Source organism: Erpetoichthys calabaricus, chromosome 5 (assembly GCF_900747795.2).
Source record: "Erpetoichthys calabaricus chromosome 5, fErpCal1.3, whole genome shotgun sequence".
Taxonomy (NCBI): Eukaryota; Metazoa; Chordata; class Cladistia; order Polypteriformes; family Polypteridae; genus Erpetoichthys; species Erpetoichthys calabaricus.
Genome location: NC_041398.2, coordinates 210,779,944 through 210,852,032, shown reverse-complemented (window position 1 = coordinate 210,852,032; position 72,089 = coordinate 210,779,944). Strand labels below are relative to the sequence as shown.

The 72,089-nt window shown below is 38.3% G+C and overlaps 2 protein-coding genes across 6 annotated transcripts in view; both read left to right on the top strand.

Annotated features, from left to right (window-relative positions):
- Positions 1–14,529, top strand: part of spef2 (sperm flagellar 2) — a 146,964-nt gene extending 132,435 nt beyond the window's left edge. The window contains exons 36-39 of one of the 5 annotated variants that reach the window (XM_051928343.1): positions 1,531–1,612; positions 1,667–1,803; positions 4,669–4,791; positions 14,345–14,529. In XM_051928343.1, coding sequence (XP_051784303.1) covers positions 1,531–1,612; positions 1,667–1,803; positions 4,669–4,791; positions 14,345–14,401 — 399 coding nt within the window. In that variant the 3' untranslated portion in view covers positions 14,402–14,529. Of the gene's footprint in view, positions 1–1,530; positions 1,619–1,648; positions 1,804–4,668; positions 4,792–14,344 lie in introns of all 5 variants that reach the window. The other 4 variants (XM_051928342.1, XM_051928341.1, XM_051928340.1 and 1 more) reach the window with 4 other exon arrangements.
- A 5,392-nt stretch (positions 14,530–19,921) lies between these two features.
- LOC127527951 (uncharacterized) lies at positions 19,922–63,632 on the top strand. The gene is made up of 3 exons (XM_051928344.1): positions 19,922–20,175; positions 26,179–26,735; positions 63,087–63,632. The coding sequence occupies exons 2-3, from the start codon at positions 26,219–26,221 to the stop codon at positions 63,353–63,355; spliced, it is 786 nt and encodes a 261-aa protein (XP_051784304.1). The 5' UTR covers positions 19,922–20,175; positions 26,179–26,218; the 3' UTR covers positions 63,356–63,632.
- Positions 63,633–72,089: the final 8,457 nt, after the last annotated feature.

The following is a 72,089-nucleotide window of genomic DNA, read 5'->3' as shown; positions in this document are numbered from 1 at the left end:
TCACTGATTATGGCACTGAAGAGTGGTGATGTGTTGCAGGTTATTAAAGCACATGCAAAGAAGATTTCTCTATACTCTGTAAATGTAACAAAAACAACCCTATAAACCTAAAATTTGCACTAGTTGTGTCAAAACAAGTGTTAATCATTATCAGACTAACTTTTACATAAAGGTAAGAAACATTTTCTAAATTTGGTCTACTCTTAACCATACAGATAAGTGATGCCACATCACACAAACATCGATGAAGCTTCAAATGGCTCTGAGAATACACAATGTTGAAGCACTTTTCGAAATAATATATAGTCAGTCACTCCAGAAATGGATTACCTACAAATAGAGAAAGGTCATTAGGACTGCCAAAAGTGGGCTATCTAACAAAATGAACACTCATATTATTTGAAATATTCCAAGAACCTTTTATAAGTTTCTGTGTATCTATAGTCATCATTTGCCATAGTCTGTGTCAGTGTGCATGAGTCAGCTGTCAGAAAGCTATACCTGTAGTCAAAAACAACATAATCGCTCAACTGATGTTTGCTAGCTATTATCTGGGTGTACATCTTGAACCGCAAACTCTAAGCAGCCAGCTCAGAGTTAGATTTATTTAATAGCAATGCCAAACACCTCTGGTTTAAAACAGTACTGATTAAATACAACAACCTCTTCCAGTATGTAAAGCTGAATGTGATTTTCCAGTATGCATTTCTACACCTTTTAATTTATCGCCACTAAATTTTGCACAGATTGCCCATTTCTACAGGGGAAGACTACAGGCTATATTTCGTTCCAAAATTTTTCCGTGGAGAACTTTATTTAGTAGTGGCACCTGCACTTTATTAGGGAATTGTCCCAAAAGGCATTTTTGTAACTTGACACAGGCATGCAATGTTACTCTCCATAGTCAGTTAAATTTTGTATATGTAATGACAGCACCTGCATTTTCGTCCATCTCAGATAGCACAGTCTGCCCCTGTTAGTACCAACTATAAAGAATTGTGATGGAGACATAATAGGAGCTTGCTGCCATTAAATTACTTTTCTCTTATATAACTTATGTGGGAACACTTGACTTGAATGTGATGTCAGTGAGCTCAGCAGAATTGAAAACTGATTTTTCATAGAAGGCAGTGATCCAAAACACTAAAATAAATGCACTACACAAAGTTGCAATGGGGCATTTTGGACATGGTTGTGTCAAAGCACAGGCCTAAAATCCTACTGAAATACTCAAGGTGCATTTGCCCATTAAATGCAAGAAAAACCTTAAACAGCACACAATTAAAAGCAGTTGAATCCAGACCATTTGGCAGTATACTAAGATTCCTCTCAACTACAGTACAGTAAATGACTGATAGGCAGTTCCCAGGAGCACCTGGGAAACTGCATTTAATTTCATTTATTTATTCAATAAATAATTGTACACTGTAAGTTTTGATATTTAATGTACTGATAGGTTTCCAGAGAAGGATACATTTCTATGCAGTCTATTATTTCTAAATTGTATGGTATCTTTGTTCTATTTCACAGTCCACTCAAAGTCTTGGTCAAACAGCAACAGATAAAGCAAAAGAAGGTGAAGGTGAAGGTGAAGGTGAAGGTGAAGGTGAAGGTGAAGGTGAAAGTGAAGGTAAAGGTGAAGGTAAAGGTGAAGGTGAAGGTGAAGGTGAAATTTCAGCCGAAGACACTGATGTTAAAGTACCTCTGAAGGCTTTGTTGAAGGTCGTCTCCCATGGCATCTGTAAAACTAGGGAACACACCAGATTTTATGTTCAAGGAAATACTGATTCAGATTATTATGGGGTAAGTGAATGTGCTAAGAAAGCAGGATTTTGAAAATAACATGTTAAACAGTTTACATTACTTGATTATTGTTACCAAAACAGCAAAATCCTCTTTAATTAATACTCTTACATATACCTTAGGGGTATTTATATATATTGCAAAATAAGGAGAAAAGCATAACACATTGAAAGGGATGGGGAGGCAAAGAAATCCAAGAACAGAAAGGGGTGAAGTTCGGTTAGGGCTGGTGGGCTGGATACTGTTCTTCATCTGGATGTTTGACTTCATACCTAGTAATGAAAAAGAAACACACATGAATAGCTATGCAGCAGCTAAAGCCTTCTTCTCAGTGGACAACAGTCTAACCCCACACATATAACTACATATATATATATATATATATATATATATATATATATATATATATATATATATATATATATATATATATATATATATATATATATATACATATATATATATATATATATATATACATAAACACAATACATTCAGAAAATATTTACCCCTGAATTACAAAGAAAAAAAATGGATTTTACAACTTTTTGCAAGTTTATTAAAAATAAAAAACTGAAATATCACATTGACACACATATTAAACTTTTTGCTATGACACTTAGAATTTGTCTCAGGCAGAGTGGTTAGTCAGAAGCCTCTCCTCAGTAAAAGACACATGGAGGACCACTTGCCATTTGAAAAAAAGGTACCTAAAAATTGGGAGAAACAAGATAATCTCATCTGGTGAAACCAAGATTAGTGTCATGTCTGGAGAAAACAAGGCACTGTTCATCATCTGTGTAATACTATTCCAACGATGAAGCATGGTGGTGGCAGCATCATGCTGTGGGGTCCTTTCATATCTAGGGACTGGGAGACTAGTCAGGGTTTTTGAAAAACTGACTGGAGCAAAGTACAGAGATGTCATTAATGAAAAACCTGCTCCAAAGCACTCCAGATATCAGACTGGGCTGAAGGTTTACTTTCCAACAGGACTATGATGTCCCTAGGCACAAAGCAAAGACAAAACAGGAGTGTCTTAGGGACAACTCTGAGAAAGTCATTGAGTGGCTCAGCCAGAGCCCGCACTTGAACCCAATCAAACATCTCTGTAGAGCCCTGGAAATAGCTGTTCACCAATGGTCTCCATTCAACCTGACACAGCCTGAGAGGGTCTGCAGAGGAGAATGGCAGAAAATCCCCAAATCCAGGTTTGCAAATCTTGTTGAATCTTACACAGGAAGACTTCAGGCTGTACTTTCTGCCAAGGATGCTTCAACTAAGTACTGAGTAAATGGTCTGAATTCTTGTGTCAATGTGATATTTCAGGGTTTTTTTTTATTTGAATAAATTTGCAAACTTTTCTAAAATCCTGCTTTCGTTTTGACTTTCTAGGTATTGATGTTGGAAAAAATTAATAGAAATGATGTCAGTACAAAGCCACAATATAACAAAATGTTAAAAAAGTCAAAGAGACTGAATAACTGATATATATATATATATATATATATATATATATATATATATATATATATATATATATATATATAAGATATATAGATATATAGGGTGGTCCAGATCTAACTATGCAACTTTTAATGCAATGCAGGAAAACAATGCAAGACAAAAGAATTGTTCAAAATATCTTGCAATAAACGAATGCAGGGCAGGTGCTGCCATCTTTCGGCAACAAAAATAATTTTTTGTAAATTCTCTATGTAATAAACTTAATAAGTTATAGCGTAATGAAAATTGCATAATTAGATCTGGACCACCCTGTATATAGGGAAAGGGAAGTACTATGATAAGGTCAAAATTTCAATTTCAGATTTTTAACAGATTTGCAAGTGTTACAGATTTGACTTTCCAAGTCAAGACATGATAACTCAAAAACACATCTCTCAGTCCAAAATAAGGTTTGAACATTTCTTAGCATTGTAAAATGCTAAACATGTACTGACTTTAAACAAAAACATTTCAGAAAGATAAGTACATATACTGTAATTATATTTAGGTTACAGGGCCAAATTTCTAAATCATAGCTTTATGCAGAGAAAATTATTTTTTCCATTTTTATAAGCTAAGCATGTTCTAATCAAACTCACCAAGCCAATGTTTTACCTGTGACAGTGCATCAGTATTTTTTTGAAGGTGTGAGGACTGTTTCTTAGAAAACTGCAGCCACATCCACTTTGATGGACTAAGTTGCCCTGCACTTGCTATAAATGCTTCTCTACCTAAAACAGAGAGAAGAAACAGTGACAAGTGACACTTGACATTTTGTTTGTGCGTTTATCTTATAACAAGAGATTGTAAGATTATTTAATTAATTATTTAGGAAATGTGCAGGTAAAAAATTTTATTTACTAGTTGTGCCTCCTTTTGTATTTAAAAGTAGTACACTGGCAGTACTTATATGAATGTGAAATTTCAGTGTTTGATTTTTGATAAATTTGCAAACGTTTCTGAAAACATATTTTCACTTTGTCATTATGGAAAACTGAGTGAAGATTAATGGCAAAAACGGTAAACATACCCATTTACAATTAAATGTACAACACAATAAAGTGAACAGAAAGTGACAGGGTCTGAGTACTATCTAAATCCACTGTAAATGCTGGTGACATCCACTATATCATATAACAAAACAGAATTTCCCTGTAAACTCAGGGAATGCATTTGCTATTTACAAGACACTTGTGTTATAAAATGGTTCACTTACTGTATTTGTGGATACTCTTAATTTTAAAATTTCTCAATTTCAGTGTAACATGTGAACAGTTAATAAAACTTTAAATGCCTTAGGAACAGTGAAAAGTATGAGTACAAAAAAACATCCATATAATAATGTGTAATGTTTTACAGCATTTTTGCCAAATCTACAGAGGACTGGGATACAGAGAAGAGGATGAAATTCCTTATTCCATTTTGTCACAACATCCTTTTATTCAGGAGATGATGGAGGAAAATGTGCAGTACAAATACATTGTAAGTATTCTTTGACAAATAAAATATCAATCCAAAACAGAAGCATCCATTCATCCTTTAGCCTACTTTATCAGTTGTGGGTCATCCTGAACTGATACTATCCAGGCAATATTGGGCACAAGGCCAGTGCCAACCATAGACAAAGCATCTTGTTTTGCAGGATACATGCACTCATATTAGCTGTGTGCATCTTTGAGATGTGAAAATAAAATTGGAATATTTGAATAAATCTCAGACAAACGCAGCAAAAATGTCTAAGCTGCACACAGCTAGGATTCTGGAGCTAAACACTATGCCATCATGCTACCCAAAACTGAAACATTCATTTGTCTACTTATTTTACACTCTCTGGGAGCCAGAAGCATATTCAAGGAGCAAAAGGCAAAAACTAGGTCAGGGTAGGGCACCAGTCCAGAGCAGGATTTCCTAACACACCCACTCATCTCTGGAGGTAAAGCCCACACAGCCACAGGAAGAATGTCTAAACATCCTCATCAAAACATGTCCAAACAGGCAATGATTGGACTCCTGGAGTTGTGAGGTTCTAGAGCTAAACACTGTGCCAACCACTTGCAAACATAGTATATTTGGAAGAGTACAGTAGTTTAAAAAACTGAATTAGCAATTGGACAAAGAGCATAAATATGAAATACGATATTGAAACACTGAGAAGTTGATCACATTATTATGCTATAGTATTTCACTGGAATTAATGTCTGAAAACATGGTTATTATTCACTCTTACTTGACCTGGTGGAGATATCTCTGTTAAAACACTGGATTCAAAATAATCTTGTGTTAAAGGATTTTTGAAATAGGCATGTGAAAGGCACATACACACAAACACATACCCTGGTAACATTTCAGCGACCAATGACGTTACAATTATGGGTGGAGTTTCACTTTTTGAAATGGGTGGGCAAAGGACATTACTAAGTTTTATTATCAAGACTAGCGGGACATTCTGAAATGCTTCATTGAGCTTCAGTGATTTTCTCATCACTTACTTCTGTCGCTGTCGTCTCTTTTTAGAAGAATGAAGTGTGATGTGTTAGTGTCAGTCAGTTAAGCATTCAATAGAGAAATACAGTCAGAAGGAGTATTCTTTTGTTAGGTCTGCATTTAGAAAAGTGTCAAATATCCATCCTTTGTGGTTTCCTTAATATTACTGAGTGACTCTGAATACCAGTGTTTGCAATAGTTCTAGCAAAAATGTAACAACGCAGTTACACTCGATGGATATGTTGGATTAGGCTGTTAAGTGTGTAGTGTAGTTTATTGAATGTTAGCTCCTGATACCGTTTACCAGAGTGATACTGAAGAAAGTTTGGAATTGGTTGCAAGTGTTTTTGGTCTGATATCTATCAATCAAGTCATTCTGATACAACCGTAAGCAGCCACATAGCATAATATGATGTGTAATGTGATATGGCTGCAGTGTTTTTGAAAACACATCGTTAGAAAACAAATTTATCATTATTACAATATTACATACTGTATGTTTGTCTTACTGTTGGATTTTGAGAGGGCCCCAACCTCCTCTTGCCCCCTCAAAGGCTGCCTATGGTTGAAATTTACATTTTAAATGGTACTTTGGCCTCTGAATGTATTCCATGCTTTTGCTCTATGATAGTGTATTCTCAAGAAAATGAATTTTCATTCAAAGTCAGTTCTTCCTAGGAACTTAATAAAGTAAGCAGAGTCTTTAACAGCTTCAGACATTTCCACAGTTACTGTAAACAATGCAAATTCTTCCCCTTTATCTTGTGTAGGGTTTCCAGCGATGTTCCAGGTAAACAGAGCTGATAGGTTTTCTCAGTCCAAACGTTTTTATTCCCACATCTTGCTTACTTAATGCTTCTGGGAAAGTGTTCAAATGAGGTGACGTTTGTGAAACATAAGTTCAGGAGGAGTGTGCACTTCAGTCAAGTGAGCAAGTGAAGGAGAAGTGACAATTTACAGTAGGATGCAGAACCTTCTGGTGTCTGTTTAAAACACAGGTGTGACACATCACAAAATCCTTAAGAACAATTCACCAGCACTAGTGATGAGCGAAACAAGCAAGGTTTACTTGACATGCAGTTTCATGACACTAAAATATGTTTCACAGGTGATTTTACAATTGCGAAATGTGAAACTCACTGAAGGATGTTTTTGGGTTGTAAAGGTTTTGTTTTAAGGGAAAACAAGGCATGCTGCTCCCAAAAGCCTTTTCATTCTCTCATGTTTAGATTAGATTAGATTCAGTTGGATAGAATTTCATTTGATTACATCTTGCCTTAAGAAGGAGCCTGAGTTGCTGTGAAAGCTTGCATATTGTAATCTGTTCAGTTAGCCAATAAAAGGTCATTTTTCTTGACTTCTCACTACATTCATAATGGCTAACATGGTACAACACCCTAGTACAGTGGAACCTCGGTTTGCGAGTAACTTGGTTTACGAGTGTTTTGCAAGATGAACAAAAATTTTTAATAAATTTTGACTTGATAAACGAGCAAGGCCTTGCAGTACGAGTAGTATGTATACGCTTTGTCTGCTGAGCGTCATGTGATCACAACTGAGCTGATGGTTCTTCTCTCTCTCGCTGCGGGATTTTGGGCAATCGTCTCCTATTCTCCGTCTCAGTCGGCGTGCCTCACTCATATAGTCAACATCCGTACGATCGTATACTGCTTACTACAACATTAGCATTGTGACTGTGTGTGCGCGTGTGTGTGTGTGTATGTGTGTGTTCTTGCTCGCTCGCGTGTGTGTATGTGTGTGTGCTCACGTGCGTGTGTGCTGTGACGTGCGAGTCCCCGTCTTGCACCCTAAAACACGAAGCTCAGTCTCAGTACACCAGCTTTATTCAGCTGGAAACAGCAACAGCGCGGTTATTTATTGTAGCGGGATCTGCCGCTCTCCTATACACAGACACAGCAGTCAGGCAGGCCCCTGCGCATTTATAATGTTCCCTGTTCCTTGTTCCTTGTATCACCCATTGATGGCAGGCGCTTATAGCATGTCCGCGATCTTTTCGGATTCACTTTTACAGCGAACTGCTACAACGCTGGGTGCCTGCGGTTGCTTCAGGACGCTCTTCCGCGTGTCGTCCCGTTGGGTGCAATCCCACAAGAGTTTAGAAACTCACTCACATCAGCCATGATTCTTTTTAAAGGTAAAGTGCAGGTTAATTTGTTTTATGTATTTTTACTTTACATTTTGTATTAATCATTTTTATATGAATAGTTGTGGGTTGTGGAACAAATCATCTGAGTTTCCATTATTTCTTATGGGGAAATTCACTTTGATATACGAGTGCTTTGGACTACGAGCACGTTTCCGGAATGAATTATGCTAGCAAACCGAGGTTCCACTGTACTACCATTTTTCTCAGGGTGATATTTAGATTTTTACAAATGCTCTTTCAATGCACAAATACATACATAAATAATTAAATGTACACACACACACTATGGTCTGAACACATACCAGCATAACTAAAAAGGAAGAAAATTTTAAAACGAAAAAAAAGAAAACAGCTGCCTTGGCAGTCCCAGCATTACACAAGCAGATTTCTTTTAGTATAAAGGAGCTGCAGTAGCTTTTCTTGACACACTTCTGATGAATCATTCGTTGACTGAAAGTTCTCAGTGTTAGTGTGTCAGGAAGAGGATGTGAAGTATTGTTCAAAATGGTACTCAGTTTTGTTTTAATTCTCTCCTTTGCTACTGCCTCCTGGGTCTAGAGTGTGTCTCATAACTGAGCTTGCCCTTTTAATTAGCTTGTTAATTCAGTGGGCCTCTCTTGAAGTGACGTTACCAGCTCAGCACACCACAGCACAGAAAATCGCACTGGTCATCATAAGAGTTATATGAGATGTGAAGGATGTCACTTCCCACGTTAAAAGCACGCAGTTTCCTAAGGAAGAAGAGCCTGCTCTGTTCTTTCTTATATAGTTCTTCTGTGTTCCGAGTTCTTCTGTCATTGATGTGGACCCCCAACTACTTGTAGAAGTGCACCACCTCTACCTCCACTCCCTGAATAGTGGACCAGACACAGAGACTGTTTGGTGTGGCAAAAGTCAAAAAACTTGGTTTTGCCGATGTTAAGGTGCAAAAATGTTCTTTGCACCAAGAAACAAAGTTCTCCACCTCATTCCTATACTCTGTCTCATTCCCCTTATCAATACACCCATAAGTGTAATCTAAGAATTACTGTACGTGACAAGACCTGGTGTTATATTTACAGTCAAGAGGGGAAAGAGTGAAGAGAAAAGGAGACAGGACTGTTCCTTGTGGTGCTCCAGTGTTGCTCACATCCGTATCAAAAACGCAGTCTCACAACCTGCGGTCTGCCCAACAGATAGTCCAGCATCTAAATTGCTGTCTTTGCCCTCACAGACATTTAACAGTAGATATTACAAACAGCTTAAAGAGGGTGTGTAGGATACTGTCAGCAAAGGTATCAAAATGTTGAAATGCCTGTATGAGACCATGGGAAGTGGTTAATAGGATCACCACTAACCCAAACAGAAAAACCTTTTCTAAAACAGAAATCAATGAGAATTAATACTGTACAAGAGAGAAACACAACTGACAACCTATGAACCAATCCGCACTTTTAAAGCAAAACTGTGCTTGCCAGTTTGTTTCAATATCTAATGTTATCATAAGTAATTTAAATGACATTGTTCGTTTACAAAGCCACAAGATCAAGTTATTATTTTTTAATACTTAGTGGCTGTATGGTTTGTGCAGTTTTAGCTTTCATTTTATGTAACAGTTGCTGTTTGAAGATAATGTGGTTTTCATAAAAATCCTTTGGCAAACAAGTCACTGTAAGTTATTTTATCCTAGGTCAAAATGTAAGTTTCAGCATATTGTTTAAAACCTTGCAAACTACAGAGACATTATGGGTGATCTATTTTAAAGGATTTTCTTTTTCCAAGCTGTTAAATTATACTATATTTTGTCTATGTAACCTGACATATTCTCAAGCCATATGTTGAAAACAGACATACACAATGATCTGGGATTACAATTCAAAATAAGGAAGTTTGTAAATAAATTTAAATAGCCTTATCATAAAATAAAAACAAATAAAAGGTAGGAAAAAATAGACTTGACCCAAACCAAAATGAAACAAAAAATCCCAAATGGTTTCATTTCACATATAAAAGAAAATAATCTAAAGCCACACTAGATGTTGTTCTGAGATCAGCTACAGAGATAGGGTAGCTAAGTACGATCCTGTGTGGTTTCGAGCTTCACAGCTTGCACGAATTTAAGTACTGGGGAAATGCACACAAGTTTAATACCTGGTAGTTGTGTTACAAACTTTACTTTTGTTTAGAAGAATTTGCTTTGGATTTGAAAGTGGTTATGTTTTAGTAAACACTTTCAAACAACACAACCATTTAGGATTTTTATTGTGCTTCAGTGTAAATCTTCACAAATTTCCACTCAGCATTCCGCATCCTGCACTGTAGTGTTTTAGTTTTAAAAGGAATGGATATGTTGATAATTAGTTGACAAAAGAAATCTTGGTAAATTATATTTGTTATCCTTGTCATTGTAAACACATCAATCAGAAGCACAGAAACAACTTTAAGGATGTTGCGTGAAGTTGAGTGTTGTTGCTCTGTGTTCAAATGGAGGACTCTGCTTTGCATTGGAATGCACTCTTTCTCTTTGTTACTTCACTCTTTGATTGTGATGTGATGTAGTGTGATGTCACCTTTTCAGCTCGCTTTTAGGCTCTTTGCTGTACCCTCTGCAACTTCATAGGGAAAAGTATTATTCTTTCTGGCACAAGAGCATAGGTGTTGAAGTTTCCTTCTTGAAGTAATGGCTGCTTCTCAGTCTTCTGAGACTGGTCTCAGTCACTGGCACAGAGCTTGGCTTGGCATAGTGGATCTTAGAGCTAGTTCAGGGCTTCAAGCTCCAAAGGCTACATGGCAGGGTGCCAAACTCTGACCCTGGATTGTCACAGTAGCTACAGGTTTTTGTTCCAGCCACTTTCTCCATTAGTACCCAGTTACTGTTTCTAGTTAAAGAGACTTGTTTTGCTTAATTTGTATTGACTTGCTTGTTAAGACTCAGACCTCTTAATTTTTTTCATTAACTAGCAACTAAAGAAAAATGAGATCTAACGCAAGCCAATGATATGACTACCTAAGACAGGGACCTCAAAATCCAACTAATTTCTTAACTAGAAGTCAGTTTTTGTCCTTAGTGAAACCAGTTATGTCATTCCATGCCTTGTTGGTGCTCCTATTCTACCACACCAGGCATTTTCAAAACTGTTGATTTTCTTCTTTCCGAGGGCACTAGCAAAATGTTTTGTGGACAAAAATAATTGATATTTTTCAGACTTTCACCTGATGGACACGCAAGTGCAAATCTCATTGAGTTAATTTGTCTTGTTGGCTTTCTTTGCAAATCGTTATTGTTTGATTGCTGATTAAGGAAAAAACAAAGTCCTGAGTCTTAAAAAACAAGTCAATAAAACTAAAGTAAAAGAAATGTACTTCATTATCAATAGTAATTGGTTAGTAATGAAAATGTTTAGCCACTGTGGTCCTCCAAGATCTGAGTTTGACACCCCTGTTCTATGAAGAGTAACTTCCAGTCCACAAGAATGATTGGTTTCTCACCAAAAGAGAGTGGCGTGTCATCTCCCAGTGCCTAAAAAGAACAGATCCTCAGCTTTTCAGCTTCCCCCAACAAGAGTGGCTCATCCGCTTTCAGGTCCCCAAAGACAACAGAAGAGAAGAATGCAGCAAGTTGTGATGGAAGGTGTAACCTGTAGTGATTGGATCAAGGTCACTTCCAGTTACAGAATCAGTGCCTGCTTATATGCGTGTTTTTTTGTTCATTACATCCAGGCAGGTTCAGTTTGTGGACACAAGCCTAAAGTGAATGTCCTTTTGGACACTTTCTTGTGTGATTTACATCTTTGTTATCAGATGATGTAGTGAGATGACCAAAGGGTTTTACAAGCTGCAGTATAGCTATATACTCAAGAATGTGTGACAGTGCGGGTTCGCTCCACTCTCCCAGTTGATCTCGGGAGCTCGTCAACACGACAACGTTGATAGACATGACCGAGATGAGCTTGGTAGATGAGGACAAATACACACAAAGCAAGGGGTAGGTGAACAAGATGCTCAGTTCTTTTATTAAAAAAAAACAGTCAATAAGATGTATACTTGATATCATTTTCATGATGAAATTAATTAAAGCATGTATTAAACATGGGGGTATGGTGGTGCAGTGGTGCAGTGGTACTGATGAGCTGGCGCCCCGTCCAAAAATTGTTCCTGCTTCCCGCAAGATGCTTGCTGGGATGTGCGTGACCCCGATGAAATAATTTATTGCAGCAGTACTGTCTCTTTCAAAAGTACTAACCACCAATTCCTGTCCTTCCTTTTCTTTCTCCACGTATCCAGTCGCCACACAAGCTGTGTAATAAATGTCAAGCCATCTGTAATCTTAGAACTTCAAGGAGCATTGAAATATCTTTTGTAGTGCACGTTTAATTATTCCATCCATCTATCCATCCAGGGTTGCACCAGTCCCAGCAAGCATACAGTGCAAGGCAGGAACAATCCCTGGACGGAGCACTAGCTCATCGCTGCCGCTGCTCCACCATGCCCACACATTTAATTATTAACAGTGTACATTATTTAAATTAAGTTAGAAATGTATCTGTATAATGTAATATACATACTTTAACGCATTTCATCTTAAAAGTGATATCAAAACCTCCAAGAAGATAGCGCTTGGAAATCTAAATTGACTGAGAAGCCAGTCGTCATCATCTGTAAATACGCACTCTTTTCTATTGAATTGAATTGAATTCCTTTATTGTTATTGCATGGCGTGATAGACGGCCAGGAACCCTGCCCCGCCGGGACCGGGAGAGCGTTACTTCTCTTCCCTGGGCACCTGGACGGTCCTTGATCCATGGGGGACAGCGCTTCCGGGACACCAGGAAGTGCTGATGGACCAGGGATGGTGTACGCACGGAGTGCTTCTGGGTGCAAGGGCAGCAATTCCGCCACACTGGGGAGTGCTGCTGGAAGTTCATCATCAGGCACCTGGAGCACAACCGGGGCATTATAAAAGGGGCCGCCTCACTTCATTCGGGAAGCCAGAGTCGGGTAGAAAGAGGACGGAGCTTGCGAGAAAGGAGTGGAGGTGGCCCGAAGGACCAAGGACTGAGTTGCAGTTAGGAGACCTGGGTTCGCTTCCCGGGTCCTCCCTGCATGGAGTTTGCATGTTCTCCCCATGTCTGCATGGGTTTCCTCCGGGTACTCCGGTTTCCTCCCACAGTCCAAAGACATGCAGGTTAGGTGCATTGACCATTCTAAATTGTCCCTAGTGTGTGCTTGGTGTGTGTGTGTGTGCCCTGTGGTGGGCTGGCGCCCTGCCCGGGGTTTGTTTCCTGCCTTGCGCCCTGTGTTGGCTGGGATTGGCTCCAGCAGACCCCCGTGACCCTGTAGTTAGGATATAGCAGGTTGGATAATGGATGGATGGATAATAACGTGTGTGTTGTGGACATTGTGGTGTCGTGTTTGTCTGTGGCTGGGCTAGCTGTTACAATGGTATGATGAGATTCAATATGCAAATCGTCCATAAATTATTTTCCTATAAAATGATAAAATAATAACAATAATGCAATAAAGAACAATGAAAAATATACAATATGAAAGCATAAGTACAATATGCATGTACTGTACATATAGTGCAGATAGTGCAAATGGTTTCCTAAAGTGGCTGAGGTTGTGCAATATTACAACTATAGTGCAAGTTTACATTGAGGTAATTGTACTTATAAGTACAAACAGTTCTACCAGGAGTACTTGATGGACTGATTGAGTACATTTATAGCTCTTGAGATGAAACTGTTTCCGAAGTTCGTACAGGAAAGGCTCTGAAGTGTTTGTCGAATGAAAGATGTTCAAATAGACAGCATGACTGAGGCAGCAAATGGTGCACTGAGAGTAGCAACACTAAAGCAGCTATGGTATTTGGAATAGTTTGGCCATTCCGTGGACCATTATATTGTTACAGGTTGATTGCAATCAGATGCCTTAAATTTATAAACGATATGCCGTTAATTTCAGTGCATTTGATAAAGCCTCGTCAGGGACGTGAATCTAAAAAAAATGGGAAAAGTAGCACTGCTTTAACGTTGGATGCCGCCAGTTTGCAAAACCGAGTGGAAACTTACGTATGCACAGTTTAAGGCTGGCGTGAGAACATATGCATCGTTTATAGATGAAGCCTCAGGACTGGATTGTTGGTCTGGCCCTGATCACTGCGCGATTTACACTTTATAAATTTAAATAACTGTTCTAAATTGGTCCTTTATGTGGTATTGTGTTCAGTATTCACCCATATCTTGAGTCTGATGCCACAGGACAGGCCCCTGTTCCACACAACCTTGCAATTGAAGAAACAATGTTCAAAAAACAATTAGATAAGGGAATAATAGATGTAATGAGTGAGTTTTTGCTATTGCACATATGAAATTGTCATTTTAAAACATTCTATTTGTTTTGTAGGGCATGAAGGATATACTACAGATTCTACAGTCTGAAAGAGATCCTGTCTCATCCTGAAACAACGTTATTTTCATACTTGGAACAATATGTACTTTATTACGAAAAATTTTTTTATAAGTTAATTTTAATGGGAAATGTACTATGTGACCAAATATATTTAAAGTAATAAAAATGTGCTTAGTAAAAGTGTTTGAATTTGTATTTATTTTTCATGAATTCTAGCTTATTTTGTAATGTGCATGATTATCTTAATGTTTTGGCATAGATGTGTGGGTTTTAGTTTATAATTTTACTGCAATGGTGTTGGTAGCACAGAGAAGAAATGGCAAAAAGTCCGCACATTAGGTCCATATAATTTGTATTTATTATTTATATTACCCATGCAGTGTCAGATGGGGTCGCATGATAATTTATTATTCTCTTTTTTATTATTGTTTAATAAGATTGCATAATATATTCCCTGCAGCAATATGTTTCAAGCTTTCACTTTATGCTTTACCTGCCTTGCGCCCTGTGTTGGCTGGGATTGGCTCAGGCAGACCCCCATGACCCTGTGTTAGGATATAGCGGGTTGGACAATGAGTGACTGACTTTCACACTGTTCAGGAAAAATTAGATAAAGAATGACAACAGAGACTCACAAGATGAGACATGTATGTGCTGAACTTTCCAAAGTAAAAATACACATGGAAAAAGCTTTCAAATGAACAAATCACAAAGCCATAAGATTGAACAATAGGCATGTTATTATAGTGGTTGTTGAGGCTCCCTAGTGGTTTTATGCCATATAACCTGTTAGTATAAATAAAATGAATAGATGTTCTTCAAAGAGAAAATGTGAAGGCCAGCCAACACCTAAATAAAAGTGTTCTTCTGCACCCAGAGATGGTTTGTGAGTTCTATTCCTTCATGAATTTACCTACCTATATACACGCGCACATCCACTGTCCACACTTTTGGGATGATTTTTTTCGGGTTAGCTGTACGGCTTTCTCTGAGCACATGTGGATACCTGGGGCCTCATGTACAACACTGTGTGTAGAATTCACACTATAACACGGCATACGGACAAAAGCGGAAATGTTTCGTATGCACAAAAAAATCTGGATGCATAAATCTGTGCGAATGGCAACTTCCATGTTCTTCCGCTACATAAATCCCAGTCAGCATGAAAAGTAACGCACATGTATGCACCTGCTGTCCCGCCCCAACTCCTCCCAGAAGTACGTCTCTTTGAATATGCAAATCAATATAAATAGCCCTTAAGCTCAGCCTTCTGTGAAAAGGCAAAGGCAAAAGCAAGAGGGGAAAATAGAAGAATTTCAGCGAATACCAAGTGGAGGCAAAGGAAAAACGTACTATTTGTTGGTTTAAACAGTGGTATAAACAACAAAAGGAAGTTGATCGAGTGTCGGAGAAACTTGAAAGCTCAAGTTCACAAAGTCGCACAGTGCCCAAAATAAAAAAGAAGTTGTCAGATATCAAAGTCGCCGTGAAAAGGCGACTCGTAGCCCACCGTCTGAGTGTCATATGAAAGCTTATTAGGGTACAGACAAAAAAAAGGCACACAGTGTGAAAAAAGCATGAAATGTCAACTTTAAACTCGAAATTTCCAGTTTAATCACGTAGTTTATTTTGTCATTAAAGTAGAACATCATAAACTTCATCTTAAAATTGTTTAATTTACTAGTTTCTCAAATCCCATCCTAACTAAAGTAGCACGTTAAATGCTTTGTTCTGTATTTGATCTTCAATGTGCTCTATGTGTGTGAATCACTACGTACTTCTTAAACAGGCTTTCTCTTCCTCCGACAGGAATCAGAATCCATTACATTCGTGATATTACAGCTCTGTGAATAATTAAAATACTGAGATGTATACATGATATTATTTTCATGATGATAGGAGTTAAAGCATGTTATTAAACATGGGAACACGGTGGCGCAGTGATTGTTCCTGCCTCATGCAGGATGCTTGCTGCGCGGTGCGCGACCTTCAATGAAATAATTTATTGCAGCAGTACTGTCTCTTTCAAACGTACTAACCCCCAATTCCTGTCCTTCCTTTTCTTTCTCCAAGTACCCAATTGCCACACAATCGGCTCTGTAATAGATGTTAAGCCATCTGTAAGCTTAGAACACCAATTCTCAAAACTTTTAACATTGAAATATCTTTGTAGTACCTGTTTAATTATTCTATCCATCTATCCTTCCAGTGTCGCTTCATCACCAGCAAGAATACAGTGCAAGGCAGGAGCAATCTCTGAACGGAGCGCCAGCTCCTCGCTAGCGCTGCAGCACTGTGTCACATGTTTAATTATTGTCAATATAGATTATTTAAATGATGTTAACATTTCATCTGTATAATATAATAAACATATTTCCTGCATTTCATCTTAAAAATGATATCGTCATCATATATAAATACGCGCTTTATAAAATGGCTCAGGTTGTGCAATATTATAACTGTAGTGCAGGTTTACAGTGAGGTAATTGTACTTATAAGCACAAACTGTTCTACAAGGAGCACTCGATGGACTGATTGAGTGTGTTTAGAGTTCTTGGGATGAAACGGTTTCTGAACCGTGAGGTCCGTAGAGGAAAGGCTCTGAAGCGTTTGCCGTTTGAGAGCAGTTCAATAGACAGCATTGCTGAGGCAGCGTGTGCTTGATGCTGTATACCAATAATTCTCTTTCCGATCAGCTGCTGTAGAGCTGTGATTCACACTCAGATACAGTAATATAAATACTCCGAGTGGTGCAGTGAGAGTAATATGGAGAAAGATGATCTACTGTGGCAACCCCTAATGGGAGCAGCTGAAAGAAGAAGGAGGAGGTGCAGTGAGAGTAACAACGCTAAAGCAGTTATGGTATTTAGAATAGTTTGACCATTCTGTGCACCATTATATTGTTACAGGTTAATTACAATCATATGGATTAAACTAATAAACAATATGCGGTTAATTTCAGTGTATTTATAAAGCAATATCAGAGATGTGGATCTAAAAAGGAAAATGAAACCACACTGGAACAGTAGCACTGCTTTGACTCTGGGTGCCGCCAGTCTGGAAAACCGAGCAAAGAACTTGCGTACGACAGGGTATGAGGTACCGTGGAAAAGTGCGTGGCTTTATGCCAAGTGTAGGTTTTATACATCGTGATTTGAGCGTGGAAACGGGCTTATGCAACATTTTTGTGTATACGCACCATTTATACATGAGGCCCCTGGTGTGTCTGTGTCTGTGATCAGTACAGGAAGTGAGAATTTCTACTCTGTTGCTATACAACACTGGGTTACATTCACAACCTGTACCCTAACCATCCAGTGCTGCGACTAGCAGGGAGGTGTTCCTAACCAATTCTGTACTTTACTAGCAAGAATATGATTGCCATCAGCATTATGTTTGCTTATTGTCCTAACTCACTCAACCAGTTGGTCACATGGTCTAAATACAGTTGAAAACATAGCTACGAATGGGGGCTCAAAATCCCTACCACTACAAAGAGGTTCAGCTTTGAAGACTCAGTTTTATTTTTCAATGGGTGTCCTTGATATTTGGGCCCTTGGGCCTAGGCTCAACAGGCCCATCTGGGGATCAATGTTTGCAGAAGAAGCATATCATAATGCTCAAGCCTTTTTCCCTTATAACAGATTGGATATGTCATTCAATTCAAGTTCTACTCCTGTCAACAAAATGCACGAAACTACACTTACAGTGGAATAAGGAAGACAAATAAGCACTAAGGGTCCTGGAAGAAATGACCATGGATTAAGCATAAGGTATCTCCAGTCAAAAACTGATCAACTCAGGGACAAGATAGAGCAACGTAAACCAGTATCTCTAAGATTACTGTATTTCAGCACTCTGTGTAAACCATGACCATACAAAAAAGGGTTTTCTGGAGGCATGTTCGGGCCCAACAGGCTAGGTAGTTGTACCTAATAAGCTGGCTATTACACTACTGGTCAAAAGTTTAAGAACACCTCATTTTTTCCAGTTTTCTTCAAATTTAAGCTGGTGAAATGCAATGAATGACCTAAAATGGTGAAAAGTTAAGCAGTAAACTGCTTGAAGTTAGCAAAAACTAACTAACCTACAGATGTCCTGCAACAATTACAGTAAATTAATCCTTGCAAGTTGAAGCAAACAATTTGCACAGATGTCCCAACTTCTGTTGATTACTTAAATACCCTCAGTCCGTCTTAAAGCAGAGATGGGGCAGACTGTGTTACTACACCCTCCAAAGTACTACTTAGAAAATATTACAGTATAGAAAGTTGTAAATTTCAGTCATAATGGCAAGCAACAAACGAAATGAGACTTATTCTTAGAAGTGTATGCCTTTCATTCAGAGAAACTGCAAAATAAAATCCAAGTGTCAGTGAGTCCAGTGGTGTGCTACACAATCCAAAGGCAAATGGAAACTGGAAGAAACTCTGAAAAGAAGAGATCTGGCAGACCAAAAGTCACAAGCCAATCAGAAGACAAGTTTCTGAGGGTCACCAGCTTACTTGATTGAGCTTCAAGCACAGCTTAACAGTGGTTGGATAAAGCAAGTCTCAGTTTCTACTGTGAAGAGGAGACTTTGTGCTCTGGGTTTAACAGGGAGAGTGGCAGTAAGAAATCCATTTCTTAAAGGACAAAATAGGGCCTAGAAATACCGGCTATGGACTACTGCAGACTGGAAGAACCTCTTATGGACCAATAAATCAATATTTGGTTCAACACACAGGGTGTTTGTGTGTCGTCGAGATGTTGAAAGGATGGTTCCTGAATGTGTGACACCAACTGTCAAACATGGAGGAGAATGGGTGACATTTGGAATCAAAAGGGTTACCACAGTTTGGCTATTAAATCAGAAAAGGTGGCAACACTGATGAATAATAATTCATTACATTTATATAGCGCTTTTCTCACTACTCAAAGCGCTATCCACACAGGGAGGAACCGGGAAGCGAACCTGCAATCTTCCACAGTCTCCTTACTGCAAAGCAGCAGCACTACCACTGCGCCACCTGTGAATCAAAAACATGAATACACTTTTGTACACTTAATAATTGTTTGACTTATTTTTTTTATTTGCTATTGTTTATTTGTCCTGTGCTTTGATTTCATGAACCATTAGGACATTAAACTGTGTGCATTTCCATAAAAACAGAATAAGCTGAGGTGTTGCAAACCTTTAAACCAGCAGTGTAAGTGCATGTGCTCTGACCCTAAGCCTAAGTCTTTGTATCAGTAGTAGGGGTTTGTTACATTTCTTAATGGTAAGGTGGTACTGCTAGTAATCTGTGATGTCACATTCATGTGACAGTGACACCCAGCTCTTCAGCTAAATGTACATCAATTGAACTGAATGGTTTGGGGTTTTTTCTGAAGGAAGAATTCATTTTCACTTCAATGGAGAATTAATACCAGCTGTCATCAAATCCTATTCCTAAAATTATTATTTGAAACATGAGCTCTTGTTTGTCACCAGTAACCACAATGAGGTAAGTGGTAGCTAGGAGACTAAATCCAACAACCTGGCTCTTCCTTAGAATGAAGCCTGTGTATTATTAAAGAAGCGCACTCTCTGCTGAGGACATGTTTGACATTTATCCTGTTAAGTAAGTTTAATTTGAAAAAGTTCTGTACCTTGAACTTTATAATGAAGAAAAGTAAAAACTTTTATTAGGCCAAACAGATTTAAATCCGCTTTAACTATATCATTAAAGTAAACTATTTCAGCAAATGTTATTGTGCTTAGTGCTCTGTGGTGTGTTTTCTGAAAGCAGGAGAACACAGTTGTACTAAACAGCAGAAGAGATAAGGATTTAAATATATCTCACGTAAGTGAATTATAACAGCCTAAAGAACATAGCTTTACTGTGTAATACTCTCCTTACCTTGAATTTGTATATGAATTTCAACAAAAATGTTTATTTTTATAATGTTTTTACAAAAGAGAGCAGACTGTTTAATAATTCATGTGGAACCAGTTTGCAAACTGCAATATCTGAAATGCTCTCAGTGGTTGTCACTGTAAAAAGAAGAAAGAATGGAGTAGACTCTTGAACCACTGATTTGTTAGCAAGAGCAGCTTCAATGACAGTAAATCCGTTTAACTGTGGTGTCAGAATACTCTGCCAGCTGGACTAGGACTTATCCTGAGTTGTTCAGATTCCTTTCGGACTGCACATTAGCTCTGTAACTTCTTGAACGGTTCATTTTCCAGATCTCCATCCTGATCATGATGAATTCCAGTGAGTTTTCAAAACACAGTATGAAGACATCAAATATGATATACTGTATGCTTTTTATTGAGATGTGCAGCATATGAACCAAGTAAAATAATCCACCTCGATCCCTCAAGATATACACAATCACACCCTTGCTTTTTGCAATCAAAAATTAATTTTAATGATTTTAAATGAGGAAACCATTTCTAAATAATGTTTTCTTGTTGCTTTCTCTGTGTCTCTGTGTGATTTTGCTTGTTTCAAGCAATCGCAGATTTAAGTCACAAAGTGCTAGTTCAGGGGTTTCCAACCTTTTAACCCCTGAGAGCTACTTTTACAAAATGAAAATGGCCGAGAGCTACTCATGTTTTCTAACGTTTATTCTCATAGCTAATTTCAATCCAAACAAACTGAATAAGCTTGTTTTGCCTGAACATTTAAAAAATGTTGGTGTCCACAACTCACATTAAAACATCACAAAAAATCTTTAGTTCCCCTACAAGTGCATTTTGTATGTCTGTATGCATTTTCTTGTGTATCTCACACTATTGCATTAAAACTTGAATGCTGTCAAAAAACAATTAAACTCCAAATACACAGATATGACTTATTCATTTGTCGTTTTGTTACATGTCACTGTTTCACTTCACATGAGTATTCATGTGTCCAGTTGCATGTGTGATGTGTTTTTTAGTTAGTCAGATGGCTGGCACTACATGGAGTCAACAAGAGAGGTGTATGGTGGAGTACAGCCACTTAGGTTCACTCTTATGGGGTCATTTAAATGTTCATCTGTCAGTCTTGTTCTGAACTTTGATTTCATGACATTCATGTCAGAAAAGGCAGACTCCCATGGGTATGTAGACCCAAACAAAGCAGACATTTTCAGAGCTCCGTGGTGAAGATTCTTATAGTTATCTGGCTCTACTAAGCTCCAGAAATGCTCAGAATGCGGTTGAGACTTTAACTGCACATTATTTTGAAGGTTTACTATATATAATACATATAATCTAATGTCTCTCTGTCTGTATGTTTGTCCGCTTTTCACGAGAGAACTACTTAACGGATTTAGATTGGGTTTTTTTCTATAATTTGCTTGAACATTCCGGTTGATTTTGTGACTTCTCTCATTTCACTATGTATCATAGTTCGCTTGCAGTACCGATTTATTTGTGTGAATCCGAGATCCACGCAACGGGCCGAAGGGAGGGGCCTTCCTCACTCACTCGCCAGCTTCAGGGCATGTTCCTTAACTCCGCTTAGCTAGCGACTGAGAGAACAATTGAATTCAACTTTGTTTGATATTTAAAATAAAGTGTCACTTAGGTCTTGATGAGTTTCAGCCTGGATATTCTCTTAAGTGTATGCCACATTGAAAAGATTCAGATTGTGGATCATTAATTTTGTGTTAAAAGGATCGTGATATGAGTTTTTGGAAAGATTGCCCTCCCCTAATTTGACTTATCAAGTTTTCAAATTTATGTAGGATTCATTAACCCTTTGGCGAGCTACTTGGAAAGGGGTTGCAAGCAAGTGACGTGTTGGAGACCCCTGCGCTAGAGTCTCTATTCATCTATATCAGAAGAAATACCTTCTTAAAACCAATATAATGTAATCTACAGCAACATTTTATATCTGTGTAAAGCTGCTTGTAAGTCATTGATTTGTGAATTTCCCCTTGGGATTAATAAAGTATCTATCTATCTATCTATCTATCTATCTATCTATCTATCTATCTATCTGAACACTTTGTGCCATTTTGTTTGAGCTTTAAGGCACTTTAAAGCTTCCATTTTCTAGATTATTTTTATGGAAGAAGGTCAAAAACCAAGTCTGGTTGCTTGTCGGGATATCAACACTGCCACAGCATGTTATGTCAGCATACTAAAACTGTTTAAGATGGTGAGCCGACATCCAAGCTTTGAATTAAATTATAAAAATATTTTTCACCATTAGTAGTGGTGATCAGTGAAATGTAAACATAAAAAGAAATGGATTGTAGTCAGGAGAAAGAATATAAAGAAGAATTAATAGGATCTACAAGGACAAGAAGAACCAACAAATATTAAGGAAGGCCTGTTGCTAAATGTGTTGTGTTATGGTGGTTCTCCAAAGCAAAATAAGGTGAGGCCTCCAAAAACAACTAGAGAGTAGGCCATAATCTTACCTGGTCTGCCCATCAGAGGCAACCTTGACTTCAGCCAGACCCCTAAGGCTACCTGCTGGCTTCAGCTGGAGCAGGCCCAAAAACAGGGAAACCCCAGAAGAGGAAGAATAACAGTAAAGCCTCAGCTTGTACAGAAATGACAGTGACTAGTCTTTAAAAATAAAGGTTTTATTAAAAAAAAAAAAAAAACAAAATACAAAAAACAGTTCACAAGCTGAAATAAGAGGCCTGAAGGAGTTGCCTAATAGAAAATCCATAGTAAACAAGTCCCAAAATGAAATCCGGAAATTAAAATTCTTAATACAAAGCAGGAAATAATCATAAAACCATCAAATCCAAATAGTCAAAGCTATAATCCCAAACACCAAAAATAAAAGCATGATTCCCACTCCTAGGTCTTCTCACCTTACTTAAATTGCCAGAGGGAGGGTCCAGTGAATGGTGAATTCAGAGTGGCCCCGCCTCCGGGGGCTCCACCCACAAAGAATAGGGAACCTAACTACATTTAAAGAGACAGTAAATAACATAAAAATATGAAAAGTAATAATACAAAAACCACAAAAACAACAATAAAGCATCTAAACATACAGCCACAAATATATCAAATCGGCCTGCTCCACTTGGCCTACTTTGCACTAGTTACTTTAGGTTTTTTTAAATTATAAACTACACTCCTTCTTTTGCTGGGTATTATTATTTTATTTGGTGGCACATTTTTTTAAATTGCTGTTAATGAAAATGTTTGCCAAATAAAAAATATAACAATGAGCAAATATCTAAAGATCATTAGAATGCAGCATTTAGCATATTCACTAACTCTGTTTGTGAGACATGAATTGAACCCCTGTGCCTTTGTGTAATTTTATGGCTCTAGTGGGAGCATGTGACAACAAGGCTTGTCCTAAAAAGTGGAGGCTCTAAATGGCAAACAAAAAGGAAAGAATAGTTGAGCCAGAATTCAGACCCAAAAAAGACAAGAACAACTAATAACTAAACTTAGAGTGTGAGACTAAAAAGTTAAAAAGGCAATGGCAAAAGATTAGAACTGTCACTAACAATAACTTCGCTATCAAAAATCAAAGAATCAAAACACTGTTTGCTTTAATTTTATTCCAAACTAGTTGATTACCCAGTGGCTTCGCTCACTGAGTGCAAGGGAAAAAAATAAAATGTAGTCTATAAGTTAGTAAACAGTAACACATTAACATTTTAAGAAGTAAAGATACATTGAGCATTACTGGAGTGGTTTCATGTAAACTACATTTTAAAGGCGTTATAACACAACAGGTAAGTAGTACTAACAGCAGCTAAAATGTATCTGGATCATCTGTCGGTAGTAGATCCCTTTTGAAAGGCACTACACGACGGCTGTGGTATAGAAATTACATTTTCTATGTGAACGTCCAAATTTCTGCCTGTGGTAATGTGCCTTACTGGCATTACCAGCAATTAAAGAAAATTAGTTTTGTGTCCTCTGCAGTGTTAAGAGAGAAAGGCTTTGGTTTTCGATAAAAGGAAAAAAGGTATAACGAAAGGAAATTTGGCTTTTTCTTTTATATAGTGTAGAGAGACATCTTCACTGACGATATGAGCGCCTTTTGGGGAGCGTCGCGGCGGGTCTCGTGTAGACTGGAGAGACGGCCCTGCCATTAACCGGTCGGGATGGCACTGTCGGTCCTCCACTCCTGTGCGTGCCTCCCGCGACCTCATAACTGTATACGTGCAAAAGAAAGTGTGAAGCGCCTTAATATTATTTTGCCGCAGTCTAGAAAAGGAATCCCGTGTTTGCAGTTGTCTGGGCTATAGCTCAGGGGAAGGAGGAAAAAAATTAAAAGTGCTTACTTTCACTTAAGGCAGAAGTGCAGTCACCGTCTCAAAGGCCGGTGTTCTGACGATTTGTCCTACTTTGTCGAAGTATCCTACCGTAGTTTATTTATGGAAATGTTAACATTTCTCAATTTATTCTCTATGCATCATTTAATGCCCGAAAGAGACACAGCCTGATGCAAAGATTTCACAAGACGGTCATTACTTGTGCATGGATACAATGGGCTGTACAAGATTAAAAGTCACACATGCAAAATATACAACTTATAAAATGTTGACAGTAAATACCTATGCAGTAAACTGTAATAAATGCATTAATGTGGTAAGGCTAAGAAAAGCATACATATTACTGAAATACAGTAACACTTACCTCAAACTTCAACACTAGGTAGAAAAGTTGCGTAATTTTGGTCTGCGCATGCGTAGTATCAGTGAGTAGATCATTTCGATGGGTAGGATGTTTCGTTAGAACACCAGCATAGCTACGCGTGCGCCGGCTGATCGACTTTTATAGTATTTTTGCAGGGCAGGAGAAGCCACTTTTTGCAGACACGTTCACGTCATTGCATGCCTTCGGAGGGATGACGTGGAACAGGTTAATTGGTCGGCGCGAGTGTCGCCGAATACAAAAAGGAATTACAGCACCTGACAACCTTGCACTATGTGCCTGTGATTCAAGAGAAAAATAATTCTGATAAATGTGGACACTGCCCTTCCATGCTTAATGGGCAGAAGGTCCAAACAATTCCCAAGTCCAACACCTTACATGAAGAAGTCTGTACATCTTCTTAGATATAAACTCTCCATCTTCTTAAAATAATTGATTACAAAAGCAACCTTAAATGTTGCGGCGTTTTAGTGACCCGAACTCACCTTAAGGGACAGTAAGTAGTCGTACAGGGCAATTTACAAACAGAGTCCTGCTTTGATGGCGCCGATTACACTCATTCACAAAGATTTCCACTCTCCCAGGAGCCGGCGGGGCACTTGAAGTGTCATAAACAGTGCGAGAAGAGAGGATGCTGCCCAAAATTGTGAAGCTCTCAACCCGGCAGAGTAGCCTGACATTCCGTGCCTCCCAGCGTCCGCTTTGTTCTCAACGTAATTTCCATATTGCGTGGTCATACGTAATTTCTGTTTCATACGTAATTTCCATATTGCGTGGTCATACGTCATTTCCATTTCAAATGCGAAAAAGAATTTTATATATATAGATTCTTGAATGTTGACTGCTGTGTGCTGCCATCTTCAAGAATGGTTATGTGGTTATGTCAAAGAATGCCACGGCCACACGTCTTGCAATAGGCATCATTACTAGAAATGAAAAACAACCACAAAATGGAGACTATAATAAAGAGAAATAGAATACAAAATGGCTCAGTGAAAAAAAAACTTATTAAGGCATAATCAGAAAACACAAAAATGTTGTAAGGAATCTTCTGAATAGACAACATGATAATTATGCTACTTATATTCATTATGTTAATTTATATTCAGATGTTTTTACCATGTTAGCTGCCATTTCATTTGTCTTTTTCATTGCTATATGTAGTAATGTTTTTCACGTGTATTCCTACCAATTTGGTAAAGGTTTTTTCTTTTTTTTTGGTAACATACAGCTCAAGCCTTTAATCCAGAAGTGATGGCAATATAGCAGAAATGTCTGGGAACACTTTTGGAACACAACGTCCCTCTTCATTGCCCCAGAAAAGGTTTTTCTCAGCAAGTTACAGTCAGACTTCTGGAGCAAACATGAACCTCACAGGACTTAGACATCCTCTCCCATGGAAAACATATTCAAAAGCAGTCAAGTGGGGGCAGACTACACCTGTTCAAAACCACAGGGGAGGCTTTGCTGAGAGGACTTCAAAGTTTGTGTGCCCTTCTACTACAAGCCATTTAGAAACTCTGGGACCCTTGGTTTGCACCTCTATCTTGCTGAGCAACCGCTTCCCTCAGTTGACTCAGCCTCGCTCAAAAAGGAACCTTGTTGTGGAAGAAATAAATCATTTGTCACAGCACAGTCATAAGGACTCTATCATGGAACAGAGAGCAGTGGCCTCAGCTCCAGACCAAAATCTTCCTCAGACCACCAGTGGGAGAAGCTTGACTCCCAGTTATCCTTCACAGGATTTCTTTATTGGGCTACGAGATCTGCATAAACGTCTATACCTAGGTACCTTTTGTTACATTTTTTTATGTGCTGTGACATTTGAGTGGAGTGTACTGTAGTTATAGGGGATGCAGAAAATGTAAACGTGAAAGTCAGGTTAAGGTTTAGAGAAAGCCTACATTAGTGAGAGGAGAAGGAGTGCTCCTCCAGGGTAAACACAGAAGACTGGCTTCTCCAAGCCATTCTCTACGAAGTCTCGCATCCAACAAGACTTGCATTGCACTGGCTTCATTATTAAAATTTGACTTTGGATTACTAAAACAGCTTGTTTTTTTAAAGTTTTTTTTTAATAAAATAAAATGATTTAACTTAAATGGTAAACTAAAAAAAAATTAAGCCAAAAAAACGATTAAAGAACTGCTACAGTTATTTTACACTTTCTGACCCCCGTAAGCGCCAGTAATATTCTCCCCCTCGACTGCCTGCTGTTTGTCCTTCTATGAGGTTAACTTTACTTTTCTTTGTCTGCTCTCCTAATTTTGCGCTTCTTTTATTCAATACTTAAAGGCTCTCCACATGCACTGTTTGTACTCTTTCGTGTTAATGAACCCTTACGCTGTCACCCTCTTAACTGCTTTACTTTCCTGACTGCTAAGAACTGTTCAATCTAGAAAAACTTGCTGACTGAAAACCCGCTGCTAGTTAATTTCTTATTGTCATATTTGTTCTATGTGCTGCTAAGCCCTTCTCTTTACTGCCTTGAAGTCAGCTGCTGCCATTTTTTCTCCCACTAAGGAATTGTTTCTATTACTTACTACGACTCCAGTTATTTACTTGCAGAGATGCCGACTTCAGCTACTGCTGCTTACTGCCCTTCCTCGCAGACGTCAGTTTGAATACAAATAACAAATACAAGTTACAGTAACAAGTAACTTTTCCATACGTTCCCCCAAACACTCAGCTGCTTTTGCTCCTGTGCAGGTGAAAAAAAAACCCTTCTAAAGGGGAAAAAAGCTTTAAAACTTTCTGCACGGCTCCTTAGTGGTAACCAAACCACAAAGTTTTCAGGAGCAAAATGTATTTTTTAATTAACTCTCACACCACAGAATACAAAACTCTCAGCCACTTCTCCTTCATTTGCAAGGATGATGTCAGTATGTCACTACATCTCAGGCTTCATTTACTATAAGAGAAAAATTGAAGAAGCGAGAAGTTGAATTGAATGCAGGCTAAATCAATTGCTTGCGACTGGGAGTAAATCCTGAATCACATAATTCCATAGTACCCCTCAAAGTGTCCCATGTTTCTATTGCTGCTGGTAACTTTACCAGGTAACACTTGTCTGCTATTTCTCCATACTTAGTATGCTTTTGCTTCAGTGTATGAAGTAGCATACACTGAAGTAGCTTCATATTTACTGAATGATGTTTGCCGTATTTATAGAAATTTAGAAATTTGCATGGGGATTACCATGGGAAAGCACAGCATGTGTTTCTATTAAGGTGTATCACTAGGAAGTGTGGTGTTGTGGGAAGCCCCATAAGCTTTGTAGTGTAATGAGCAGAAAAAAATCATGTGCTTCTTAAACCTAACTATGCGTTGATCAGTCTTAAACAATCATCACGCCAAGGCTGGGACTCAGAGATTGGGTGACCATGGGCTTATCCAGACATAGAATTTCCAACTATAACAGTTTGAGAGATTAATCAAAGAGATGACAAACAGCAAGAAAAAACAGACATTGCACAGGAATTGATAGCAGTCTTTTAAAGAGAAGAGGGACATTGCACTCTGGCAGAAAAGGAGAGACATGAAATTGTAAAAGAAGTAGCCAAGTAACTCTTCTCTGGACTGTAAGCCTTTTTTTTTGTTAAATGGAAGAAAGGGTTGCACAAAATATTCCAGCTGGGGTCTCCCTTTTGAATTATATACTTTAAGCATGTACTGCTCCCCAAGCCAGCACAATTATAATATGCACCGCCGACCTAGAACAGCAGCAAAGAGAGAAAAACAAAGAAATGAATAAAGAAATGATCTGAGACATGAGCAACCAACACTACTTCCTTACTAAACCAACACAAGAACAGATCCACATCAACAAAAGCAATTGTTGAATTAACCTAGAATTGTTATTATGAAGTAAATAAAAAAAAATGTAAACAAACCCCAAGTACACATAATACCGCACTGCAGCACGTCAGCACCCCCACATTATTCACAAAACAAAACACTCAACAAATGCACCATTAATACACACATAACAATAGTGACAAAAGAATTAACAAAAACCAGAATCCTTTAAATACTCACTGTTAGCCATGATCATATACAGTCTGTTATTGTGAAGGACGCACCGAGCTGTACTTCATGTCCTAGCAAACGTAATCATACACCGTCCCTTATGCTGGCCTGTCAGGTCCTCTCCTAAATAACTTCACCTCATCCAGAAGAAAACGAAAATGATTCTTACTGAAATGAACCCGGGTTCACCTGACTTTTTGCAGCAAGCAGTGTAGGTTTCCCTCTTGATTTTTTGGTGTCTGACTTCTCCTTCTGGTCTTGCGCTTTCTTCCCTTCTTCCGCCATGACTTTAACTATGGTCGGCTCCTCCCCTTACGGTTTATTTATCCCTCTGAGCCAGGTGCTCCTTTACCCATGGACCATCAGCCGGTCTTACAAGTCTACCATCACCAGGACTAAGGAAAGGCACAAACTGCTCATGACACACACAAACACACACCGTTACAAGCATAACCTCCCTTGATTTGTTTTCTGACCCAAAGTGTTCTATAGCGTAACATCTTATTAGCCTTCTTAACCACTTGTATACACTATCCATGAGGTAATTCAATAATTATCTGCATGTTGTAATAATTTTCTTTAGGTGTGCCGTACAGCTTTCCCTGCGAATATCGGGTAACATGCTGTGTCTGTGGTCACAGTTGTAAAGTTTCGACCTTGATCAGTCCGTTTCTCTTGTCGTTTTTTTATTTATTGATAAACATGATCTCCACTTGCAATAAAGAGCCATGAGCAGCGATCAGATTTTTATGGGCTACGAATGGATTGAAAAGTTTAGACAAGTGTTAAGCACAAAGAAGTAGTCAGTTGCCAGTGATATTTCAGTTCTGATATTAATTGTAGTTTTAGTTTTTATTTTATTTTATAAAATTAATCTTTATTTTTATTTGGTTCTAGTTTTCAGTGGAGTCAACAATTTTTATTTTTATTTAGTTCTGTGTTTAAAATTGTAGTTATTATTTTATTTAGTTCTAGCCTTTTTACTTAATATTAGTACAATTGTTTTTTTTTCTGTTGCAACACCACAAATGCTGGCCTACATATATTTCAATGCAAGTTATGTTCCAGTCACAGTTCATAATGCTGTTAAAGTCAGCTTGACTATCAATAAGCAAACAGATTAAGTGGCCTAATGAGTACAGTCAGTGACAGCAAGATCAAATGTTTCAACCCAAGAAACCAGTCTGTGCAAGCACGTTGCTGTTAAACTTTAAATAAGCACGCATTTCGAGAGATGTGTTTATGTTGCAATGATGTCCGCTGTACAGATAGCCATACAGTGAAAATATTCACTCGACAAGCACCTGTGATGCAGGTGCCCAGATGAGGTCCTCAGCCACCGGTGCCAGCAGACTGTATGTTGACGATTTCTGCTGCCAGTACTGAAGTGCAGTCCTGGTGCCAGAGAAAAGCTGGACTTCCACTAAGTACTGATCTAGCTGGTCCTGCACTGAAACTTGAGACTCTTTTCTTGTTCTTGCACGCTACATTTGCTTTTATTATCATCCGTGCTGTAATTAAAGTATTTGCACACGTTACTTTCTCACTTTCTACCTGCAAACATCTGTGCAAAACTCGCCATCATCAACCACGTGTGCATACTGCTTCCACTTGAAGAACCAAATGTGCTCAACAAACAAACAACGGTCATTTGCGGAAGTTGCACCACGTGACTTTAGTAAGCCCAAAGTACGAAATCACTGTATTGTAAACAGCGCAACATAACTGAATGCTCAGGGTGACCTACAAACAACCCCTCTGCACGACTGCACCGAATTGAATGAAAATGCTATTGCTGTTTTTTCATTTTTACTCAATTTTCGTTTTCGCTTTAGTTCGTTCACATATCACTAATTTTTATTTTTATTTAGTTTTAGTTTGTATGTTTGCCTTAATTTCAGTTCTCATGCTTACGAAAAACAATATTTTTAGTTGTAGTTCTCGTTTTCGTTATGAACATATCACTGTCGGATGCCATCCCCCTCCACTATCAGCTACAACACTGAACAAGTCAGTACTAAGATTCTGATGAACTGACGAGGATATCTGCCCCGGTACACTTTCAGTCCATGAAAAGCAGATCACTGTTTGCTGCTCTTCATTGGTTAAAGTGGAGCTGCCATTTCTACTCCTGGTAAACTAACTGATCAAGGTGGAAACTTCATCACGGTGACCACAGACACACCATGTTGCCACATGCAAGCAAGAAAAGCTGTAAAGCCATCCACCCATCCATCCATTTTCCAACCCGCTGAATCCGAACACAGGGTCGCGGGGGTCTGCTGGAGCCAATCCCAGCCAACACAGGGCACAAGGCAGGGAACCAATCCCGGGCAGGGTGCCAACCCACCGCAGGACACACACAAACACACCCACACTCCAAGCGCCAATTTAGAATCACCAATCCACCTAACCTGCATGTCTTTGGACTGTGGGAGGAAACCAGAGCGCCCAGAGGAAACCCACACAGACACGGGGAGAACATGCAAACTCCATGCAGGGTGGACCCGGGAAGTGAACCCGGGTCTCCTAACTGCGAGGCAACAGCGCTACCACTGCGCCACCGTGCCGCCGCTGTACAGCCATCCTGAACAAAATTATCACAAAAATATGGAAAGTTACTGACTTATCCTCATAGATGGATAATAAGGAGTGCACTAACACTTCTCAGTCCTTCTCAAATTTCACACCCCCACTGTGCAAGTAAATCTAACTTTTTACTTCCTATATGCCTTAAATTTATTTATTGGTAAATGAAATTTTATCATATCTGCCCAATGCTGAATTCTGTCCAGATCTATCTGTAATGATTTTGCTGACTCTAAGGATCTGCCATTCCACCTTGTTTTAGTGTCATCTGCACACTTAAATACTTTGTTGTACCATTTATATAAATTACAAAGCCTTAATCTGATCTAACAGAAGACAAGGCACTACAGCTTTTAAAATGTACAGTGCACTCTCTTGGAATCATGTTAATAAACTTAATCTGAACAAAATTCCAATAAATAATATTTATTCTGAGAAGAATATGATAAGCTAGAACAAGCTGTAGAGTTCTGATTCTTATTTTTACCTTTATAAATCAAACAGTCTTTTGTAATAATACGTTATCAGTTCATCTATTCACCTACAGTGTACAGGGCAAGGGAAAGTCCCACTAGAGACCTCCCGAGGTCATAGAGAGGAGTGTGACATGGCAGAAAGCATATCAAGTGCATGCTCTTTAGAGCAGGCCATTCACCTGTTTGGGCCTAGCCAATACTTGGATGGGAGACCATCTAGGAAAAGCTTGGGTTGTTGCTGGAGAAGTGTTGGTGAGACCAACAGGGGGTGCTTACCCTGTGGTCTGTGTGTGGTCCCAATGCCCCAGGGCATTGATGGGGACACTTTGTTGCAAAAATGGTGTTGTCCTTCGGATGAGACATAAAACACAGTTTCTGTCTGTCTGTGGTAAAAGATCCCTGGGCATCTGTAGCAAAGAGTAGTGTTTCCTGATGTCCAGGTGAAATTGTCTACTACAGCCTGGTCATTCTGGCCCCCTAATCATCCCCTGTCCCTAAATGGTTAACTTTCTTAATTACCACAGCACCTTCTATTGGGCTATTGTGTGGTGATCTTACTGGCATAAAAATGGCTGCTGTCACTTCATCCTGGTGGATGCTGCACACTGGTGGTGGTTGAAGTGGCTCCCCACTGACTATGTAAAGCCCTTTGAGTAGTGAGAAAAGCACCACATAAATGTAATGTCTTTGTCATCTTCTTCTTAAAGTTCTCCCAGAACTTTACAGTAAAGGAGACCAAGTGGGTGTCAGTGATATCTGACCCCATACATAAATAACAAACATGAGCAAGAAGGTCTAACAACAAGGGGTTGTTCCTTATTAGTGGATAGGTAAGTGTGACTCCTTAAACTACACATAAATGCCATGGAAGTTTGGGATGGTGGCATGTGGCCATGCCAGACCTTTGGAGAAACTGCTTAAGATACCTGAAGATTATAGAAGGCTTAGGGTGCAGGGGCACTAAGGACCACTGAAGGGAGTTTTAATGTCAAGGTAAACAAAATGTAACACAGGCAAAAATGTTGCTTACTACCTTTGTCTGCCTTCATTATCTGTTTGCATTACAGTGTAATTTCCCTCTTGGTACAAATATCTATCTATCTATCTATCTATCTATCTATCTATCTATCTATCTATCTATCTATCTATCTATCTATCTATCTATCTATCTATCTATCTATCTATCTATCTATCGCATCTGTACTTTCCAATGTGTAGAATTTTCTGATTCCAATTATAAGGACTACATGCACAGAGCAACGGGTTGGTGGCATCTTGTGAGCCATGTGGGCCTCCATAGTTCAGGGGAGCAGCCAATGTGAATTAGGAATATTAGGAGAGAAGATTAAGAGAGACAGCTAGTGCCATTATTGGCCACAACAGTATTTCATTAGTGGCGGATGTCTAATGTAAAGCATTATACTCATTGGAGTCATTGTATCAAAGAACCATTTCTACATATTTGCAGTTCAGGAGTCCAGCATAGCTACAGACCAGTGAGAAGTAACACATGAATCTTATTCATGAGACGATGCTACCTACCTTTACAATACAATTTACATTCTTTCATCATCTGTTATCTGTTGTTCACCAGATGGCTAAATGTTTTTGTTTGCTAATGCATATTTTCTTTTACTTCTTGTACAGTATTCTTTCCTGGTTTGCTATTCTGCTACATTGATCATGTTTCCATTAGATTTCTCTTGACTTGGAGGATTAATTTTGGCAGACGACTGGCTAAGCTGTACAGCCATCACTAGTAAAAACTGATCATCTTGTCTAACACCCATCTTACAAACGTTTTAAGAGGACTTTGTTGTAGAAGCATGGTCACACCAACTGGATTTGTCTAGGAGTGTCTAACACATACTAAGTCTAAGGTTGGGAGGAGAGTTAGGGTGAAGGCCTACTGTTGAAAGTTAGAGAAAGGGGTCATTAGAGATACTAAGGGAATGGATTGGAGGTGACAACGAGAACTGTTTGTGTTCTCTATTTGTTCATCCCTTCCTTCTATGCCTTATTCATGAGCAAAACTCATTTTTTATACAGTTGACATTCATGCCATAACTGTGACTGCTGAGAGACTCCATTTTTTACATTATAAAGTACCAAGAAGACAGGTCTCCTCTTGGAAGATCAGACACCTAGTAGCACTCTGGTCTACCCGGTAGCCAGTCCATCGTGGATGGCACTCAGTAACTCAGACCTGGCAAATGTAGCACAGCCAGTTCACCTAAAAAGAACATAATTTTCATTAGATATTCAATAGGAGTAAACTTATTATAGTGGAAGTAATGCTTCAGCTGTTTGAGAGCAAAAGGAAATGTCTAAGCGAGGAAATGCTGCTTAAAATGTGCTCTCTGGCTTCTAGAGAGGAAGTACTCTGTCTTTTACAAAGAATGATGATGTAGAATTTCATTTTGAGTTTAAATCATTTTAATCATATCAGTTTAAATCAAGTTTAAATCATTAGTAAGCATTACATCACGATGTCAACTGTATATGTGCATAATACTTAATAGAAAGAGTTTAAGCAATTATATTTCATGAAAGGCAGCGTAGTGCTACGTAGTGCTACAGTAGACTTCACTGTTGCTTCACAATACTTATATATAAATAACCTTCATGGTGGGGTTTGCAGCTTCTCCCTGTTTTCAAGTGAACTGTGGTTTCCACCCAGTGGGTAATTGATTTCCAGCTCTGAATTGTCATGTTGCAGGTAGTTGTCATGGTCCTGTCTGACTGTGTCCATTGTTCTCTGTTTAAGTTGCTTTTTATACCTTCTTTGAGTAATTTAAAATGTGTTTGATATGTTTATCAAGTGTATAATAATATTTAATTATTGTGTAAATTAGTTTCTACGTATGACCACATGTTCTGTTAAGTCTCTTGTGTTTAGTGGTGGGACCACCGGTCTGTCTCTGTGTGGGACCACCCCGAGTCCTATAAAGCCTGAGGAGGCCGACTGATCAAAGGCGGTTCATCTGAATGTGCTTGCTGATTGTGGTGAGTTCTAGAGATTTATTGTGCTTTCTTGCGATTTTTTGGATTTTAGGCCTTCATGCTGTATTTCTTGACCGTTCTTACTGGATTTGTGCTTTTTGAACTTTGTTTGCATTGGGATTGCCTTTCAGGTAAATCCTGACATTACATTTGTGCTCTTTGGAGATTTTTGTGTTTTTTGTTTATTTATAAAGAATATTCATCTGCTCTTAATATCTAAAGGCTGTAGCTTGACGGGTCATTCCAATTGTTGGAGAGTTTTCGGAACTTTATGCTAATTGCCTGCCAAGTTCATGATGACAGTAGTTTGTCCTGTGAGAGACTGCTACCCAGTTTAGGGCAATGGACTCCTGCTCATGTAAAGGAAAGATTTATCTGAACCCAAGAGACACTAATTTCCAAATCAATTGTGTCTAAATAGTTTAGTATACCAGTCCTTCCAGACTTAACCTGACATCTTTTTGACCTCATTAGTGAAAATCAGTATTAATGATTTATCAATTTATCAAATCAATTGTATTGTGCCCAGTGCTTTGCATTGTAATATTGGAAATTGCTTCGTGTTATGAGTCATTATGAATATCTATCTATCTATCTATCTATCTATCTATCTATCTATCTATCTATCTATCTATCTATCTATCTATCTATCTATCTATCTATCTATCTAATGTAAAAAAATGTGAACTGATTTATTGATCTGTATTATGGACTGAATTATTAAGGGAGTGAGTGGCCTAGTATGCTGAGAGACTGTAAACATCAGAACATTACAAAAAGTTTGACTAGAGCAGGCCATTCAGCCCAGTTTTGAAGGCCCCTAATTGCCTACTTTCTACCACAACTCTTGATAAATAACTTGTTTAGGTTTAGGTTTCTTTATTTAGTCATGTTTACACAGGAAAACATGAAATTTACCTTCTCAGTTGCATTTAATAACAGGTAACAGACAGAATGAAATAAAACAGACAAATAGAAATAAGAAAGGTTAAGGTAAGGCAGTTCTGTGTGAATAAAAAAAAACTTTCCAAACTTTATGTGAAATGTACCTTTAACAAGTTTCCAGCTGTGCCCCCTTGTTCTTGATAAACTTTTTCAGAGTAACAGCCTGAATCCACTGTACTAATTCCTTTCAGAACTTTTAATACTTCATTCATGTCGCCTCTTATCTCTGTTTGTTTAAACTGAAAAGGCTAAACTCCTTTATTCTCTCCACGTAGTTCTTACATCTTAGTCCCACAATCAGCGTTGTCGCTCTTCTCTGGACTTTTTCTAGCGCTGCTTTGTCTTTTTTTGTAGCCACAGATCAAAACTGTACACAGTACTCCAGATGAGGCCTCACCAGTACATTATAAAGCTTGAGCAGAACCTTCTTGGACTTGTACTGCACACATCGTGCTACACATTCTGTTAGTCGTTTTAATGATCGTGTCAGACTCAAGTAGACTCAGACTCAAATGCATGCCAAAGGGGCTTCAACTGAGTCCAGAGTAAAGGGTCTGATTCCTTGTGATATTTCAGTTTTTTATTTTTAATAAATTTGTAAAATACTTTTTTTTTGCTTTGTCATTCTGAGATACTGAGTGTTGCTCGATGTGGGGGAAAAAATGACTTTAAATGATTTTAGCAGAAGGCTGCAACATAACAAAATGTGAAAAATTGAAGGCTTCTGAATATTGGTGGTAGTGAGGGTGCATGGTCCTCAATCACACCACTTCACTTCCTGTCGAGAATTGACGTGACAAGGCGTGTGCAGGACAACGAGTGACAGCAGAAAGCTGTACCACTTTGGATAAACCCTTGATTTTGGGGTTGATCATGGGTGGCCTTACCAGGACTACACAATTTCCACTCAAGGATCTCTCAAGAATCACTCAAGGAATCATTGGTCATGCAAACCACTCCACCAGGTTATAGCACAGACTCAGGGGAAGGGACAACTAGGAATATAAGCCACCTGTGTGGTGTTTCATCCACCAAAGGATGTCAAGTTTTCTTACCACTGCCATCAGAGTCGTAGTGTTGCAAAACGACACCTGGTCCCGAAAGTCAAAATGGATAAAACAAATTGTTCTATATTTTCTGTTTTTTCACCACTCGCATTAGGAATATTTACATCATTTCCATGGCTTTCTTCACTTAAATTTTTGCTTCCGGTTGAAATCCATTGTTTTAAAATATTTGGTTACTTGTTTTGTCTTTTGGTACTTTTTTTTTTTCTTTCAGATTTTGTGTTCACAACTTCTTTTTAGGACCCACTTACTGTCATGAATTGAATTGGAATAACTATGATAGTCCCAAAATAAAAATAATTTGATTTTCTATTTTATTAAACATCAGTTCAACATTAATTATTAGAATAAATAAAAACATTCGATCACATTTCCTTTGTTTCAATGTTTGTAGCCAAATCTATAAAACGATATAAACTGATATACTACACAAAATTAACTTACCTTAAATAATGGCAGAAACACACTAAGAGCATGGAGATACGAGTAGATAGAGGATCACTACGAGAGCGTAATGACTGGATGTCGACAATAAAGGTGCGCACTGCTCAATTGTGGTTTTCAAGTAGTGCACCCAAGTGGGACTTTAAAGCACAATGTGCAGGGAGGAGAAAATTCAGCTTGAAAAGAATTAACGTACTAGAAATATTTCTAATATTACGTCTGTCACAGATCAGTGCTGGTCTTTTAATAAATGGTAATGACATTGATAACAAATATAAATAACAAGTTCATTAAGTTTGCAGTTGATAGAAAATGAGGTGGAGGAGCCAACAACTTTTTAGCAGCCAAATCATTAATAATGGACCTGGACAAAATTCATCCTTAGAAAGATTCCAGACAGATACAATTTAATGTAAAGTATTACACAAGTTGTTAGATTTGAAAGTGCATCTTATGAGAATGATTGTGGACTCCTCACTATCAATTACCAAACCAGTGCTGGTCAAAGCTCATTTGGAGGCCTAGCTGGGGTGGATGGATGTTGCTTCTCGTTGTCCATAGTGGGTAGTCAGTATTCTTAGACTTCAACTAAAGACTTTGAGTCTGGTCACGCTCGATGTCTGGCACACATGCCCCTTTGGTAGCACAAACAGTGCCCCTTTTTGTGTATATTCTGACACCATTTTTTCATAAATGGTGCCCAGTGGGTAACAACTCCCTCTCAGTATCATCACAGTTCCAGGACTTTGTATGGAGTGTGTAACCCTTAGTTTCCAAAAACTTTCTTCTTGCTTTGTCATTCTGGGGTATTGAGTGTTGATTGATGTAAGAAAAAATCAAATCAAAGATTTCAGCATAAGACTGCAACATGCCAAAATGTGGAAAAGGTGAAGGGGTCTGAGGGTTTTCTGAAGGCATTGAGGGGAGCAGGGATGATTCCAGCAGCTTCAAGTGCCAAGCAGAAAGTTAATTGTGTAGGGGACATCATAGAGCACAGACACTCACACAGGGCCAATTTGGAGACTGAAATTAACTTAACACATATGTAATTACAAAAATGGGATCAAAAAGTTGATTTATATCTTTCAGAGTTAACCAGAGTATCAGGAATAAACCAACAAGGGTATCAGGAGAATGCGCAAACTCTTTGCTCTATTTGAATTCCTCCATTCATTTTCTAAACCTGCTTAATACAATTATGGGATCATGGGGAGGCACAGGCTATCCTAGCAGCACTGGGCCCAACGCTGGAATGAGCCCTGGACAGAGCGTCCCTTGACTGGCAGGCTTGCCATACACACTCACACCCGGCAAGCAGGATGAACAATACATACGGCAAAACTAAAACAAACAGCAATCATTTTGCAACACCACGTTTTTACTGTGAATGAGCTTCTTTATTTTCACTTAAAAAAAAATCAGCTTTAGAAATTTACAGATTTATAGTTAAAAAATGTTTTTTGTTTAATCAGTGATCCATTTCTGAGATCTTCTGTTGTTCTGCCATTATTTTAAAGTTATCTTATCAGTACCTTTCTCTTTCTAAAAATTTAAAAGCCCACTCACTTTAGAAGCACTCTGGATGTCTTCAGCTGTTTCATTTTACTTGTATCTCTCAGCTTCAGACTAAAACTAGAGTTGCTGCTTTAGCAGAACTTTCAGTAGCAAGGTGACATCCTGAACACCACAGGCAGTTTTCTGAACTTTTTATCAATATTATGAATTAACTATATTTTGAGTAAACCTCAAAAAGTAACAGAAAATCCAGTGATGACAATGCAGGGGTTTATTTTTAGTTTTTAATTTACATATATATATATATATATATATATATATATATATATATATATATATATATATATATATATACATCCATTTTCCAACCCGCTGAATCCGAACACAGGGTCACGGGGGTCTGCTGGAGTCGATCCCAGCCAACACAGGGCACAAGGCAGGAACCAATCCCGGGCAGGGTGCCAACCCACCGCAGGACACACACAAACAAACCCACACACTAGGGCCAATTTAGAATCACCAATCCACCTAACCAGCATGTCTTTGGACTGTGGGAGGAAACCGGAGCGCCCGGAGGAAACCCATGCAGACACGGGGAGAACATGCAAACTCCACGCAGGGAGGACCCGGGAAGCGAACCCAGCTCCCCAGGTCTACCAACTGCGAGGCAGCAGCACTACCCACTGTGCCACCGTGCCGTCCTATATATATATATATATATATATATATATATATATATATATATATATATATATATATATATATATATATATATATATACATACTGTATATATATTTTTTTCACCTAAATACAGACAAAGAATTGCCATATCTTATTAGAAGCCATTAGTGATCAAGTGACAGTAGCAGAGCAGCTTATTGGCATTGGACAGCATTTTCTTGACCTACTATGCACATATAATATATATATGCTGTATATAAAATCATCATCCTTTGCTCTATTATGTTTAAAACGTGTACACCCTATGGTGAGGTTAGAATGTGGGCCAGGCTGTGACTTAGAAGAGGGAGCACAGGATATCCTGATTATTAAGACAAGAGTGTACAAACAACACCTCAAAGCACACGCCGTGAGTGTGAATTGTGTGGGCTCACCGCTGTTCTGCCTTTCCAGTGACAGGCAATAAAGTTTGGACCATGGCTAAAGTTTAGTAAACAATCAAATTTCAACTTCTCAGTGGCAAAAACAAAAAGGCATAAGAGAAACTGGAGCAGATCACCTTCTGGCTCTTTTTGTAGCTGTTTTTGTTGTTAAGATAACTTTGCAGTTAATAACGTTGCAAAGGTTTTAGTCTCATAATTCAGAAATATTTCACTTACATGTGTATTCTTGAACGGGACTGTGGGAGAGTGTGTCTGACTCCCAGTCTTTTCACTGCCTGTGTGCTCCCCATGTCGTCACGAGTGTTGTTCATATTGTAATGAAACAGACACAGATTTGGAGGACCACAATGGGCAATCCCTATTTAATGGTTAACAACAACCGCCACCAGTACTGTTAGCCAACAGGGTGCTGGTGGAAATTGGGCTACTGTTGGCCGAAGAAGAAGAAGGAAAAGAAGAGGGGGGAGACATGTCCGGAGGCAGGAGGAGGAAAGTAAAGAGAGTGGAACTAAGGGTAGGAATTTTGAATGTTGGCAGTATAACTGGTAAGGGGAGAGAGTTAGCAGATATGATGGAGAGAAGGAAGGTTGGTATATTGTGTGTGCAAGAGACTAAATGAAACGGGAGTAAGGCCAGGGGGATTGGAGATGGATTCAAATTGCTCTATCATGGTGTGGATGGGAGGAGAAATGGGGTAGGAGTTATTCTGAAGGAACAGTATGTCAAGAGTGTTTTGGAGGTGAAAAGAGTGGCAGGCAGAGTAATGATTATGAAGCTGGAAATTGGAGGTGTGATGATGAATGTTATTAGTGCATATGCACCGCAAGTTGGGTGTTTGATGGATGAGAAAGAAGATTTCTGGAGTGAGATGGATGAAGTAATGAACAGTGTACCCAAGGGACAGAAAGTGGTAATTGGAGCGGATTTCAATGGGCATGTTGGTGAAGGGAACAATGGAGACGAGGAGGTGATGGGTAGGTATGGTGTTAAGGAGAGGAATAAAGAAGGTCAGAGGATAGTGGATTTTGCCAAAGGGATGGACATGGCTGTGGTGAATACATATTTTAAGAAGAAGGAGGAACACAGGATTACATTCAAGAGTGGAGGAAGATGCACACAGCTAGATTACATCCTATGCAGAAGAGTTGATTTGAAAGAGATCGAAGACTGCAAAGTGGTGGCAGGGGAAAGTGTAGTTAAGCAGCATAGGATGGTGATCTGTAGGATGACGTTGCAGATCAAGAAGAGGAAGAGAGTGAGGGCAGAGCCAAGGATCAAATGGTGGAAGTTGAAAAAGGAAGACTGTAAGATTGAGTTTAGGGAGGAGGTGAGACAGGCACTGGGTGGCATTGAAGAGTTACCAGACAGCTGGGAAACTACAGCAGATGTAGCTCTCCAGGACTGACATTGCCTACCCCTGCCTCGTAATCACTAGGCAAAGCCCAAACAAGACTTCAAACCTAGGGGCCTCTCCACCCTACGTGTGCCCCATCTGGTGGGTTTCAGGTCCTGGGAGAGCCTCTCATTTGCAAGGTGGCATTTGTTTGTGACTTTCAGAATGGCAGAAAAAAATCTACTATTACTGTGTCACATGTGTAGCATGTCTGTATGTATGTATGTGCTAACTCCAGCGCACCAATAACGCCATCGTCATTTGTTTAATGCCTGCTTTGTCTCGTCATCATCAGAGAGAGATCAGGGTAGGCGAAATATATTCTAGCAAATAAACACTTATGCTTCTACATCAAATCACTGCATATTTTTTTAAACTGAATCGTGTATGTCATAAACATTTATGATGTTCCTTTAAACATCTCAGTACTATTAATAAATTACACTCATGGTAAACTGAGTGTAGAAACCTGCTCTGTTGCTTTTTGGACAAACGTAGTGCATTTTCTTTGTTTTCAGAGGTCCACATAGAAAGTTAATGTTCTGTTATCTGCATTTTGTTATATCGTTCTCTAAATGTCAGGTTCATTTGTTAGCTTAATTTACTGACTCAGTGAGCTAGAATATTTGCCTGAAGAATGGATGCTCCTCAATAGATTTTCATGGATGGGAAGTGGACAGGTGGTCATCAATGTCCTCTGTGTGCGTCCAAAGAAATGTTTTTGCAATGAGTTCACAACGCTTTAGATGCATCATTAGGTATCGCTTAATCAAAAGGAAACGCTTATTTAGAACACATCATTTCTTTGGTACTAGCCAAACCCGCGGCGTAGCATACGCCGCATAATTATGTATTGATGGGTGAACACTTCCTGAAAGACACAGTTGTCCAAATGGGGTGGGTTTGAGGATACGACTGTAGGTGAATGAAAAGATTTAACTCTGGAGAGGGCAACATACAATTGTCCGTGACTGAAAATTGGAGGACCGCCGTTGCACACTCATTCAGCAATTCACATCCGCGACAAACATGCCTCTTCTTAGATGGTCCTGCCGCGTCCACCCTCACTCTCGAAGCATACACACTGCCTGGTCATGTGCCCGCTCGCAAGAGCAACTCACAGAGACCCGCCCACCAACTCTAAGACCATGGGATACCCCTTGCAAACTGTTTTACATGCTGCATACAGCGATTCACATCCGTGACAAACATGCTTCTTCTTAGATGGTCCTGTCACGTCCACCCTTGTTCTCGAAGCATACACACTGCCTGGTCATGTGCCCACTCGCAAGAGCTCACCAAACACCACCCCTGTCGCTTTAGTCTCTGTTACAGTCCACATGCACCTCTGAGCCACGTTGACTTTTCATTGTTCTTTTTGGTTCTGGCTGCTTTTGTATATATAATCCACCACGTCGCCTGACCATGGGATACAAACGACAGAGCCCCGCTCATCAACTCTAACCCTCATCCCGCATCATGGGGAATGCACGACAGAGCCCCGCCCTCCCACGTCCACTTTCGATTTTGAGGCACTGTTTGCTCTTGTGCCCACTCCCAACACCTCACCAAACACATCCTCACTGTCTTTGGTCTGTGCTACAGTCCACATACAGCTGTGAGCCACGTTGTCTGTTCATTTGACTACCATGGCCACCGCTTCAAATGTATTTCATGGAAACAACACTTCTTTCAATGTTATAGAAATTCCTGTATCAGGTAACTGTTTGTTTCTATCAGTCAGTTTTTTCTGGAAAAATGTCCTTGTGCAGGACCATCTAAGAAGAAGCATGTTTGTCGCGGTTGTGAATCGCTGTATGCAGCGTGTAAAATAGTTTGCAAGGGGTATCCCATGGTCTTAGAGTTGGTGGGCAGGTCTCTGTGAGTTGGTGGGCGTGGCTTCATCGTGCATATCCCATGGTGTCTGTCTTAGTGAATTGTTGGTGGGCGGGGTATCCCATGGTCTTAGAGTTGGTGGGCTGGTCTCTGTGAGTTGGCGGGCATGGCTCTGGCTCTGTCTTGCGTGCTCCATGGCGTCTTGCGTGCCTTAGTGAATTATATATATAGATGGTTAATTTGTGAGATCTACTACATAGGTCAACATCTTCATCTTTGTATTTATTTTTTGGCTAATGGAAACACTTTAAGGCAGGGGTCCTTATTCACAGTCCTGGAGGGCCGCAGTGGCTGCACGTTTTTTTGTTCTAACCCAGTTGCTTAATTAGAAAGCAGTTCTTGCCAATAATTTAATTTCATGGCTTGTTAGTGCTTTAACTCTGCTATGTCAGGTAATTCTCATATCCTAGATTTTCTCCCCTTTCTAAGGATATCATCCAAATGATTTGAAGCCTAAAATGGAGGAGTAATTCTCAGTCCTTCACTTTTTTATCTTCACTTTCCTTCCAAGTATTTAATTAAACCCAATAGTGCATGATGAATACACACGGGTGTAAATGGTAACAAGCTAAATGGGGAAATGCTGCTCTCTTTTGTCATTTGCATGTTATTGCTAATTAGGAGCAATTAAAAACCAAGACTACAGCTGTTTAAGACTAAAATAAGCAATAAGGGTTCAAAATCTTAAGGAGCGAGACAACTAAAATGAAGCAGAGGTATTACTTGAGCAATAACTGCTTCTTATTAAGCAATTGGGTTGGAGCAAAAACCTGCAGCCACTGCGGCCCTCCAGGACTGTGATTGAGGACCCCTGCTTTAAGGCGACATCCAAACTGCATGGCAAATTAAATGAGCAGTTGTGGGTGATTAATAGTTTGATGTCTGTGTCAGCTGAGCTCTGTTTGCTAGACAATAAAACTTTTTTTAGATGGGCAGCCTATTAAAACCTGGGACTTACAGTATAGTTAGACTTTAACTTTTTCTGTCTCACAGAGGGATGTATAGCCTTTAACCCTGTTCCGGTCAAGCTGGGATGACTGATCACTTTAAACATGGTCAGGATACAGAAGTTGGTAGTGATGTTTCTGCTGATACAAGTATCTCGAAGTATGTCAAATGGTTTTTGGGGTGTGGGTGAAGTGGATTCCATCAACACATAAGGGGCAAAACCGACATGTAATATTCAGTGCAACGCCTGGATCAGTCTCTGAGAAAACCTAAAGATTTCTTTTAAAATAATGGGTTTGTGTTGTAAAGGTGTTAATCTTTAGAGTCTTCAGGGTTATCTCTCATATCAATGGATTATCTATCCCATCCACTGCCACTGAATTTATACTGGAACTACAAAATGGAGCATCACAGGCAGGTCAAATGAAGGCCATGCTCACTTTCACTAAGCAGACTTGAAGGCCATGCACTCTGAACATAATGAACAAAAGGTTTAAATGGAAAAATGCTAAATTCGACAGAGCTACAAGGCACGTTTTCAATCACATGCATGGGTAGACGTTTCTTTCACAATACTTTCCTACGTGAACACGAGTGCTGAAACTTCAGAACTGATTACCACCCCCAACTTTTGATTCAGTTGCTTGAACTTTTCTCCTTTAAAAAATAGTTTCCTGTGTTACAGCCACGTGTGTTTCTATTCCTGCACTCATTCCACACTCGACCCCTGACTCAAACTATTTGACTAAACTTTCATTCTCTTTCGTTCTCTGTCTTCCTGAGGGTCGGCTCACCTGCCTACACTCCACTGCCATAACTCAGCCTTAGTAGTCATTAATATCGTGTAATTCAATGATTTGGTATTACTTGTTAACATCTCTTTAAGGTCAAATTAAAGCTGGAGTTTTCAACTTGTAAACCTGAGCTCTCACTTCTTTTATTTATCTCATGTAAATGTAAAATACGCTGGTCTGATTTTTAAATTGATTTATTATATTATTTCATTAGACTGTTTGACACTTTTGACAGCTTTTTATTACACTATTGACATGGTTAAGAAAACCAAAGTATTATGTGAAATGTGTGAGGAATAATCATATTGTTCATTGTCTATGTTGCTTTGATTTGCACATTTTTGATGAATTTAAAATCATTTTTACAGCACCACTTAGACTGAAGAGTGGTTTGTGTTATAATTTAGGTTAGGTTAGGGTTAGGTAGACTTTATTATACCAGAAGAAAGTTTGCAGCAGGAACGCACAAAAAACAGAGACATTGTTACACAGATCCAATAAATGAACAAAGATGCAACATTTGACAAACAATGTTAGTGCATTAACACACTATAACACAGAATTTCACATTTAGTAACATCCCAACAAGTAACAGAATTTAAAATGCCTCCAGGAATAAAAGAGTTCTTAAATTTGTTGCTTTTTACCTTTGGAAACCTAAATCTGCAGCCTGATGGCCAACAGCAGGAACTTAGAGAAAAGAGCATGGCTTTTTCTAAGAACTGAGTTGGCTTTCTTTCTATCCTGTTTGTAAAACATTTTAGTAATAGAGGTCTGCTGTGAACCAATAAGTTTACTGCTAATGTTGTTAAGATGGTTTATATTCTTATTGGTGAGGTTGCCAAACCAACAGATAAAAACAAATGTAACAACGGATTCAATAAAGGACTTACAGAGAAGTGTCATTATGGTTTTGTTCACTTTAAAACAGTTGAGTTTCCTAAGAAAGAAAAGTCGTGACTGCCCCTTTTTACAAATTTGTTGTGTGTTAAGATCAAAGTTTACTTGTTATCAAAGATTGTTTTCAGATATTTGTATTTCTCTACCATCTCCACTGTCTCCCATTTTTTAAAGTTAAGAGAGTGGAGGGTGGGGAGCACCTGAAATCTAACTTGTCTTAGAATTAATTATTCATAAATTGTAGCAATTACACCATTGCACAAATTCATCGACAATAGGTCCCTGGCTATCATCCTTATCTTGTAAAAAGTCACATTGGCAGATATCAGCATATGTTCACCCTTGTGTGAACTCCTGCAGTCATTTGTACACTTTGTCCCACAATTCACACTACATATCAGGACAAAAACCAAGCCATGAAGCCCAAGGTACTCTCTGTTGATGAAACTGTAATGAGGCATAGATCAGGGCGAGGGTATGAAACCATCCCTAAAGCTCTGAGTGTTCCTAGGAGCACATGGAAGAAGTTTGGAACCACCGAGACATTTCTTAGAGTGGGCTGGTTGGTAAAAAGGGCCTTAGTCAAGAAACCCAGTGGTCACTGTAACAAAGCTTTAGAAGTGCTCTGCTGAGATAGAAGCACATGTTAGAAGAATGGCCATCTCAGCAGCACTCCATCAATCAGGTGTTTAGGGTAGAGAACAACATCAGCTGTTCAAATCCAGGCGTGCAAAGCTTTTACAGACTAACCCAAAAAAACTCATCTGCTGCCAAAGTTGCTTCTACAAAGTACTGAATTAAGATTCTGAATACTTAAATGAGTGCAAGATTTCATTTTTGGATTTTGAATACATGTACAAACCTTCCTGAAACCAGGTTTTCACTTTGTCATTATGGGTTATTGAGTGTGGATTGATGGGCAAAATGTCAAATTTATCTACAAATCTACAACGTGATAAAGTGAAGGTCTGATTACTTATTGAATCCACTGCATATTGCTGATTTCTCAATGAGTTTTGTGTATCAGTTGTAAAAGGGAACGGACTCAACACACGTAAAAAAGGTTTGGGGCAGCCACCCATATAATATTCCTAGCTGCAAAGGTTTTCTTTTGTTTTTCAACAGAGTTGTTGACAGTACAGAGTCCAAGACAAAACTGATAAAGGTTGGAAAAGATGGCGGTTTTAAGTGGTCAGACAGGAAATGATGTAGGGTAACCGGAAGTGATGTAGGATGATCGGAAGTGATGTTTTTCTGGCATCAGCCTGGGCGCCGGAACTGGAAGTAACGCTCTTCTAGGCGCTGAAACTGGAAGTGACGTTCTTCTAGGCCTGGGAACTGGAAGTGACGTTCTTGATTCAGATAGGTTTTCCCACGACTGGTCTGCAGAGACAACAGAAGAAGGTTTAGTGCACCCCGCCCTCCCCTGGCCTGGCGTGGAATTACCTTTATTTGGTCCACACAACATCCTCCTACTCGCACGTGTGTGACACAGTGTATACACTGCTCTTGTATGGTGATATCATTGTCCACATACACGGTGAGTTCAAACAAGTCTGAAAGCTTCTCCTTCCAAGCCACACCAGCTGCATTTTTCTTGACAGCAAGTCTTTAATGAGAAAGACGAATCCCTGAGTTCTACTAAATTGCTTGTTTGATCATAACTAGTACAGTATAAAGGAAGGGAGTTGGCAGTAGGCCTTACCTGCATGTGAAAGTTTGTTCACCATCCATCCATCTTCCAAATCTGCTCAATCCTGAGTAGGGTCATGAGGAAGCTGGAACCTATCCCAGCAAGCATAGAGCACAAAACATTATCAATCCCTGGACAAGGTGCCAGTTCACTGGGGGGTGAACACACACACACACAGACACTAGTGCCAGTTTAGCATCACCATTCCACCTAACCTGCACATCTTTTGGACTGTAGCAGGAATCTGGAGTGCAAGGAGTAAACCCACATGGACACAGAGAGGCCATGAGAACTCCATGCAAGAAGGACTAGGAATGTGAACCCCGGCATCCTTGATGTAACACCATAACACTACCATGGCCACTCCATCACTGTGTTGCCGCTTGATCACCAGTCATTGCTTTTTTTCTTCAAAGCAAATTGCATTTCTGTTTTTATGCTAATTTTTCTATACATTTTGAAAATAAATCTGCATAAGCAAACAGTCCAATGCCAACACTTATGATTATTCACAGCTGCACAGCGGTTTAACTTTTTTTTAACACATTTTTACTTTCTGTTGGCTGATCACTGTGCTATGCACATAAAAGATCTGTTAACTCATTTACTATAAAAGCTAACTGAAAAATATGATTCTTCACAAGCAGCAGATACTGTGGAAGGCGGTTACAATCTCCCATTTGTATTTCTGAACTAAGTTTCTTGTGGTCAACTGAAAATTGTGGTTAACTGGTATGGTAAGGTGCCATAGGTGATCTTTTTATTATGCTTATTTTATTTTTAGCTAGCCTTGCAGAGCTCAGCACCTCTTCTTTGTGACATGCCCATATCCTGATATATTTTTTCACTATTTTTTATTAAAGCCACATCAATTACCAAAAGTCATGAAATTTATAATTGCCATAAAGTCACAAATAAAGCAACCGACTCTCCTTCCATTTATTTTTGAACACACTTTTTCCATTTCCAGAACAGTTAACCCAGACAGTACTAAAAAACAAGGAAGGAACCAACCTGGAACTGAATGCCAGTTCATCATAAGGCACACGCTACTCATTCATACCGGACACCACTCACAATAACATTCACATATTTGACATATGAAAGGAAACTGAGGTAATAATACAAAAGCCACAAGGGCACAGTCAGGCAAGAAAAACCTCATCACATAGAGCCACCCAGCAAATCAAGAATCGCCTTGAGTAACAACAACTTTGAGTATATATTTTAGTCTTTCTATTGTGAAAAGTGTTATAATGTGATTTTTTTTATATTTTTTGGAGAACTGGCAGCTTATGAGACCTGCTTACTGATATAAAATGAGACATGGATTTAGCATGTTTGAATGTTAAAATCTCGTTCGTGTTCCAATTAGAGATACAGGAGAAGCCACAACTTGTTGGGGACCCGAGAGGCTGGACTAGACCAAGGGGATGCCCACATAACACCTGGCTGTGGCAGATTGAGGGTCATTTCCGGAGGGTGGGACTGGACTGCGTGTCTGCCTGGGGGGTTGCCAACCAGGATCCCGAGTTATTTCGTCATGTAGTGGGTGCGGCAACACACTGTACCAGTGCATGCTCCCCAACTTCACTTGACTTGACTTGTCATTATTGTAAGCTGGCCTGCAAATAAGATTTTTCTTGTACTATTTACACAGGACTGTTTACTTGAACACAAACTCTTTTAAACTTTACGGCTGTTCTGTTCCAATAAACGTAACAAACGGAATGTGACGTCTTATTTACAGCTGAGCTGTGACCAGGGCCGGATTTATATGAAAAGAGGCCCTAGGCTATTCCACTTATGAGGCCCTTTCACCTTCCATTTTTAAGTTTGTAAATTACATGAGAGATAATAAAATTTTACTAACAATTTGAATGTAGGCCCCTCTTGATCTTGAGGCCCTAGGCTGAAGCCTAGTTAGCCTATAGGAAAATCCGGCTCTGGCTGTGACACATTTGAAAGAGACAGCTAGTTTCTCAACAATTTCAGTTCTGTTTTAGATTTTGGTTTTTACTTTTTTTGGTTGCTTCCTGATGATAAGCTTGAACTGCCCTGATTTTTTTGTTTAGTTAGTGTATTATTTTTCTGTCTCTTGCATTTTAAAAACCTCTGTCACTTGCTCTGTTAAAATTACTTTTGATGGTTCACTCTTTTATTGATAAGATAGCCCTGCCACGTGTTAGCAATTTGAGTCATGGCAGCAGCATGTGGTGGGATTTATTGTAGAATGAAAACAAAGGGCACATGTACAATAAATACAGCTAAGCATGACAAGACTGTTATTTATATTTAGATAATACTTGTAGAACATATGTTTATGATCATTTCAGCCCTTCAAAATGTATAAGGTCTTCAGGCTGCCAGCAGTTGCCTTTTAAATTTCTTTTTGGCACTGTATTACTAGTCAAAAAACAGATTTTGAGTTCCGTGTCTTTGAGTCTGATGATATTTTGTAGATATTGTGCCATATGATATCTACAATATTTGCATCTGTTTTAACAATCTATAACATTAGATGTGTCTTTGTAAAAAAGCGCCTTGAAATGATTGGGTAGCAGTACAGCTTGTACCATAGAGACGAGAAATTGTAAATAAGTAAATAAAGGAAGTACAGAGAATGAATTTTTAGATGCAAACCACACTTTAACATGCTGATCGCTAAAGTTCTATTTTATACATATATCGTTCAGAACTGTTGTTAAAGTTGTTAAGTTTCATCAACCATAAAATGCAAGCAACACGAAACTGTTACTCATATTTAGAAAGAATAGCTACTGTGCACAGAAAGAAAGCGTGACCCTTTAACCCATAAATATGTAAGACACAAGCTGGTTTGAAGTGTTGTTTCTAATGTGTGCTTTGTGGTCTTTTCTATTTTTTGCTAAAACATCTTCGGCTATTCTTTTTATTTTTAAATAAGATGAATTAATATATAACCATTTTTGTTCTGGCTACTTTTATCTTTTTCTTTACCTTCTACTTTTCCCTTTTTAAATTTGTTCTGGAGGAAAAAGTGCAAGATTTTGATGCATGATCTGCCCATCTTTCTTTTATCTGAATCCATTCATCCATATTAAAATCTAGGGTGCTGAAACCTTTTCTAGAATTATTGAGTGCAAAGTGAGAAATGAGAAATGGATAGTACACACAGCAGGAATAGATCATTGGGACCTTTCTGCCCTCCATTAAAGACATCTTTATAAAGTGTTGCATTCACAAAGCATATAGCATTGTGAAGGACCTCTCCCAACCCACTCACAGTCTCTTTGTCCCACTTGCATCTGGCAGCAGGTTCTGTAGCATCTGAACCAGTTCTTCCAGGTTCTGCAACAACTTCTGGTCCATGGCTGTCCAGACTCTGAGATCTGTGCTGCCCCTGTGGCCTTAGATCTGTTTCTAGTAACTTATTTATATGCATTACATTTGTTATACCTCTTACTACTCTTGTTTTTTTATTATTAGTTGTGGTTATTATTTATTTATTTGTTTATTTATTTATTACTATTTCAAATTAATACTATCTAATCACTTACCTTTTATTTATTTATTGTATAGTATAGTTATTTACCTGTCTTGCACATGTCCTTTGTTTATGTATATGGTGCACCAGGGTAATTTTATACCACTGTATACTACAATACTGTGTATGATTGTATGACAATAAAGCCACTTGACTTGACAGCAAATGCTGCATGGGATGCCACAGGGTACACAGGGCACAATCACATAAGAGCAATTCAGATTTATCTGTCAACCTCACCTGGCCGTCTTTCTCATGTTAGATGAACAACCAGGCTACCCAAAGAAAGACCACAGTAAAGAGGGAGAATATACAAACTCTACAGCAGTAGCCTCAAACTCTGGTTCTGGAGGACCACAGTGGCTGCAGGTTTTCATTCTAACCCTTTTCTTAATTAGTGACCTGTTTTTGCTGCTGTGCTCTACAGTGGCCTGATTCAAACCTAGCACTAACCATTTTGCCAGTTTGCCAGCCTAAACATCGATCTATGATGACTAGATCTCAGGGAAAGAAAACATCTATTTATTCACTGAACTTAGCTGAAATATTAAATGATTGAATCACTCAGTAAAATGAAATTATGTGCTAACTCACCTCGGCAAGCTTACATTTGTCATTGTTTTTAACAAAAGACCATCTCAGAATGAAGATGAGGGAAAAGGTGGGACAAATATTCAAGTCTAGCTCTCTATTTAAAACTCTGAGAGTTAAGATCTTAGCTCAACAAATCCACAAAAATAAAAAGCCATAAAAATATAAAGTACACATTTAGAGACTATTATAAGTCCTTATATTCTACTCAGTTTAAAGAATACAAGACACAATCTAATGCATTTTTGATACATTACGGATACCACAGCTAGATTGGATAAACGTCTGAGACTATCAGAATTATTAGACACTATAAACTAACTTCAGAGTGGGAAAGCACCAGGTTCTGATTGCTACCCTGCTGAATTTTATAAAAACATTTCAATTAAGTTAGGTCCCCTTTTATTAGCAACATTTACAGAAGCCAGGGACAATAAAATTCTATCTCAAACTTGTTGCTAAGAATTAATTACCATTTTTCCTAAGAAAAATAAGGCCGATGGATGGATGGATGGATACAATGTGCATCATGCAGACCAATCTCAAAATTCTGCAGTACTTCTTTATATTCCTTGCTTTGTACACCAGTAAATACAAGGTCTCAACAACATACTAACAATTTAATTGTCCCTTATTCACTCAGGAAGCACTTCAAGTTAGAGAATATTTTATCTGAGGCATCTCTACATGATAACCACCTTTTTCCATCCTCTCAGACTTACAGTTTTTAATGTTTGGAAAATGTATGGGATTAAATCATTTAGAGATTTGTATATAAATAATGTCGTTGCCTCCTATGGATAATTACACTCTAAATTTAGTTTCCCATCAACACACTTTTTCCACTATCTCCAAATTAGAAACTTTGCTAAACGAAATCTGCACAGTTTTCCTCACCTCCCACCTATTTCTGTTGCAGAAGAGATATTGATTAGTCTTGTAGACTTAGACAGCATTTCTATAATATACAGTAAAAAAAACATTTTAAAGTCCCTCCTTTTAAAGATCCCAGAGTACAGTGGGAAAAGGATCTCTCTCACAACATTTCAGAAAAGGGGTGGAAGGTAGCCATGCACAGAATTCACTCTGGATCCATATGCACAAAACATTCTAATATTCAACTTAAAATCTTTTATTTAGCACATCTACCTCATTTAAAATTGTCCAAAATGTTTCCAGGGCAAGGTCCAACCTGCTAACATTGCAATCTAGTTCCAACCTCACTGGGCCACATGTTTTGGGCTTGTACAAAATTAATATCATTCTGGACAAATATTTTTAAGTGCCTATCAGACAGCCTTGGTGTCACAATCCCTCCTGACCCATTAACAGCCGTGTTTGGTGTACTCCCAGATGGGCTTAAAGTGGAGAAGGACAAACAAACTGTAATTGCCTTTACTTTACTATTAGCATGCAGACGTATCTTGCTCAACTGGAAGAATCCTAACCCTCCTCTTTTAAGTCAGTGGGTAACTGATGTTATCTATTATTTGAAATTGGAAAAAACCAAATTCTCACTTAGAGGATCTGTGAAAAACGTTTTTAAAACCAGGCAGGATCTAATCAATAACATTTCAGAATAAGCATTTATATTGGGAAGAAAGACTCCTTTCTCTCTTTACTACTCTCAAAAGTATTACTCTGGCTGTTGGCCTTCCTTTCTTTATCATGGGTGGGGGTTGAATTGAATTTAGTTTTGTTAAGTTTGACTTGATTGTATGGAATGTTACATGCTTTTAACAAATTCAATAAATGATAAAAAAAAAAACCTCAGAGAGTTGGGATACTAATATATAAATCATTGCATTGCATAAGTATCCTAGGCCGTTATGTACAGTGCAGTGTATAAAAAGTAATTGCCAACTTGAAAAATGTCACATTTTATTGTTATACAGTATTGAATCACAATGGAGTTAATTTGAATTTTCTGACACTAATCAACAGAAAAAGATGTCAAAATTAACACAGTTCTCCGCACAGTGGTTTATATTGATTAGAAATATAAAACACAAAATAACTGACCAAGTATTCACACTGTTTAAAATGGCACTCCTAAATCATCAGTGGGGCAGCCAGTGGATTTTAAAAGTCACATAATTAGTTCATTGTATTTAACATGCTTTTTTAGTTATGATGGGATTTGAGAAACTAGTAAATTAAACAATTTTAAGATGAAGTTTATGATGTTCTACCTTAATGACAAAATAAACTATGTTATTAAAGTAGAAATTTCGAGATTAAAGTTGACATTTTGTGCTTTTTTTCCCACTGTGTGCCTTTTTTTTTTCTCTGTACCCTAATAAGCTTTCATATGACACTCAGACGGTGGGCTACGACTCGCCTTTTCATGGCGACTTTGATATGTGACAACTTATTTTTTATTTCGGGCACTGTGTAACTTTGTGAACTTGAGCTTTTTAGTTTCTCCGACATGCTATGTCACTCAATCAACTTCCTTTTGTTGTTTATACCACAGTTTAAACCAACAAATAGTACATTTTTCCTTGCCTCCACTTGGAATTCGCTGAAATTCTTTTATTTTCCCCAGTGCTTTTGCCATCCTATCACATACCTATACCAATGCCAGCTTTCCAAGTAGTTCAAGACTTGCCTATAAAATGTTTGACATACTGCATGCTGATATATTTTAGTCCACCCTCAAAACAGTACCCTTTTTCCTTTAAGCATATCATACTTGTTCAAAATTTTATTTTTGTCTTTTTTGGCAATGCGATATTCTCGTTTCTGTAACCAAAACTCTGTTACGATGTTAAGATGTTGTAGTCATGGATCATGATTCAATTATTATGGAAATAGGAAATTCTACAGTGCAGCCCTTAGTGATTAAATGTATTAAATTTTTAATTTAATAAATTAAAAAATAATAAATAATACTAAGTAATAAAATAAAATCCATACAATTGAGTGTAGACTGATGGGCAAAAATGGCAAATTTATCCATTTAAAATGAAATCTATGACACAATAAAGTGCAGAAAGTGAAGGGATCAGAGTACTTTTTTGAATCCCCTGTATGTATCAGGTTTATGGATATAATACTCTGGCTTTGTTGTTTTGTTTATTTACACTGGTACCTTTATTTAGATTAGGTGATTTTGTCGCCATTTTGTTTGCATGGACGCCATTTTGTTTTTCTGGTGTTCATGAGCTCCTCCATTTTGTGTGCCTGTTTTACAGTTGTTAGGCACGCAATGCACTTATCATGCAACCTATAACATTAAAATTCCTGTTCACTTTAAGATGCACTTGATTTTTTTACAAAGTAAAGGAGCATCTTAAAGAGAAAACTTAATTTTGAAGATACCTCTATTTGTTTTAGTTATGACTGTTGTATTGTTCCATTAGATATGATAAACTATTGGGCTTTAGTGTTTTGACTTTAACTATATCTGACTACCTGTACATTTTCCTTAAATTCTCTGCCACTTCGTTGGCAAATTCACCTCTCTGGACTACTCACAATCACAGTAATGAAAGGCTTGACACTATCCTTGGTAAATTGTTCTCCATCTAAAATATGGTTCCAGACACCAAGCCACCTTCCCACTTACTCCCCAAACTCTCTAGCCCAATTTATTTTCTCCTTTTCTCTCACACTCTATTCTCCCCACACTATCTCCCTGCTGGTTACTCCAATTTGCCACCCAAATCCTAGCTCAATAAGCCAATGACAAGGACTGGTCTTTAAATCCATCTTGGTGCTACTTCTAGAACAATCACTGGAATAACTTTTTGGGACAGGAGGGTCCATTGCAAGCCCTGCAATGCCTGTATTGTTAAACCCTGAGGCACAGGTACATATGATATTTCTGGAACTGCTTGTTCATCACAACAGGACTTCATCTGTACCATGTGTGTTCTATCAAATCAGTTTGGGGTGATTCCCATGTTTTTCTTCGCAGCCTCCAGGACATCTGTCTTGTTTTAGTCTTGTCTTTACCTCCAGCACACACCAAAAGCTCCTTTTTGCACAAAGCCTAAAGGATTCCATTCTCCGGCCATTTCTGTTCTCTTTATACATGCTTCCTTTAAGGTCTGTCTTTAACAAATAAGGTATTTTGTGCCATTGTTATGCAGATGATACACACAATTATATGCCGCCTAAACTATAATAATAGAAATTCTATGAATTTCATTTATTAAACTAATACGGATGTCAAAGTTTGGATGCCCTTAAATATCCTTAAAATTACAGAGGAAGAAACCAAAATCCTATTCTTTGGTCCCGTTGACTCTTATATACGTCTTGGCTTTCAGTGTTCTTAAATAAATCCCCATATAAAGAATCTAGGTGTGATTTATGACTATATTTTTAGATTTGATAAGCAAATAAATTCAATTGTTAAAGCTAGTTTCATTCATTAAGAAACTTGACTAAAGCTAAACTGTTTTAATCTGATTTTGAGAGAGTAAGTTTTTATATCGTCTCTTCTAAACCTACTGCAGTTCAGACTACACAGGAGTTAGTCAGGCATCTCTCTAATGCTTACAGATGGTCCAGAATGCTGCTGCCCACCTATTAACAGGCAAACATAAGTAGGATCATATATCATCAATACTGGCCTCTATTCACTCGCTTCCAGTTACGTTTAGAATTGAATATAACATTCTTTTATTTGTTATCAGACTCTTAACTGAGCTAGCAGGAGCATATCTCACAGCTGTTTTACCCTTTTGAATGCCATTTAGACTATTTAGATCTTCACACCAGTTTTTTTCTGGTTCTACCGAGGTCTAGACTGAAGCAGAGGGGAGACAATGCTTTTTCAGCTTTAGAATGCCCTGCCCTTCCAGCAGCATCCTCAACATTGGCAAACTTTAAATTTCTGCTTAAAATCTATGTTTATTCCCTGGCTTTTACTTCAGTATGTGTTTTTTCTCATTATTAATATTGTATTGTATTGCATTGCATTGTATTGTTCTTTTTTATTTTACTGTGGTTTCCATATCTCATTGTGTTATTGTTTTATTGTATTTCTTCTGATTTGTTTCATTGTAGAGCACCTTGGTCAACAATTGTTGTTTTAAAGTGTTATGAAATATTAAATTGCTAAGATGAATGAGCCCTGACAGCTGCACTAAGCTTTTGGTAGGATTTAGTGAGATTTCTATGTAGGACCTATACAGGGTTTTGGAGCTTAACATCTGTGACAGTGGGAGAAGCTCAGGAGTTTGGGAGGCACACAGACAAAAGACACTGCTGCTATAGATCAAGGGGGGCGATGGAGAAGGTGGGAATCTAGCAAGTACACCTCATATGCATGTCCCAAGAAATTGTAACAGATGTAGCCCACTGAGAGAAGACACCATATGAATGATGTATTTTCTACTGGCCTGGAAATTCAAGAGAGAAATCTAGCAGTCTGGCTGGGACAAGGGAAGTGTGGCCTGCCTGCTCATTCTGATACCCTAAGACATAGGAAAGTAAAGCATACATTAAGAAGAAATTTTAATATTTTATTTCAATTTCTAAAGTATTTGTAAAATAAACTGCATGAATCACATTTCTTTTGCTGATATTTCATTGTGGTTCAGTTTTTCATTCTCTCACCAATCTTCTTATACTCTTTAAATTAATGTGAACTTCATTTTAATCCCACACATACAAAGTATAGCAAAGAGTGCAGATACCTGAGTAAGCTGTAAGTGTGACCTTTGTCTTTCTGTTTAAACTCCAAAAATCCCAGAGGAGATTTAACTCAAGATTGTGTGGGGCAAAAGCTAAGGATTTGCACAAAAGAACATCCTCCACAAAAATAAAATGACATAACATAATGTCAGACCTGACGCAGCTCTTGTTATTATTTTCCACCTTAAATGTAGATGTTTTCATTTTTACACTAGCCGCAAGAAGTGCTTCCTTTCCATTTCACCTCTACCATGTCTTTTCTGATAAGAAAAATGAATGGCAAACATTATGTGCCATCAGCAGCTAGTAAAATAAAAATTCTGAGCTGCTGATTTTATCTTTAAAGGTAAAGTCCAATAATTGTATAATCTTACAGCCTATCAAACTTAAAAAATTCCAGAGCTACATTTAGGTGTCTTGAAAGTTCACATACTTTGCCTCTTAACATCAAGTATGCCATGCATTAACACCAAATCAGATATTTGTTTCTTATTATGGGAATCGTCATGTGCACCAGCAGCAAACATTTAATGGATTGTGTACAAATTCATGCATCGTAAGCAGGAGTGATAACTGGCAGCACTCTGTGTTACTGAGACTATTATACAGGGTCTACACTGTGCTCTACCCTAAAGCGAGGGTCTTTATTTGCTCTCAGTTCATGCTCAAGTATTAAGGCTAGTTTCAATAAAAACCTTTTTGTTCACCTCATCGACTACACAATAACTGAAAACCTAAAATAAAACATTATACAGACACCTATAAACACCAGTTAAATCTTAATAATCTTCAAAATAACTATAAAATTTTAGTTATAACACTGCTTTCAAAGTTGAAGATATGAATGGCATGTACAGGATGCAGTACAAGAAGTGAAAAGCAAAATAAATACGCAAATTATTAAATGGCACTAAAAGATAATGAAAACTATCCATAAAGGCTTTAAAACGAGTATGTTTCAAGTCTGTTTTTAAAAACTAGCAGTGATTCAATTTTGTAAAAAACTTTCACAACTTTCCACGAGGTTATCAGACCCAGAAGGCTCTGTCACTTACGTTACTCATTTCAGTCTGAAGGCAACATACACAATGCTATTTTTTCAATTGAAAAAGCAGACATACACTTTCAACCTTTTGTCAACACTACCACATGTTTTTAACTTTTGAAAAATGCTCTCCAGAGTCGTATACTTATCAAAATGCTGGCTCAGTGTTTCAGCATGGATGGTTACAAACATTGAGTTTTGAAAACATAGACTTGGTTCGTTCTTGTTATGTGGCCAGTGTGGGGTTCTGCTCATTACAACATCTCATCCCCTGACTGATCATTCTTCACAGATGAAAATCATTTTCCAACATAGCTGACACAGTGAAGTTGCTTTCCATTGCCTCTTGTTGTGTTGCTTACCTTTATACTTCTACATTGCATTTCGTAAAATATTAATACTACATACATGCTCAAAAGGTTTTTGGGATAAATCTCGTGCCAGGCAGCATTACCATCCCTTCAAAGATTTTTCCTCCAATCCACATAAGCCCAGTGCAGAAGAACATCTACGTCTTACGTGTTTTAGTGTGGTGCTTTTGGAAACTATGTGAAAACACTAGTGTGGGCAGAGGCCATTAAACATAGTAGTATGAACATAGCCTTAGGAACAGAAAGCAAACAAGCAATTTCAGGAGATCAGAGTTTGCGGGCAGGAACATAAACTGTAGAAGGTCAGAAAGATAAGTTGAAACTGAGTCATCAAATGTTTTGTAATTGAGCGGGAGTATAGTGAATACATGATGTAATTGACAGCCAATGTAGATTCCCCATTGATGATGTGATGTGTTCCCAAGACTTAGCGTGAGTTAAAACTCAATTAGCAGAGTTCAGGCCATACTACAGCTTATTTAGGACAAACCTTGGAGACCCATACAATAAGGTATTACAATAATCCAGCTTTTAAATGCATGGGTTAAACACTGAGCATCTTGCAAGGTCAAAACTGGCCTAAGAGTGATTATATTTCTTAGATGAAAGAAGAATGTTTTCACAAATGTGTTAACATGTGGAGTAAATAAGAACATAGAGCTTCCAGACTGCTAACTATAGCATAAGCGCAGTAATACCTTCCACTATTTTATAAAAGCATCTGCCTTCATCAGCTGACTTATTTGCAATCAGCAATTTTTCCGTTTTTTCACTGAAAATATTTTGGATTGTCTGTTTGAAAAATCTAGATTTAGGTATTAAGTAATGTCCATTCTTCTTTGTTAATTTGCTCGAGCTCAACTGTTTTGTCTTGGCAGAGTTTTATATTACTTTGCTTTCCCCTTTTGTATTCTTTACTGTGTAGACTTTATCAGAATGCCTCAAATCCTATAGACTTACCACTGTTGATAAAGTATTGTACTTTGTAACCTCTCCCCACCTGCTCCTCTACATCTATAACCTCAGGTACAGAGTAAAAGGACAAGCAGGAGTTAAGTTGCAACTTTAAATAATGTATTATTGGTAATATTCATAAACTAATAACAATAAGCAAAGTACATGTGAATATTGGCAACCATACAACCTGATAAATGCTAGATGTGTAGTTTCAGATGGCACACAGACTTACAGTTACTTAAATGTTTCTGGTCAACTCATCATTTCTAGCCAGCTTTATTCAGGATAGACTTCATGCCTGTCTCAATATAGCTGCTGAGCTGTTCTCCTCAGTGTTTTGTCCTTATGGCCATGGTGTGAGAGAGAGGGAGGTATGGGTAAAGCAAACAAATTTATAGATTCTCCACCTAAATTCTTACACCAATAGGGTGTCGTGGTACAGAATGGCCAATCCCAAACAGCCAACTTTAAGTCAATAGAATTCTGGTACCACTCGTCCTCCAGTTGCTTTGTTTATGGCTTTAGGATCTCAGTCCAAACACTGTCACTCTTGCCAAGCTAGTCTGATCCTCCATTCCCCAACACTGCCTTTTCACACCTGTCCCAAGACCAACTGCTTGAGCAGAAGCTTTCCAGCTAGGTGGCCTTCCTGCGTAGGATGCCAAACTGGTTTGAGGCACCTACCCCTTCTAACCCTGCAGTGAAAGTCACATACTGAGTCAATCCTAAAGACTCCCTTGGGGGGGTGGATTGGTTAGTTAGACATGAAAGCTTTGCTGTTCTCATCAATGAAATCCTGAAACACGAATATTACATTTGCTTTGTCTAAGTTACAAATATAGACATATAAAATATTCATCAACTTATACACAAACTTTCATGCCACAACATCAACCAAGTTAGAGGAGTTTATCTGTGAAGCTCAATCTGTAGATCTCTATAAAGATTTCAACTTTGGCCTTTGGCTAGGCCATTCATGGATATACACCTTCTTTGTTGCCACAGATGTCACTTCTATAGAGTGAGCTCAGAGTTTAGTATTTATGATGCAGTCTTTGTGAGCAGTTAGTCATCATCCTGATAGCAGAGTGAGGAAACACTGTGAGGAATAGCACAGACTGCAAATCATGGATGTAAAGAGCAGGTTATGACCTAGGTAGTATTACAGATAGGAACCATAGTCAGAGGAAGAGGTCAAAAGAAGGAGGTTCAGTTACACTAGGCAGGTACATTCTAAGAAAATAAACAGTAATACGGGTAACAGAAAAAAGAATAGAAAAAAAATAAGGCAAAGCACTACGGTCACTTCAGAAGCAGTCAGGTAAATTAATAAGCACTAGTTTAAAAAGTCCTGCTTGAACTGACACAGCCCAATTGATTGGTTCACTGACTGGTAACACTGGTCAACATGCATTTTGCTGCTGGGATTCTTTCACCTGTGCATCAACAAATTTCACTTGCTGACTCCAAATCTGAAAAACGTTTTTGTCCCGCACGTCCCGTTTTTTAGTTATGATGTTCCAGATCTTGGACAACTAGGGTGACTGGACAGTAAAGGCGATGCATTTCAGCATTTAAGAAATAAGTATGGTCCCAAGAAAAGTGAAGCCAAAATTAAGGAAGGTGTTTTTGTTGCCCCTGAAATCCGTGAACTGATGCTTGACGATGAGTTCAAAAAGAAACTGAAGCCAACTGAATCAGCACCCTCATACGTGCAGGTTGTCCAGAATTTTCTTGACAAGCAGAGAGCAGAGAATTATACTGAGCTTGTGGAGAATTTGCTGAAAGTATATTAGCTTACAGGAGCCAGAATGTCACTGAAGACGCATTTTTTAAATTCTCATCTCGACTTTTTTTTCCACCAAATCTAAGCAATGTCAGAGATGAGCATGGGGAAATATTTCAACAAGATATAAAGGTGATGAAAAACCGATTTCAGGGAAAATTTACTCCGAACATGATGGGCGACTGCTGTTGGTTCTTGCAAAGAGAGACGGATGTGCAGTACAAGCGCAAAAGCAGGAGCCTCAGACAATTTTGAGCACACTGATCTCGCTTTTATATTGAATTCAATTGACATAAACATGTTTTAAAGTTTCTCTGGTATCGTCTTCTGGTTTGTTTTCAGAATAAACACATTCAAACAATTTTGGTGGGACGTAGTCCAAACTCCAAATATTGTGGTGATATATTGATATTCAAAAGTGTCAAAATGGTAATGATGTGTATCTCAAAAACCTGACATGCTAGCTTAATTTCGATATCATATATGAAATCAGTGTAAAAAACTTAACAGAGAGCTGGTCTGAAGTTCCCAGTAGCAAACAAAAAATATTTTTTGTAGACCAGTGTAATCAATTAAAAGACAGGGCCAAGGGCAGGAAACAACTTAAAAGAGGGCCTGTTGGAGTCCAGAGTCTAGAGCTAACCTTTTACAACTGCATTCTTTGGGTTTCTTTTCCGTTTTCACATTAGAATGTCTAATTTATCTTTTTGCACACTTTATTATGTTGTAGGTTTCATTTTAGATAGATAAATCTGGTATTTCTGCAAAACTGCTTATTTTTATGGTCTTACAAGCCACTTCACTTAAACCAAAACCCCAATTTGTGTGAGGTCTGTTTCAGACTGGTTTTACAAGACTGCTTCACTATAACCCCAATCTGTATGGATGCATTTCTGACATGCCACTTCTGAATGTGAAGAATCACGGGAACAATTCAAAAGTGTGGGGACAATAGGATGACAGGTAAAATTCCAAACTTACACAGCAAGAAAGCCTGGGCTTATATTATATGAGCCCCTTTGATGAGAGACAAAATCAGAGAATGAACTTACTAGCAGTAATAAGCTGACTAATGTCATGGTATAGGTTGAAAATTTAGGTTTTATAGCCTTTTTCTTTGTTATGGTAGCCATTTTGAGTACCGTTGTCAGGATCACGTCTTGCGTTTCTAGTGGCGTCATCTTCGGGGTCGTGACCATGAATTAATCAGCAGATGGGATAAATGGTCATGCTTTTGCACTGAGCCTTAATCAATCTCCGGATAAATCCTTATTTTACATTTTTGATTTTTCTTGTGATTATATTTTGTGCCTTGCCTGATTTTTGACTTATTGCCTAATTACTGACTGTGAAGTTATTTGAACTTTATGTAAATATGTATTTTTATAATTATTTTCCAGGACATCACCCATATGGAACACTTACCAACAGCAAAGGTTCCACTCCTCATATCTCAGCAGAACAAGAAATCAAAGCAACAAGCCGGCCATTCACTGCACAACCCAGAGAAGTCATTCACGCTACCCGAAGGCCTTACACCAGCTGTCTTGAAAATAAAGCGCTTTCTCCCCCACTTCTCAGTCTATGGATGCAAAATGATGCTATGTCCAGATCACTCAGATTAAACCAACAGCAGCAGTCTACTCGGACAAAGCATGCAACAAACTGAATGATTACAAGAGTTATGTCATCAATTGTTAGAAAATCTGAATTGATTTCAACATTTAAAATTGTTGATAGTGTGACCTGCTTGATTTATCTTTTTGATTGCAAGTTGGAAGATATTCATCTCTACTGCTTTCCAGATCTTGATATTTAGAATGGAGTGAATGCACTATGGTTTTCATGCCTCAAGGTGCACAACTGTTCATATTTTTGAGAACAAAAAACATCCTGGTAAATGAAGGATACCTCTTCGTGTTTCTCGGCAAAGGCATGTGAGTGGATGCCTGGAAATGACTACTTAAATTACAACAGAGGTACAAATGGGCACATTGCAGGACTCCTACACAATTCCTCTGGGCTGGGAGGTAGAAGATGCCAAAAGGACAAAGCAGACATCCTAATCTATTAAGGGCCTCTTTGTGGTCAGAGGTATAAAGTCAGCAGGGCCTGCTGAGGGACAATTTAGCTGGGGAACTCTGAAGTGTCATCAGTGACCCCCAGACTTAGTTTGGTATTAACTATTATAGGACTTTTAAAGGGCAGTATTGGGGTCTAGAGTTACATGAGGGCACTTAGCAATGGGTCATTGGCAGGAGAAAGAGACAGCAAATTAGAAAGAAAGATAGAGATGTTGATGCAGGGGGGAAAGAAGGAATGCCTGCCCACCTGAAAAACAGTAACAAAACCATTAAAGTGAGGTCTAGTGGGGCAGTGGGATTTTGTTTGCCGTTGAAATTCTGAGTTTCTTTTTCTTTTTGCAAAATTATACACACATCATTTTCAATATATTGTATATAGAAACTTGGAAATAAGTGGACTATAGAAATAACAATCTGATTGGTCAGTTTGGCTGTGGTTGTTCAGTCAAGCGTGTCTGAGATAGGAAACTATGGAAGCACTGGGCAGGAGAGCTTGACACACACAAGGATACTGATGAAAGGCGAAGGAAGAAAGATGAGAGTTTCCTTTAAAGATGAGAAATATTGTCAAGAACGAGAGTGGTGTTTTCAAAGTGGTTAATGGGGTCTGTCCACCACAGGTGGTAGTAAAAAACTGGATAGAAGGCAAGCAATGCACCTTTAAACTATGAGAAACAGGCTTTATGAGAACATGATTGAGAGAGGAAGCTCCAGCCAAGACAGTTTAATACACACAAGGTTAAGAGATATCGAATATCATCAACAGGTAACATAGCTCATGTATACTGTACTATATATAAACATCTGAAAGTGTGTGTGTCTGTCTGTTCGGCTCAGAAGTGTGAGGCTACAGCATGATGCTCTGAGAAAGCAACTCTGTCACTAAAATGAAACTTGCTTAGCTGCTAATACACAAGCGAGGCAAGCACATCAGCAAAATGAAATCTCCAAGGAGAGGGAAACGTGCTTAACCGCTGATAGACAAAGAAGACGAGCACGTCGGCAAAACAAAATCACCAAGGAAAGAGAACTTCGCTTAGCCACCAATGCATAACCGATGTAATTGATTGATTAAAGTGCCAGAATCCATGGTTTCTAGGAGCCTGGGCTTACACAGCTACCAGTAGTATAATATGTATATTATATATATATATACAGTATATATATATATATATATATATATATATATAGAGAGAGAGAGAGAGAGAGAAGCAAAGGTCTGTGATATGGTTTGCATATTTGTGATTAGAAATCCACAAAGGGATAACTTGATTCACATATCTTACAATTCTTTATTCCTAAGCTTTCCACCCCTACCAGGAGTCATCATCAGAGGAAAATGATTAGACATACCGGAATCATGGTAATATATAGCAAATGAGGAAGGGGAAGTGGGTAGGTGAGTGTAAGTGGGGGGGGGATAATTTGGGGTTATATATTATATATTATACAGTATATACTGTATATATATAATAGGTTTTTTATATTTAATGTCAAGGCTCTTCAAAAAAGCATTTGAAGCAAAAATTTGGTTAATTTCACCTTTACTGACTTGAAAGGTCTGGGACAAGACCAAAAGATCTGAGAACTGCGAAATCAAAAATAGAGGTCCTGAACATCACAAAGAAGATAGGTTTGTTATCCGCAAACCCAGATACAAAATGGCCATTGAGGTGACCTTTTAAACTTTAAACTTCTTTTTAATCTTTAACCCAATCCTGTAGCAACCAGGATCCGCCTCATGACAATGAAATTCACAAAATGGCGGCGGCCAAGGAAAAAAAATGCTATTATGACAAAAATGCTCATAAATAATAAGTTCCACAAAAATTCATAATCAGAATCCCTAAGTTTCAAAAAATAAATGATACTGGAAGAGGCAGGGCTTGTTGTGGTCATCCAGGTTCTTCTCATTCAGTTGAGAATGCAGAAATGGAGAAAAGGTTAACAGTTTTGCAACCCCCCCCCCCCCCAAACACTCCCCAAGCTTGCATGTTTGAGACTATTTATATTTATAAGATAGTTGAGAAAAGTGCCTGATTGTGCTCCTCAAGGCATAAGTTATTGGAACTTTCTAACTCTTATCATGGGACTTTTTATTCTTTTCAGTATTCTATTTTATTTTTTTTTTTGTGACAGAAGGAAACAGTTACTGGAGAAAGTTGCTGAAAATATGATGACCTGATCAGTCTGACTCAGCATGTTGCCACCATGACTCTCTCCATGCAATTGAAATGAATATGATGATGATGATGCTGTCTTTAAAATGTTCTTATATGAACACAGCCAAAGTGTTTATCTTCATAGTGACAGTAAATCTAAGGGCTCTTCAAGTATGACTTTCCAGATTTCTTACTTACACTGTTTACATGTTTTGCCTCTTAGAAGTCGCAGATTAAATCTGAGTCATTAGAACTCTCTAAGGTCATTGCAGTTGCAGGTTTTTTAAAATGAAGGGGCCCTTGAGCAGGTAAAACCGGTTATCTACATGATAATCTTCATGGGAAATGACATCATATTTGCACAAAAACATGAACAGGTTTCGTTGGGGAAAGGAGACAAAACAGTATATTAGAAGGATTTTTAATTCTTGTGATTAAAGAAACTTAAGAAAAGAGTTTGAATAGTATATGGAGAGATTATGTAGATTAGTGCAGTTCATGCAGCAGCATATGAAATGAACTTCAGACAGCTTAAATAAGAATTTGAACAGTTTCTGTGTAAAGCATTGCAGTCCCAAATTCTATTTGAAACAAATGTCAGCGTAAACTCTAATATATCCAGCATAGTGAGAAACTAGTTTAATAGTTCAAAAACTCTGTACGTTGCAATTATCTAAGATGATTTATGATCTCCTGGTGGGACACAGGACCCCACCCTGCAGAATATGTTGTTTGATTTGAAAATTTTATGAGCTGAAAGTGTTCATCTTGAGGGATATGAGGACCTCGCGTTAACTGAAGACTAGTAAAGGTTATGCATTGGTCTCCTTTCCTACTAAAGTCCCCTCTTCTCCTCTCCATGGTTCCCTCACCTTTTCATGGAGGAAAGGGCCCTTTTGTTTTTCAGTTCTCTAAAAGCAGAACTTAGTACAAGGCGAATCAATGTGTTTAAGGGGATATTTGAATGGGATTCGTTTTATACCAGGAGATACCCAAGACTGATTGCCACTTCCAAAGAGTTTTTGATATATTTTTATTTCCTTTAAGTTTCATTTATTGGAAGTGTAAGGGTGCCATGAGGATCTTTGTTCTGGATTAGGGGGCCTTGGAAGAAATGAATCAGAGAAGCACTGATCTAAGACATTGCTCAAAATCTTTGCATTCATTTTCATTATTAGTCTAATGAAGAAATTGCCTAGTGATAATTATCCTATTTTGTTAAAGGCTAAAAGGTGAAATGGAAATGGAAAATAACTCATCATGCTCTGTAAAATGGAAGCCATATTACTAAAAGGAAATTATGCAAATTGCTTTCCAATATTGACAGCTTTTAACTTGAAGGGCTTGAACTTTAGTTTAGCAGAGTTCACATGAAATATATACCTTAATTTTGACACTGAACTAACATCTTTCAATCACATTTTAATTTGTTTTCTCCAGCTTAGAAATAAAACCAAATGAAGAAGGCTTCATAACATGCACCTTCATTCATTTATACAAAGCCAAAAAGATAACTGCAGTTCCCTCAGATTGTTCTTTTGCTATCCTATGGCATGGAAATAGGGTTCATTGATTGGCTGTGGAGCTCCAGTCTTTAAATTTTTAATTTTGTCTTCTAGTTATATCTGATATATATACTTATATATCATTTTAACATTTTCCTTTTGAAATATAAAGCTGTATACACCCTTCTTATTCTTTTCTTTTCTAAGTACTAGGGTGTTGTACCGTGTTAGCCATTATGAATGTAGAGAAAAGCCAAGCAAAATGACACCTTTTATTGGCTAACTAGAAAGATTACAATATGCAAGCTTTCGAGGCAACTCAGGCCCCTTCTTCAGGCAAGATGTACATCTTGCCTGAAGAAGGGGCCTGAGTTGCCTCGAAAGCTTGCATATTGTAATCTTTCTAGTTAGCCAATAAAAGGTGTCATTTTGCTTGGCTTTTCTTTTCTTTTCTAACTAATGCATGCCTACACTCAAGACTCAAAATGCTGGAGTTTCTAAAATTCTTTGGATAAATTAAAATACTGTCGGAGAGAGAATTTTTAGCTACAAGGCATCCAAGCCCTGAAATGATCTCTCTATCACTATAGACAATGTCTCAATGACCAGAAGTCTGAAGGTGGCTTATGTTAGACTAGGGGGTTCCATTTAGAGCTGCTAATAAAATTGTTTCATATTCAAAATAAATAAATCATAATGCTTGACTGATACAATGTTTCTTTTTCTGTCTTTCGTGCTGCTACTTTGGCACTAAGTCATGAGTCCTGGTGAATAGGAGACATTACAAGTGACAGGTCTGGAGTCACAGGGTCAGGACATTTTTTTTTCTCTTCCATCAAAAGTTTGGGCACAACCCTGCAATATTTTACATTATTAAATGCGCAGCGAGGGCTGGGCAGCCAAGTGGAGAAGATAAAGAAGATTTCATGTTTGGTCTTCCCCCAGAATTATGCACTTATGCAACCTGGAACAGCAAAGGAGTACATGCAACCCTGAGTCTCCTTAATTGAAAGACAACAGCACTACCACTATCTCACTGTGTTGCCCTATAATAATAATAATAATAATTGCTATCCTCAATATCTTTCCTCCATTAATATATCGATTTTTTTCTCAACTAAAGGCACTATAAAATAATAATAATCCATTTTCTTAACTCACTTATCCAAGGCAGGAATAATCCATGAATAGGGTACCAAGGCACCACTCGGTGAACACCTACCTACACACACTCACTCACTCACTAGGGACACTTTATCAGCATCAATCCACCTAACCATGCCTGTGTTTGGACTTTTGACTGTGGGAGGAAACCAAAGCACCGGGAAGAACATGCAACCGCCACACAGAGAACACGTGGCATGGGAATCCCATTCCCTTTCACTGTGACACAGCAGCACCTGCACTGTACCACCCAATAATTATAATAATAATATTAGTAAATATAATCCATCCATCTTCTGAACTTTCTACCGCCTATTCCAGCAAGCATCAGATGCAAGGCAGGAACAATCCTTGGACAGGTGCCAGTCTATCGCAGGGCAAACACACACACACACCCACTAGGACAAATTTAGCCATGCCATTTCACTTCAGTTTAATCAGGCTGATGTTTAGTAAGTTCAGTGCATACGTTTTAACATAGGCAGAGTGGTAGTGCTGAGCTGTCGTTCCTGCCTCACAGCACCAGGTTCTCCTCGGATCCTACAAGTTCTACCAATGTATTCATTGGCTGATTGGCATCATTGTCAGTGAATTTACTCACTCAAAAACTTTGTTCTCAGTGCTTTTATTACCTAATCCTCATCAAGAGCAATTCAACATTCATTAAACATATCCATAACTGGTCTGTGGCCCTTAAATCTGCTCTATCACATACACTTGGCCTATTTCAGTTTCTGAGTTTTGTTTTTTTTTTTTCAATTGTGACATGGGTTACCATAACTCCACCAGTAACAGTAACCTTACCTCAAGAAAATAGTACCAAGAATCTGTGATAAAATATGTTATTTCCAGTTTACTTTTGTGGTCACAGTCATGCCTCGGAAACACAAAATGAGTGTTTTCTTAAATTGAAACATTTGCTGCTTCAGAGTGGATGTATTCAGTATGTTTTGAGGACATTCTTCACTTTGGGATTCTGGTATCCATTAGTTCTACTATAAAAGACAAGAGCAGGCTACTTATTTTTTTTAATTTATAAAATATGCTTCACTTTTAAACAAAGCTTCATATAGAAAAACAAAATAAGTTTGACTTGAAAAATGCTGAACTTACTTGCTATATCATTAGACTCATCTTTCACAGCTATGGGATTTCCACATGAATGTTAATCATAAGATACAAACAAGTATTCACCTAAAAGTTATTGATAACATCTAAACTTTCATATCAGTCTAGAGTGTCTGTTCTAACAAACTTTGTTCAAAGTAAAAGTCTGATAATGGTTTTGTCATAGGTGACACCAAGTGTCATCACAGGAGAAAGAAATGGGAGAGACTTAATAACTGCCAAACAGAGCTGTTAAAATTATAAAAGTTAAGGGTGTCGGCTGGGGTTCTAACAAGCACATTCTATTTTAAAATGATTGAGTCTTGATTTAAACATTACTTCAGAATGCAGCTTCTATAATACTGGCAGAAAAATCAGTCCGCAGTTTGATATTCCTTAAGCTACAGTTGCTTATTTATGGTTAATTTTTTAAAATGTATTTATTAAAAGTAAGTAACATTCCATACAAACAAGTCAAACTTAACAAAACTAAATTCAATTCAACCCCCACTCAAGAGAAAGAGAGGAAGACCAATAGCCAGAGTAAAACTTTAAGAGTAGAAAAGAGGGAAGAAAATAATTTTCCCCAATATGAAAGCTTATGCTAAAAAGTTATTGATTAGATCCTGCCAAGTTTTAAAAAGTTTTGAACAGATCCTCTAAGTGAGAATTTCAAATAGTATATACTGTAACATCAATTACTCACGGACTTAAAAGAGGTGGGTTAGGATTTTTCCAGTTGAGCATGATAAGTAGTGTAATAAAGACAATTACAGTTTGTTAGTCCTTCTTCACTTTAAGCCCATCTGGGAGTGCACCAAACACAGCTGTTAGTGGATTAGGAGGGATTGTGACTCCAAGGCTGTCTGATAGGCATGCAAAGATTTTGGTCCAAAATGTTGTTAATTTGGTGCACACCAAAAACATATGGCCCAGTGAGGCTGGAGCTCGATTGCAATGTTCGCAGGTTGGATCTTGCCCTGGAAACATATTGCACATTTTTACATGAGGTAGATGTGCTTTAAAAAAGATTTTAAGTTGAATAATCGTTTGCTTTGCGCCAATAGAGCTCGAGTGAGTTCTGTGGATGGTTGCCTTCCACTCCCTTTTTTGAAAAGTTGAGCAACAGATCCTTTTCCCACTGTACTCTAGGATCTATGAAAGGGAGGGACTTTAAAATGTTTTTATTTATTATAAAAATATTGCCTGAGTCCTCAAGACTGATCAATATTTATTCTGGAATAGAAGTAGGTGGGAGGTGAGTAAAATTGGGCAGATTTGTGTAGCAAAGTTTCAAATTTGAAAATACAGTAATCCCTCGCTACTTCGCGGTTCACTTTTCGCGGATTCACGACTTCGCGGATTTTATATGTAAGCATATCTAAATATATAACGCGGATTTTTCGCTGCTTCCCGGGTTTCTGCAGACAATGCGTCTTTTTACTTCTGGTATTTGCTTCCTCAATTGGTTTGCCCAGTTGATTTCATACAAGAGATGCTATTGGCGGATGGCTGAGAAGCTACCCAATCAGAGCACGCAGTTAAGTTCCTGTGTGCTGCTGATTGGCTCAGCGACAGAGTGCTGCATTAACCAGGAAGTCTCATCTCACTCATTCAGCATTAACGTGCTCTTGCTACTGCATTCAGGGGATTATCACCTTCATCGTCATCATTTTACTGTGCAGCATATTCATCACCATCATCACGTCATATATAGCTACGTGTACTTCGCTATACAGTAAGTGTAAACCTATCTACCGATTTCATATTGCTTAGCAGTTGTCCCTGTTATTAATAGAGTAAAGGGTGGGTTGTAAATAATACAGGGAGGGTTTAAAAACGTCCAAATACATGTTAAATAATTAAATAAATATGGTGTCCCTACTTCGCGGAAATTCAGTTATCGCGGTCGGCCTTGGAACCTATCGCGATAAGTGAGGGATTACTGTAGTGGAAAAATTGTGCTGATGGGAAGCTAAATTTGGAGTGTAATTGTTCGTAGGATGCAAAGACATTATCTATGTACAAAACTCTAAGCGATTTAATCCCAAATGTTTTCCAAACATTCAAAACTGTGAGTTGAGATGGTGGAAAAAGGTGGTTATCATGTAATGGTGCCACAGATAAAAAATTCTCTATCTTGAAGTACTTCTATATGGATTCCATATTCTGAGAGAATGGAGCACAATTGGGTTCTTAGTATATTGACGATAACTTGTATTTACTGGGGCACAAAGCAAGGAATATAAAGAAATACTGCAGGATTTTATTTCTATTGTGGACCAATCCTGTATGTGTTCAACTATTTGTGTCAATGTCCAGGTTTTTATAGCTTGTATATTTGCCGCCCAGTAATAAAACTGAAAGTTAGTTAGAGCCAT

Bases quoted from the DNA above. Each gene is read 5' to 3' on its own strand.
- LOC127527951 (XM_051928344.1), top strand. From the start codon at position 26,219: ATGTCTGGGAACACTTTTGGAACACAACGTCCCTCTTCATTGCCCCAG. The intron at 26,736-63,086 runs GTACCTTTTGTT...ATTATTTTCCAG, and splicing joins GCATAAACGTCTATACCTAG to GACATCACCCATATGGAACA.